The sequence below is a fragment of the Monodelphis domestica genome, chromosome 4 (assembly GCF_027887165.1).
Source record: "Monodelphis domestica isolate mMonDom1 chromosome 4, mMonDom1.pri, whole genome shotgun sequence".
Lineage (NCBI taxonomy): Eukaryota > Metazoa > Chordata > Mammalia > Didelphimorphia > Didelphidae > Monodelphis > Monodelphis domestica.
The window spans coordinates 351969395-352028102 of NC_077230.1; the positions used below are offsets into that span (position 1 = coordinate 351969395).

General features: G+C 33.8%; 4 protein-coding genes and 1 long non-coding RNA gene across 6 annotated transcripts; 1 reads left to right on the forward strand and 4 right to left on the reverse strand.

Annotated features, from left to right (window-relative positions):
* Positions 1-933: 933 nt before the first annotated feature.
* Positions 934-1933, reverse strand: LOC100016367 (olfactory receptor 51A7-like). The gene has a single exon (XM_001364237.3). It carries the CDS (start codon positions 1902-1904, stop codon positions 969-971), a length of 936 nt encoding a protein of 311 aa, XP_001364274.2. The 5' UTR covers positions 1905-1933; the 3' UTR covers positions 934-968.
* Positions 1934-18054: 16121 nt separating this feature from the next.
* LOC100618610 (olfactory receptor 51F2-like) lies at positions 18055-19020 on the reverse strand. The gene has a single exon (XM_003340970.3). The coding sequence runs from the start codon at positions 19018-19020 to the stop codon at positions 18055-18057; it is 966 nt and encodes a 321-aa protein (XP_003341018.1).
* A 16025-nt stretch (positions 19021-35045) lies between these two features.
* LOC100019745 (olfactory receptor 51F1-like) lies at positions 35046-37320 on the reverse strand. The gene has a single exon (XM_001372464.4). It carries the CDS (start codon positions 36850-36852, stop codon positions 35887-35889), a length of 966 nt encoding a protein of 321 aa, XP_001372501.4. The 5' UTR covers positions 36853-37320; the 3' UTR covers positions 35046-35886.
* Positions 37321-42905: 5585 nt separating this feature from the next.
* LOC103099381 (uncharacterized) lies at positions 42906-54856 on the forward strand. 2 transcript variants are annotated; one of them, XR_466345.3, is made up of 5 exons: positions 42906-43041; positions 46389-46435; positions 52347-52508; positions 52616-52720; positions 54643-54856. It is a non-coding gene; the product is annotated as an uncharacterized LOC103099381 (long non-coding RNA). The 2 variants fall into 2 exon arrangements; XR_001622632.2 differs by having other exon boundaries at positions 42906-43011.
* Positions 54857-55463: 607 nt separating this feature from the next.
* On the reverse strand, positions 55464-56432 carry LOC100019772 (olfactory receptor 52R1-like). Its single transcript, XM_001372476.5, has one exon. It carries the CDS (start codon positions 56430-56432, stop codon positions 55464-55466), a length of 969 nt encoding a protein of 322 aa, XP_001372513.5.
* Between the last annotated feature and the right edge of the window lie 2276 nt (positions 56433-58708).

Genomic DNA, 58708 nt, shown 5'->3' on the forward strand with positions numbered 1-58708 from the left:
GAGTAATAGATGAAGAGTGGAGTAATCCAAAAAGTGAATTTCTGCCCTCTATAGAGGAAGGCACTGGGAAGAGTTTAATACTCTACCTTCCTGCCTTCCATTTAGAGGGGCGGAGGCTGAGAGATGTGGAGTCAGTGAAAGCTTAACTTAGCAAAGCAGTGATGAGATAGGAAGTGATGAGGTTAACTTGTGAAGCATATATTTTTAAATGAAGTTGAAACTAGACAATAGCAAAATGCAGATCATCTCTCTTCACTCATCAATATGTCTTCATCTTCAGGAGTATGTGCAGATGGAAAATTTGTCATGCCTGAGCTACATTCTCAGCATCCTTTTAAGTTAAGTCCTCATTTTATGTAAGGGTGCTTGGGAGATAAATTTGACTGAGACCCATGCTGCGGGGCTCTTTTTTCAGAGCTTGTGGTTTTGGTAAAATGCTGCATTTGTGAGTCTCTGTCTCTCTTTGCTCTGCTCACTTGAAGAATCTTTTTTTCTTTTCCCTATCTTTTGATTAATTATTAAAAATCCTATATATTTTTAAATACTTGGAGTATTTATTCATTTTTATTCCTATAAATATTTTTCCAGAGAACCCTTTCCTACCTCCAAAGTAAAGTCTCTTGATAAAACAGAAGGAACTGAATTGAAATCCTGCTTGAGATATCTATTAGTTGTGTCCCTGGGCAAATAACTTCATCTTTTAGTCTCAGTTTCCTCATCTATAAAATGGATATAATGATCTCATCTACTTCACAGAGTTATGATTCAACAATTGATATAATATATGCATTTTGTAAATCTTAAAGTGATATAATAACTATTATTATTATCTTACATAGTTGAGGATCAAAAAATGTGGTGATGGTGGTAATGATAATTATAACTTTGTTCATTCCCCCCCCCCACATATGGAGAAACATTTTTATTCTCCCTTGATCAAACACTTCTACTCTGGATCTATATTTTTCTCACTTCAATCCAAGCCTTCCCAGAATCTTCTCACGGATTTGCCGTGTCTTCACGCAATATACAATAGGATTCATTAAAGGTGGAACCATCAGAAAGACATCAGCAATGATGATCATTGCCAAAGGGGACTTATGCTTGGCAAAGCGATGCATAGCAGCTAGGGTGATGATAGGCACATAAAAAATTAGTACAGCACATATGTGGGAAACACAGGTGTTCAGGGCCTTGAGACGTTCTCCATGGGATGCAATACTCAGGACTGTTTTTAAGATCAACATGTAGGAAATCACAATGAATACAAAATCAGACATCATGCAAAGAGCAACAAAAAAGCCATAGATAAAGTTAACCTGGTTATCAGAGCATGCCAGTTTCATGACATCCTGGTGTAGACAGTAGGAATGAGAGAGAAGTCTCTTCTTACAGTAGATCAACCGCTTTAGAATGAAAGGGAGGGGAAGTACTAACAGGATACTCTTAATGGCAAGCACTAGTCCTAACTGTGTAACTCTAGCACTAGTAAGAATGGAGCTGTATCTTAGGGGATTGCGGATTGCTAAAAACCGATCAAAAGACATGATCAACAGTACTGAGGACTCCATATCAGTGAAGCCATGAATAAAGAACTCTTGGGCAAAGCAGGCATTGGGGAAGATTGCCGGGGAATTAAACACAAAGATCTTTAGCATGGTGGGTAAAGAAGAGAAGGATAGGCCCATGTCGGAGATGGCCAGCATTGATAGGAAATAGTACATGGGCTCATGAAGTGAAGGTTCTGTCTTGATGATGAACAGGATGGTGCAGTTGCCTAGGGCAGCGATGATATACATGAGGCATATGGGGATGGATATCCAGATATGAATATGCTCCAGTCCTGGGATTCCAATAAGGATGAAGGTAGAGATGATGCCTTCAGAGATATTCAAAGTTGACATGTCGATGAGGATGCTAAGATTCTCCCAAATCTGAAATGATAACAGAAATGGCTATTTATTATCATTTCCCTCTGGAATATTTTTATGACAAAGGGATTAGTAAAATAGTTGCTTTTTTATTGGGATATTACATATATGTTTACTTATATACATATTCATTTATTGAAATATATTAACTAATAGTAGTTAAGAAATATGCATATATAGTGATATACAGAGAAAATATAGATTAAATAATATATATAAATGTTTTATATTATATATATATTTGTTAAGAAATGTGTATGTGTGGCATGTGTGTGTGTGGGGAGTGTATGCAAATGTGTCCATGTAGTTGGCACAGTGAATAGAGTACCAGACTTAGAGTTAGGATGACTTGTCTCTATGAGTTTGTCTAGACACTTACTTGTCTTATAAAATGATATGAAAAGAAAATGGGAAACCACTCCAGTATCTTTGTCAAGGAGATCCTGAATTACTTTACGAAGAGTTGGACACAACTGAAATGACTGAACAACAGATATATGTATATTTATGTTCATGTCTTATGTGAAGTAGCATATCAATAGGCAATTGATCCGATGTCACTTTTATAGAGAATTTTAAGGTAAAAAAAAAATTCCCTCTTCCAAAGATGGTTAGAATCTTCTTCTAAATCTGGTTTCTCTGTAACCAAATTTGATGCCTAGGTATTATATGCACTAAGTTCTCCATGAGAAATAGGATGATATTTAATTTTTTTTAATTTAAAATATGAATAGCTATTTTGGAGTTTCTTGTATGATACTGAGCTTCCATGAGCACTTGCTTTCTCTTTTCTTTGTCTGATTGATATTTATTGATATAGAAAATATGGGATCCTGGAGGAAGTCACTCTTACAAAGAAGAACAAGTGAGAAGGTAATTTTCAAAGCATTAAGCTTACTAAGTCCAAGAATTTTTCATTCTCTTTAAAAGAAGAATTCTGAAATATCATTTTAGCTGCATTTCTATTGAAATGAAATTTTTAGCTTTCAGGAACTTCCAGACTCCTTCCTTGATGATAAACATTGTATGGTAGAAAGAATAGCAACCAAAAAAAGAGGATTTTAGAACCTACTCTGTCTCTCACTAGTCATGTGACATTGAGAAAATTATAATTCTTCTAATAGCCACAGTTGTCCATAACATAGATAATAATGCTTACATATTGATGCATACAAATATATATACACAGTAATATGTACTCAGTATTTCTTTTAGGATAGATATGGAAATATATGTGCTATCAATTTTATTTTCCTGGTGTCATGAATAGTAAATAATAATGACAATGGCTTCACACTCCTCAAAGGACCAAGAATTTGCTCAGAAATAAGATAGAGGAGGAACCATAAAACTGAGTTTTGCTTTACAAGGTGCCTACAAAGAGAGGTTACAGAAGAGAAGAATCCTTGATTTGGAATCAGATGGGGCCTGAGAAGTGTTCTGGGGGTTGTTGAGGAATTTAGAACTATTTCTGGGAGAGGATATTTCAAGAGGAAGCCATTATCTATTGCTCAATGTGTAGGGAATAATTAAAATAGGAGAATGAGACCAAGCCATCCCATAGAAAGGTATTGATCTCTTTAATATCTATGAGACAGTTTAAAGGTCAATAATACTATCCAGCTCCTACCAACTCTCAGAAGTTGATGGAAACTTTTTTTCATTTCAACCATTCTACCTGTTAAAAAATTAGATATTAAAGAATTCTTCCAATTCACATGTCAAATACAGAGCCAAAATGATTCAGAAATTGAATGCATGAACAACCATGTTGTTCTGGATAAGATTTCTGTCTCCATTACTTCCTCAGGCCCTAATTTTTTAAGGATATTCTCAAATACCTCATTTTTTTTTAAGATCCATTCCTACAACAGAATGTTCTCTAACAGTCCTTTAATGGTCATTTAACTCCGGGGGGGGGAAGTTCCTCTTTCAATAATGATATAGAATATTTATATTTCCTTTTTCCTAGTGTTTAATCATTTAATTCATTTTTCCCTTGCCTTATTGCTATCAAAGTATTTCTAAAATTATGTCAAATACAGAGTCAGAAAAAGGAGAATTCTTGCTTTCTTTATGGATTTGTTGAGAAACATTCTTATTTCTTGTTTGAAAATAATGACAGTGTTTGGCTTTAGGAAAGGATTTTTAAATAATAAAAATGCACAATATCATGCACCAATTAATTGGTTTAATAATATACTTATGCATTTCATTTTATATTATATAGTTATAGTTTTTTTAATAAGTTGATATTAAATTCATCTATCCTCAAGGGTCTTCAAAGAGAACATAACCAGTTTTTAACCAAAGAGAAAAGGGAGAGGCGTATTGTTTTTTGGCTCATATTTTAAAGGATTATATGGGATTCGAGAGCTCTGCTATTTCTTCATCTGTGTGAGAAAAATATTCAAAGTACTTTAAAATCCTGACATCATATGCCCCATTCTCTCTAATGCTGCAACCATCCTCAATCCTATACTATTGGAGGAGTTAGCTAATAGGTCTTCCTGTCTCAAATATCTCCCCAACTGTAGTCCATCCTCCATTCTGCTTTCAAATAAGCAATACCATAAATCTTCATACATGCACTCACACACAGGCATGTGCACATACACACCTCATGCTCAATACAATCAATTCTAGTCATTTCCTATTATCTTTAGGATCAAATATAAACTGTTAGGCATTTGAAAAACTGTCGCAAAATAATCCCTTTTCATTTTCCCAGGATTTTTACACTTTATTGGCCCTCCATGTCTTCCTTGCTGTTCCTTCAACAAGATACTCCTCCAGATTTCATACATTTTCAATAGCTATTCTCATTTCCACCTACTGGCTTCCCTGACTTACTTCAATCCACAACTAAAATCCTATCTTCTATGAAAAACCTGTCCTAATATTCCTTAATTCTAGTTCCATTCCTCTACTGATTATCTCCAATTTATCTGATATAACTTATTTGTACATAGTTGTTCTCAAGTTGTCTTCCCCATTAGATTGTGACCTTCTTGAGTACAGAGACTGTGTTTTTTCCTTTCTTAGTATCCCCAGAATTTAGCAAAGTGCCTAGCACACAGAAAGGATTTAATAAAGCTTATTATCTGACTACCATTAACATTTCTCCAAGTAGTTCAATCAATATTTTAATATTTTTAAAAATATGAATATTTAATTTCTAGCCTTCCCATCTCTATCCCACTCTTTACCCCTCTACCCTGAACTGGAAAAATAAAATAAAGCAAAACTCTTGTGACCAATATAAATATTCAAGTCAAAGAAATTTCTATATTGACCATATCAAAAACTATATCTTATTTTGCATAAACATTTAAATAGTTCATCACATCTTGATAAGGATGCTTGAAATATTCTTCATTATAATCATTTTAGACCCAATCGAGAATATCAAAGCCTTGTTGGTGTAGTGGTGCTAGTCTATCCATTCTGGGAATCAATTGTGAACTATTGCCTAAAAGTCATGGAACAATTCATATTAGCCTTTGACCCCTTAATAACTACAAGGTCTATACTCCAAAGAAATCAAAGAAGAAAAAATTCTATCAACACAAAAATATTTAGATCAGATTTTTTTAATGGAATAGATTTGGAAACCAAAGAAGTGTCCAACACACATTTGGGAGTTTCTTTGAGAACACTAATTAATATCAACTCCATCATATTTTATTATTTGTTCTCCACCACCTTTTCCCACTGAACAGGATAAACACAAGTATAGGAGGAAATAAAAGGATTGGGAAGGAATGTTCCTGAATAGAAGACCTATAAAAACTTATGCTTGTTCTTGAAGCCATTTCTTCTTTAGTATGTCTTCCCAAACAGTTCTTTTTCCATCACCTGATCTCTGTATGGCTTGGATAGCAATGCCTTCAAGATCCCTGAATTATCTATATGCCATTAATGTATGCCATAAAAAGAAATGATGCCCAGGATTCTGGGAAGATGACAGAGTGAGAAATATACCATGAGGCATTTTCATGCTGTCACTCTAAATTGAAAATATGATAAATAGGAGGAAATTTTTAATTTAATTGCAGGGCAGAAAAATATGGAGTTCAGATGAATATAAACAAAACAGTGATTAACTGTTGACTTTAAAGAGGAAATACATTTATTAGATATACTCAGAAATTTATGTAGAGTAGCTAATGAATACAAGAAAATATAAAGATTACAACCTTGTATGTGGATGAATTAAATTCTACAATTTAAAAAAAAAAAACAGTCTCATTATTTTAGACCTAATCAAGAACAACAAGCCTTCTTGTTGTAGTGGTGAACTGGTCTATTCCATTATGGGAATCAATTTTGAGCTGTTACATAAAAGTTGCAGAACTATTTATATTAGCTTTTGACCTCTTTATATTTATGAAGCCTATACACCAAAGAAATCAAAAAAGGAAGAAAAGATCCTATCTGTACACAAAAAGCTAAGATAACATAACCCCATAATTTGTTTCATTTTTACGATCATCTATAAAGCGTACAGGATTATGCTGCCTGAGGATAAATGAATAAAAAATGAATATATTATTCTTCAGGACAATCTTTAAAAAGTAGGAGCTTCTATTTTGATATCAGGTAGAGTAATAATAGAAAGTGAAGACAAAATGGAGAAAGAGAGGAGCTGCATTATGCTGGAAAACACCATAGACAATGAAAATCAATAAAATGAACAAGAGGAATATCAAATATTTATACATCAATATCACAATAGGTAATCCCTGAGGAAAAGATAAGACAATATTGATAATGAAACAATGAAAATAAAAGTCTTTGAAATCCCTCACAAAAATCCCATTTAAAATAGAGATTTCTTTGAAGAAATCCAATAAACAATATGGAAATAAAGATCTAAATAAATTGTGTGGCAAGCTTGTTTTGACAAGTCTATAATGGCTTCTGAATTTGTAAGATGTAGTATGAATATATTATGTAGAATCTCACAACTTTACAAGAAGTTGATCAAATTGTAAACATATAAAGAAAAAGTGAGTTATAATAAGTACTTTATGTGCCTTAAAGAAATCTTAAGAGACAATAGAAATATTAGCAAATGATAAAGACCTTAATGGAGACTAATTTATACCATCATTAATAATGATTGGTTCAAAGAAAATATAATATAAAAATAATTATAAGTAAAACAAAATTAAATAACATTTCAAAGTTAGTAACTGTCAGTCATTGAAAATGACTATAACTCTGAGAACATATCAAAATAAAAAAGACTAAATGGGTAGAGCTTCATTAAGAAATTGGCCACATGATGATGTTTTTTATAAGCACAAGTAGCTCTTAAAGGTCATGCCTATGTTACAAAGTATTTACCTTTTAATTAATGGGAAGGAGCATCCACATAGGATGAAAACATACATCTTTGGAGTACATGAATACTTGAAGTGTACATGAAATACTTCTACCACATCAGAATAAATAATCTCAAATGATTTGTCTATTTATACATAAATATGCATATATGTATCTAAGGTGTAATTAAAGATATTTGGATTAGATCTTTGATTTTTGTACCCTCCAGAGAAGAAAAGTCCTCTAATAATACAGATCAATATCTTTTTTTGGAAATTAAAATGGAAGGCTTTTAAAAATCCATAGGAATGCATGTCATATAGTACCTAAACTGTGAATGACTGCCATCTCTGTTGAAATTATTACTCTTTTGTCTCAAATTCGACACTCTCCACATTTATTACTCTTTTGTCTCAAACCTGATAAATATTCTCCACCTTATGCACTCACTCTTATGCACACATACACAAATAACATCCTCCATTCTCGGTATGTATGTAGCCAATTTATTCCTTCGTATATTTGAGCATCTTTAATTGATCTCATACTGAGCTCAATCAACCCCTGTCTAGAATCTTGTCTTCCTATGCCTTAGGACTCATTTCTATGAGCCAGAGACATATTTAGAGAGCATACCTTTCTTGGCTAGAACACTTACTTGGTCAAGCTTCTGTGCCCTGGGGTTCAGGTGAAGGGGATATAATCTCAGTCTACTGGCTTTAATAATTCTCTTTTTTCTAAGATTGGACTAATATTTATCTCTCAGCTCCTCCCACTCCACAACTGGGCCCCTGGGATCTTTGTTACCTGTAGCTCAAACATTATTTATAAACAAAGAACTCTTTCCCATGGGAAAATAACTTCTGGAAAATGCCCAAGGTTGTGGTTGGCTCTGGATTAGAGGATGGACATATACATGTATATTTTGATCTTCAGGGACATTCTCTATGTTTGAAACTGCCCAGATACCAAACTTTGAATCCAATTACAGGAAGATCTTAGATTTCTTCTGTGAAGAGAGTTTTATGTTTCTTGAATTCTAACTAGCAAAACTCCATGATGTCATGTCTAAGCCTAACTGAGAGAACAAAGAGAAGGAAAAGGTGGAGAAAGCATGGATGGAATGGAAAAAGTATGGGACTTAGAGACAGGAAGACCTAGATTCAAGTCTTGTCTCATACCTTAGTAGTTGTATGATGGGGTATATCCACTAAACTTGCTATGTCTCATATTTAAAAAAAACAATACAAATACAAATACAAACAAAAAGTGGTATGGGATAGAATCAATGGTTTCTCAAATCCCTTCTGTTTTTAAATCTATTATCCTATGTTGTCCAGAATGTAGCCATAGCTACTTTTGTGATAGTTTTATGCCTGTTTAAGTCCTTTGCTGCACACTTTCTCTTAAGACTCCCAGAGGCTTACACTACATATGGTCAAATTCCCTGAGGGAAATACATAGAGTAAAAGAGAAGGACACAAAACACACAAGAAATTCTCCCATTTGAAATCTACAAGTGTATGTGCAGCTCTTCGACACTGAATAAAATTCAAAAACCAAAGAATTTATTGATTGAAGAGTCCGATTTTAAATGTATTAAAATTTAAATGACATTTAAACATATTGTTGATAAATTCAATTCAGAAGTTGGAAACTCATAACTGAAGCTTAGAAAGGAATTCAGGGCCTACGACAGGAATTTTATACTCTATTATGTAGACTGACAGAATATAAGAGTGGAAACCACACTGTTGAATCAAATCACTAAGAAAGCTATAACTGGCTCATATTAGAACATACTACAAAGGGGCAGCTGTGTGGCTCAATGCATTGAGAGCCAGGCCCAGAGATGGGAAGTCCTGGGTTCCAATCTGGCCTCAGACACTTCCTAGCTGTGTGATCCTAGGCAAGTCATTTGACCCCCATTGCCTAGCCTTTACCATTCTTCTGCCTTAGAACCAGTTGGTTCTATGACAGAAGGTAAGGGTTTTAAAAAAAGAATATAAGACCTGACCACTGTATTTTCAATGTGATGACTTACACTTCAGAAATAGTAAAAAAGTATACATTGAGGTTTGATTGTTTTGATTGTCTAGATTTAAGAAAGTTTTGGGGGGAATTTTTAATTATACAAATTAAACTTAAAAGTGCATTACATATATACATATATGTACATATGCATATATATGAGAGCAAAACATTAAACATTTACCTAAATCCTTTCATTCAATTCAATTCCACAACAAAAATTTTGAAGTGTCATAAGATGACAGTTATCTGAGGATAAATCCTGGTTCCAAAGGAATTACATCCTATTGAGTTATAAAACATTGATATAGACAAAAAAAACTCTTATTTGTATTGATATAAAATATTTTTCCAGAATAGGGTGCTAAAAATTAAGGAAATGAGCAAAAACTGTTGTAGGAGAGAGTAGGTGAATTTAGCCTTGGGAAAAGAGTCTAAGAGATGGGCGTTGAGAGAGAAGCATTACAAGCATAGAGTGTAGTGTTAGAGCTGGGGTTAGAGAATTGTATGAAGACTGCAGAGTCACAGAGCCAAGAGAAAGAATGGCATGTATATGAGAAATCAAGTATGCCATTTTGGCTTTATTAGATCTATGGTTGGACTGAGTATTAAATTGATTGTTGCTAGGGATTTAATTTCTAAATCCCAAAATAAATTACTCAAGTAAATGGAATTAATGGGAGTTTATTTTTATAATAGAGGAAAGATATTAATGAAGAGCAAAAAGGGGAGGGAGGGAGGGAGAGAGAGAGAGAGAGAGAGAGAGAGAGAGAGAGAGAGAGAGAGAGAGAGAGAGAGAGAGAGAGAAAGCTCTGGCTTCCTCTGAGCCAGGTAGAAATTCTAAGGCACCAGTCAGGGGAAAAGAGTCTCAAAACTATGGACCTTTTTTGGAGGCTCACACCTCCAGAAAAGGGCAAGGAACTAAATCAGCCTTTACACTCACCATGGTGATCATCTAAAAAGGAAGCAGTCTGAGGTCTCCTGCATGAGCTTCTCCAGGGGTCCAGTCCCACAGCCAAGTGTCTTCACTCCAAGCCCAAGTGACTGTTTCTCCAGTTCAACTCTGAGTAACTGACTCGATGAAAATCTGTGTGTCTCTGTTTCCACTATTTAAAAACTTATTTTCTCATGTGTCATCTCCCCTAAATTTTACATCTACCAATCACAGCAGACACTTTTCTTCATGACTGCCCACTCTTTCACACATAGGTCACAGACCTCCCACTCAATGCATGAAATGGGTGTTCATATCTTTTTGAGGTTAGTTTACACCTTTTTGTAGTTAGTTTACCTTTTTTTGGTTAGTTCATACCTTTTTATGGTTAAAATGGGTAGATCTACTTTAAATACTGGGTTTACACTTTGGGGGATGTAAATCTAAAAATAGACAGGGGATTACAATTTAATCTTCAAAATAAAGGAAGAGCTAAGTATCTTCATTGTTACAATCACAAGAGAGCCAAATTCAATCTTCACAGCTAGACTACAGAGTACATAAGAGGAAGAAATGTGCAATCAGTCTGAAAAGATAATCTGTGAAGACTATGAAGGGTTTTAAAAACTAAACAGAACTTTTTCCTAATTCTATAGTCAATAAGCAGCCACTGAAGCTTCTTGAACAGTGAAATGATGTGGTCAGATTTATATTTTAGACATATCAACTAGGCAGCTCCATGGAAAATGGAAGAAAGAGAAGAGAGACTTGAAAAATAGATACTAGTCAGGAGATTTGTGGAAGTCTAGGATGGCAGTGTCAAACTCAAACAGAAACTAAACTAAATGTTTCTCCTTTCTATTCTCTTTTGAATTCCATTTTCTAATTTATGTGCTATATTTTTATCCTTCTTTCTTCTCATTGTGTCTTAAGAGGGAAAAATTTCTGGAGTTCTAAATTTGAAATTCTTCCCCTCATGTTCAACTGGATGCTTCCTAGATTTTGCACTCCTATTTTCCCCCTGAGCCTAGCTATTAGAAATATCAACTCATTAATCTGATGTCAAGTCCTATAAGTTAAATAAGATAGATTCTAGATAGTAACCTCACACATGCATGAGGTTAGTAGCAAATCTAAGCCTGAGCATACACATAATCCAAACATAGTTTCTGATGGGACACCAATGGATTAAAGAGCATAATATTCTGCAAAAATTTTACTTCAATGCTTATCATATTATGGAGGTAATTCTGCATCTCTGTAGTTTGTCAAACTGGAATAAAAACTTCCATTATGTATGACCAATCTGTAAAGACTTTTTTTGGAAAGAGTACATCCCTGGAAACATTGTTTCTGCTGCCTAAAGAACAAACTACCACAATTTGGTCCTTGTAATATATGTTAACTGAAAATAAAATGGACTGAAGTGATAAGATTAAATGTTGACAGGAACATGGAGAAACAGGTCTAATATTACATTGCTACAGCACTTGTGAATATTTTTTAAGAAAACAAGATGGAAATATTCATTAAGAGCTATAAAAGTGCTCATTTTCATTGATTAGATATTACATCTTAAAAAATTAGCAGGGGCTAAAATGGCCACACAGTAGTATAAGAGAGGAATCAGATTTGATATGCCAGAAGGAAAGAGAAAAGCAGATCTGGTAAGCAAGAGAATTCTGCAGGAATGGGGGAAGGGCAGGACAGAATTCTGGGAAAAGGAGAGGAAGTAAGCTGATCTGGACAGATGGAAAGATTCTTCTCCTCTATGAGAAGCTACCAGGAAGGTGGACTGGGTGGATCTCTGAACCAGCACACATTTCCTCCTGTGAAAGCTTGACCCAATACCTCAAGAAGACAAAATTAAATAGGACTTCAACTGGAAGCTGTTCACTAGAAGAAAGATTTCCTCCAGGGGTCAGTTAGTGAAGAGAAATCTGGCTCTAACTGCCTTGGCAACTATAACCAGACCAGGTCTTTAGGGGATCTGGAGAAAATCTCCAGAGTTGGGGAAAATGCTGGGCAATTGCTAGGTTGGGGGGTGCTGTCTGAGGACACCACAGACTTACCCCAGTGAGCAGCAAAATTTGGGACCCCAGGAGGCTGAGGAATGAGGATACTGGGCACAGAAATAGGGCAAAGAGGGGATGCACACAATAGACACAGTGGGGACTGAAAAATATCCTCAGGCAAAAACGAACCTATAGTTCAATACACAGGGAGTCTGCTCTCCTCACTCAGACTTCTGACTGGGAAAGAAAGAAAGAACTAGCACAGAAACGGCCACAAACATCCAGAAATTACGATTTGCAACTACCAAAAACAAAGAAAAAGACAAAAACAAAAACAAGAAAAGAAGCTTGACCCTTCGATAATTTCTATGTAGAAAAACTCCAGACTACACAAGAGGTAGCAGAGGATGAAAAACAAGCAAATACATCCAGACCTTCCCGAAAAATGGAAATTGGTCACAGGCTCTTGAGGAGCTTATATTTGAGATGATGAATGAAGTGAGAAAGACAAAAGAAACTTGGCAAGAAAAGTGGGAAATAGTTCAAAAAGAAAATAACAGTTTAAAAGACAGAGTCTGCCACTTAGAAAAAGAACCCCAGAAATAAAATGAAATTATAAGCAAAATGAAGACCAGAATTAATTTCCTAGGAAGCCATGAAAAGCAGGATAGATTGAACCAAAAATGAAAATCAAAAGATCATAACTGAAAACCAGTCTTTAAAAACTAGAATTGCACAAGTAGAAGCTAATGATCTCACAAGACAGGAAGAATTAATAAATCAAAGTCAAAAGAATGCCAAATTAGAAGGAAACATGAAATATATAATTGAGAAGATGATTGACTTGGAAAACAGATCCAGGAGATAATTTGAGAATCATAGGCCTACCTGAAAACCTGGAAATAAACAGAAACCTTGACATTATACTACAATATATTATCCAAGATATATGCCCTGATATTCTTGAACAAGAGGTCAGGATACACGTTGAAAGAGTCCATAGATCACCCTCTACACTAAATCCTCAAAAGATAACCTCCAGGAATATAATTGACAAATTTAAGAGCTCCCATGTGTAAAGATTAAAATTTAGGGGAGACTGAGGCAGGTAGAAATTAGTTTCTCTCTACAAGGAGTATTATATTTTTAGAGGTTTATTAAAAGTTAAGGATTAAAAGAAATTACAGGATAAGGAAAACGTGCCTAGGCCAGGGAGGCCTAGACAAGACCTCACCTACATTCTGGAAAGAGCCACGTCTGCCCCAAAACGGAAGTCCAAAAAAGACACAAAAGCCTTTGCAATCAGCTTAAATCCTTCCTCAATCTCAGCCCACCTCAGAATTCCATGAGATTACAAAGCATTTTGGGGAAGTGGAGCAAGGGTTTGTGGGGATTGAAGTCCTGGATTCCAATCCATTTTTACACATGGTAAGGAGAAAATATTTCAAGAAGCCAGAAAGAGACAATTAAGATATCAAGGAGCACCAATAAGTATTACACAGGATCTGGCAGCTTCTACACTAAAGAACCACAAGGCTTGGAATATGAGAACTGAGCACACAACCAAGAATCACCTACTCATCAAAACTGACAATATACTTCCAAGGAAAAGTATGGGCATTTAACAAAATGGAAGATTTCCAAGTATTTGTAAAGAAAAGAGAAGAACTAAATGAAAGTTTGATGTCCAAATACAAATCTCAAGAGAAACATGAAAAGGTAAAAAGAGAGGGAATTTTTTTTTTCTTTTAAGGGCTTTAGTAAGGTCAAATTGTTTATTCTCCTATATGGAAAAATGATATTTTTAACTTTCAAAAACTGTGTTAATTATCATAGTAGTAAGAATTGTTCACAGTTAGTGGTTGGGGTACTAAATGATTTAATATGATATGAAAAAAAAAGAAAGGGTGTATAGAAGATGGCACCAAAAAAACTTGAAAGAATAAAAATAATAGGATAAATTATACAACAAAAAGAGGTGCATGGGTGATAGGGGAAGAATGCTATTATAAGGAGAAAGAGAGTGCTAATAGATAATACTTAAACATTAATCTCACTGGAATCAACTCTGAGAGGGAAGAGCATCAAGCTCTGTTCAGGTATTGAATTCTATCTTACCCCACAGGGAAGTTGAGAAGGGAAAACATAGGGGAGGAAGTGGGGTGAGGAGTACAAAAAAAAGAGGGAAAGAGAGGTGGAAGGGAATTCAATAGACCCTACAGAAAAAAAATAAGGGAAATAGGAAGGGAGAGGGTAGGAAGGGAAGTAAAATAACGGTGAGGAGTAGGGGGCTTGATTAAAAGCACAACACTGGTGTAGAAGGAAATAGTGAAAGAAAGAAGGGCAGGACTAGGAGAGGAAATCAAAATGATGGGGGATACACAGGTGGTAATCATAACTCTGAATGTGAATGGGATGAAAACACCCATATAATGGAAGCAAATAGCAGAGTGGATCAGAAATCAAATCCTACAAGAAACACACATGAAGCAGGTAGACACACACAGGGTAAAGTTAAGAGACTGGAAAAAAATCTATGGGGCTATCAACTGAGAAAAGGAAGGCAGGAGTCACAATCATGATATCTGATAAAGTCAAAGTAAAAATAGATCTGATTAAAAGAGATAGGGAAGGTAATTACATCCTGATGAAAGGCAGTATAGACAATGAGGAAATAGCAGTACTCAACATATATGTACCAAATGGTATAGCATCCAAATTTTTAAAGGAGAAACTAGTGGAGTTGAAGGAGGAAAATTAATAAAAATATAAAGTAAAAGAACTATTGAATTAATAAATAAGACTAGAAACTGGTACTTTGAAAAAACAAATAAAATAGACAAAGTACTGGTCAATCTAATTAAAAAAGGAAAGAAGAAAACCAAATTAACGGTATCAAAGATGAAAAGGGAGACCTCACTTCTAATGAAGAGGAAATTAAAGCAATCATTAAAAACTATTTTGCCCAATTCTATGGCAATAACTATGGTAAACTAGGTGATATGGATGAATATTTACAAAAAATTTAAATTGCCCAGATTAACAGTAGAAGAAATAGAATATCTAAATAACCCCATATCAGAAAAATAAATTGAACGAGTCATCAAAGAACTACCTAAGAAAAAATCTTCAGGACCAGATGGATTCACAAATACATTCTATCAAACTTTCAATGAACAACTAATCCCAAAACTCCTTTTATGACACAAATATGGTACTGATTCCAAAGCAAGGTAGATCAAAAACAGAGAAAGAAAACTATAGCCCAATCTCCCTAATGAACATAGATGCAAAAAAACTTTAAATAGGATATTAGCAAAAACACTCCAGCAAGTGATCATGAGAGTTATTCATTATGATCATGTGGGATTTATGCCAGATATGCAAGAATGGTTCAATATTAGGAAAACCATCCACATAATTGACCACATCAACAAGCAAACCAACAAAAATAATATGATTATATTAATAGATGCAGAAAAAGACTTTGACAAAATACAACACCCATTCCTAATGAAAGCACTAGAAAGTATAGGAATAGAAGGGCCTTTCCTAAAAATAATAAACAGTATATATCTAAAACCATCAGGAAGCATCATCTGCAATGAGAATAAATTAGAAGCATTCCTAATAAGATCAGGAGTGAAACAAGGATGTCCATTATCACCTCTATTATTTAACATTGTACTAGAAACACTAGCAGTAGCAATTAGAGAAGAAAAAGTAATTGAAGGTATTAAAATTGGCAGTGAGGAGACCAAGCTATGACTCTTTGCAGATGATATGATTGTCTATTTAAAGAATCCTAGAGTATCAACTAAAAAGCTAGTGAAAATAATAAAAAACTTTAGCAAAGTTGCAGGATACAAAACAAACACACACAAATCATCAGCATTTCTATATATTTCCAACACATCTCAGAAGCAAGAGAAAGAAAGAGAAATTCCATTTAAAATCCCACAAGATAATATAAAATACTTAGAAATCTATCTACCATGAGAAACACAGGAACTATGTGAACACAACTACAAAACACTTTCTACACAATTAAAACTAGTTCTAAATTGGAAAAACATGAATTGCTTATGGGTAGGATGAGCTAACATAATAAAAAATGACAATCCTACCCAAACTTATTTACTTATTTAGTGCCATAACCATCAAACTACCAAGAAACTTTTTTTACTGAATTATTAAAAAAAAAACCGTAGCAAAGTTAATTTGGAAGAACAAAAGATCAAGAATATCAAGGGAAATAATGAAAAAAAAATGTGAAGGAAGGTGGCCGAGGGAGTACCAGATCTTAAACTGTACTATAGAGCAGTGGTCATCAAAACAATATGGTACTGGCTAACAGATATGAGGGAGGAATAGTGGAATAGACTTAGGGTAAGTGACCTCAGCAAGACAGTCTATGATAAACCCAAAGATCCCAGTTTTTGGAACCAAAATTCACTATTTGACAAAAACTACTGGGAAAATTGGAAGACAGTATGAGAGAGATTAAGTTTAGATCAGCATCTCACACCCTACAGCAACATAAACTCAGAATGGGTGAATGACTTGAATATAAAGAAGGAAACTATAAGCATATTAGGTGAACACAAAACAGTATACTTGTCAGCTCTTTGGGAAAGGAATGATTTTAAGACCAAGCAAGAGTTAGAAAAAATTACAAAATGTAAAATAAATAATTTTGATTACATTAAATTAAAGTGTTTGTACAAACAAAATAAATGAATGAAAATTATTATTTTTCTAATTTTCAGGTAATTCAGTCACTCCCTCCCTTCCCCACACCATAGAAGGCATCATTTGGCAAATAATTATGTATATGCAAATTATTTCTTTTATTGTTTTAATTTCTTAGTTCATATTCTAGATGTATACATTCACAAATTATTTTTCAAATATTAAATCTGTAGCTATATATAATATTCACTTCTTTTCCATATTTGTGAGAAATGTAGAAAGTTTTCTGAAATATTTTGAAAGTTTTCAGGAATCCAAATTATTTTTAATTATTTTTTAAACTATTCTCTCTATACATAACTTTTCTCTAGCATTTATTGTATGATTGTCTAATTTATGGGGGAAATTCCTTCATCATTCTTTTTTATGCCATTCTGAACTTGTGAAATAGTTCTGTCTTTCTAAGATTTATTTTTATAGATTTTCTTCAGTCATTTCTTAAGGGTTAATTTCATTACTTTCCAGGTTTTAGATTTCTTAGACTTAATGCCTTATCTTTTTTTTTTTTGATAATTTTGCTAATTTTAGCCCTAAATTCTGTTTCTTATTCATTTTATCATTCATGTCTTCAGAAAATTCTAGCTCTGCCTCTGGGTTAAAGGTATTTTTCTATTGCTAGCTTTTTAGTTTACTAGTATTAATTTTTTAATAAAATATTTTCATGAATTTTTTATGATTTTTCTTTGAAGAGTTTTATATGTGTTTTAAGGTTCTATTGCATATTAAGATTATTTTGCAGCCCCCTACCACTCTATAAATAAATGAATGAATGGAATTAATTAATAACATTTATTATATCTGCTGTGTTCCAATAATGTATTTCAAAAATTATTTCCATGACATTTATGTAGAAGTTTTTTTTCCTTAACTGTATATTAATTAGATTTACTTTCCTCATCCTCTATAATTTTCTAATAGTACCTATAAAGCTGAGGTTGAAGATAGAAGTTAATATTATGATTCATAAACAAAGGTGAATTATTCACTTTAAAAGATCATCACAGAGACGAGCCCAGGATAGCTGTTAAGCTCTACCATTCTTCCTCAGCTACAAATTCACTCAAAATTGAGATACATTTGATCTACTTTCCATTTTTCTGAAAATTTTACAGATGACTTTGCGAATCTGCTTAGTTTTAATGCTATAGATAATTGGATTGAGAACAGGGGGCAGAAGGAGAAAGGCATTGGACATCATAGTGTGAACAAATGGGGGTGCTTTGTGACCCCACCTATGGACACTGGACAGACTGATAAGTGGTATATAGAAGATGGAAATGGCACCAATATGAGAAACACAAGTGTTAAAGCCTTTCTGGCGTTCGTGTGGGGATGCAATGCTAAGCAAAGAATGAATGATTAGAACATAAGAAAGGATGATCAAAGGAGCATCTAAGCCAAATGTTAATAATATTGCAATTAATCCATATATGCTATTAAGCCTGGTGTTTGAACAAGAGTGTTTTATCACATCAGGGTGGTAACAATAAGAATGTGAAAGTATATTATTTTTACAGAATGATAGGCGTTTAAGAAGCAGGAGCACTGGAGTCATAACAACAGAACCTCTAAGTATCATCATCAGTCCAAACTGAATAATCCTGATTGGAGTTAGGATTGTGCTATATCTGAGAGGGTCACAAATAGCAATAAAACGGTCAAAAGACATGGCTAAGAGCACTGAAGATTCCATGATGGTGAGAAAATGGATGAAAAATAATTGACTGATGCAAGAATCTAAAGTGATCTCTTGGGCATTGAACCAGAAGACACCCAAGGTGGTTGGCAGAGTAGATAGGGATAAGCAGATGTCAGTGGTTGACAACATGAAGAGAAAATAATACATTGGCTCATGTAGACTCTGCTCAGTAATAATGACAAATAGGATCATGCTGTTTCCTGAGAGAGCAATGACATAGAGACAGCAAAAGGGAATAGAAACCCAGATATGAATATCTTCCAATCCCGGAATTCCTGTTAGAAAGAAGGTCAGTGATAATGTTGTGCTATTTGTCAAAGCCACCATGGTCAGTTGAGGAGGTAATGTTCAAATGAAAATGTTCCCAGCCTGCAAAAGAAAAAAAAAATATGGATATTTATCACAGTCCTGATATAATTCTTCAGCTTTTTCTTAGTTCTCTCTCTATATGCTTTATGCTAACCTTGTTTTCCCCTTCACCTTTCTAGAGTCATAAATGGAATAGGTTTCAAAGAAAATTCTGCCTCACTTGTCTAATTTCGTTTTAATTAATTTTTTAAAAATCATGTTAGTTTCTTATACAATTAATTTTTGTAACACTGGAATTAAGAAGAGTATTATGATTTCAAAGGCGATTCAGGTGATGATGATGATGACAATGATAAGGGCAATCATGATTTTGATGTCAGTAGAGGTGATAATGGATTATTGTTTTTACTTCCACATTCCATGACTAAAGAATGACATCAAAAAAACTAAGTAGCATTTAAAGAATGCTTCCGTTTGACTTACAATTAGATATTTGTGTTCTTGTGATAAAATTAGTGGGTGAGCATCAAACTTGATGAGTACATCTTTTCCTGAGACTCAAAGAAATAGGGTGTTATAGATCTGTAGGTTAGAGTTATTCAAAACCATTATATAATGGGAACATTGGAGAAAATTATAATTATGTTCTATTTTCAGAGGAAAGCAAGGTAAAATGAAACAGATTTAAAAGTGTAAAAGCCAATACTTCACCTACTGAAAAAATAGATAACATCTTATCAGTTATAGGCAAGAGCTTTCTACCATATTTTATTTTGTTTTGCTTTGTTTTGTGATGCTGTTGTTGTTGTGTATATGTGTATTCATATGTGAATAATAGCCTTAGTTACAAGTCATATCACATTTTATTTCTGGACAACATGTGGCAAATTTGAGAAGTAACTTCAGTTCAAAATCTATATTAGATGAAACAAGAAGTAAACTTAAGTATTTGTCAAAATATAGGGATAAAAAATGTCAAAGGACCCAATCAAGGCCACTGAAAGTCTTTAAATGAAAATAGCAGAAATTCTACCTAGAGAAAGAAAATTTTCACAACTAATTAAACTATAGTTAGGTTAAGAATGTTTGATGGACAAATGTCAAATTTATATATTATAAATATTGTCCTCAAGACTAAAAAATACAAGATGAAATAGAATGTGAACTAGATAATTATTATAGAAAATATTTGTATTTAATTATGATTATAACAGTTATGACAAATATGTGATATTTTAAATAAATATTGCAATAAAAAATACTTGATCTGTAAGCTACATGGTATAATTCTTTCTCAAATTTAGAGATGAAACAGTAAAAAATGGAATAGTGTAGAAACACAGTGAAATCCATATCATTCCCATCATTTTGGAGTTGAATTTTTAGTTATTTAAATAGAACCAAGCTTTTTAATTAGTAGTAGCCATTTCCCAACCACATGGCCTGCACTCTGTTCATTCTACATTTCTTACTACCACTAGAATGTGGAAGCTGACCTGGAACTATGTACAACACTAGGTAAACTTCCATCAAATATTATGTGGAATCAATCATCATCATTTCTTGGGTTATGTCCAAACCATGTCACCCTCCCCTATCTAGCTCTCCTTCATGTGTTTTCTTCTTCATTAAAATGTAGTCTCCTTGAGGGTAGAGATTTTGTTATTGTATTTATATACCCAGTAATTATCAGAGTATCTGAAACATAGTAAATATTAGATAAATGCTTTTTCATTCATTCATTTTCATTTATGTTACTGGAATTTAGCAAAGATAATTTTGATGAGTTAAAAAAATTGAATTTTCATTTATTCATTTTCATTTATGTTACTGGAATTTAGCAAAGATAATTTTGATGAGTTTAAAAAATTGAATTATCATGAGATAAATGGGTTTTGGTAGTTAATTTTAACTTAAGTTTACTTAATTTACTTAACAAGTTTAACTTAAGTTAAACTTAACTACCAAAATCCATTTATCTCATGATCTTGTAGCTTTATATGGATCATAGACGCTTACTAAGTTGTTATTTCCTTGAACATTAAATACAAAAGAATAATAGCAGATGGGGAACTTTTCCCCAAACTGTTTAAACTTCTATCTATTAACCTAGTATCAATAAAAGCACGATTATATTACACAATGCTTTAAACTTTTGAAAGTGCTTTGAAAATTATTTTCTCTTTTAATTTGACAACAAATATCTGAGATAAAAGTTAACGATATCATATCACTATTTCCAAATGAGGAAACAGTCTCAGTGATGTGAAATAATTTTTCTGTTTTCACATAGTTTTCAATTTATAGACTAGATTTGAATTCAGTTCTTTCCCAAATTCAAGTATTTAGATGGCTGTCATGTAGAAAATGGATTCACCTTATTCATCTTTTACCCAGAACAATTAGAAAAGAAATCAAAGAAGCAGATTTTTCTACATTATTATTATTAATCTTAATGTCAACAAATATTAAGATCACCATATATAGTTAGGGGTTCCTGTTGTTTTTATTGAATATTGTGAAAAATTTTAGTTGTTTGGGGGGACAGTGATAGAATTTGGTTTCTAGGAAAGAAAAACTTGGTTGGAGTGGTCTGGGAAAAGACATTATAGACAATAATTAAATAAATGGGGCTGATTAGTTTTTAGCAGGAACATGATAGCAGTCTTCAAATGTCAGGAGACTGGCCATATAAATAAAGGAGAAGGGTGGTTTTGTGTGATTCCAGAGAGTAGGAATCAGATTAAAAATATCTATATCTATCCACATATACATCTATATACATATAAATACACATATATGTATAAGTATATATTTTACTTGATTTTCTCTTAAATTTACATTTTTATAAATGTTTTACACAAATGTCTTTCAAGTAACACTTTAGTGGTGTCATACTAAAATAATAACAATAATTTCAGGCACTATATAGACTTAGAAAACAACAAATTGAAGTTATTTATGATGTATTATAATTTAATTTATTTTGTTAAACATTTCCCAATTACATTTTAATCTGGCTTAGCCCTAACTCAGTTTTGTTAGAACTGAAGGCTACCAATTTAACAACTATTATTATAACATTTCTATTTATTCTGAGGTTTCAGACAACTTTTGAAGGTCTGGATTTAAGTAAGGTCACATTTTGGATTCTGATTTGAACTCCAGAGCTCTTCATTGCTTAGTGGCAGCTAGGTGGCAGTGAATAGAGCACTGGATTTGTAGTCAGGAATATTGGAGTTTGAATATGACCTCAGATTCTTGCTAGCTGTGTGACCCCAGGCAAGTTCTTTAAGTTCCCTCAATGTTAAAATGGAGTCTATAACAATATCTATCTCCCAGGATTGTTTTGAATATCAAATGAGACAATATTTATAAAGCACTTTTATAGTGCATGGCACATAGTAGGTACTTAAATGCTTATTTCCTTTTCTCATTGTACAAAACATATATTAGAGTATATATAATACCATTTTATATTATGTTATGGAGAATGGGATCTGTAGACATATTTATATCCCCTAAGATACAGAAGATTCCAGTTGTATAGGCTCCAGCATTCTTCCTTTAGGAAAGGAAATTGCATGAGATTTCTAAGTATAGACTGTTTCCCTTAGAAGATCATTCAATTCTCTTAGTTTTTTGTGTGCATTAGCCAAAGCCAAAGAAGTCTTTTGAACAGCAATAGAACTAGAAACCTTAACAAGAGTTCCCAAAGTCATGGCATAGCTATGCATGGAGCTTCTCCTTCTGACTCATTTAGGTGAGAAGAGACTGGGAGAATTGTAGCTAGCAGGGTATAAGGGATTCTAATTGTTATACAGGAATCTCTCAAAATTGCTGGTCTTAGAAACAGCAGTTTGGTCCTAATCCAACATTTTCTGAGTTGGTGGAGGAGAATGGCAAGAAAGAACAATGCTAAACCCATACTTCCAACTTTTACCCCAAAACAACTTCCAGATGTGAGACCAGTTCTCCTATTTCCTTACTAATCAATTTTCCTCTCTCCAATCCCTCTTAGATCTGTTCCTTATACTTACCAATCTGCTTCATGAGGGAGAAACCACACTGACTTCCTCACATAGCCCCAGTCAGAGATAGAAATGAGTGTGGCTTCAAAGCCTAGAAGCTTTATCTTAAAGCAAAAGAAAATTCTCAGGAGAGGGTGCCTCTGAGGAGAGAAGCTGAGGTGATTTGTCAGTTTAATAGGATTTTCCCATCCGATTGTCTATGGACAACTTTATTGTCTTCCTTATTGTCTGAGGCATCTTGTGTTTCTTCTGTTTGTGGCTCTCTTCTACTGTGTCCGTGTGTGAGAGAGGAATAACTTAGATTATTACTACTACTAGAAAGTAAATATTAATAAAAATAATAACTCACATTTTAATAAATTTATAATAATAATATATTATAATATTAGTGATAGTCTCTCGGTGACCGAGAATGACTAATATTATAATATAATAATAAATTTAATAAATAAAAAACTAAAATCTTGTTATTGTTGTTTGACATCATTAATCTATCTAGCAAATAAATTATACCAGAGTAATTTTTCTTTTCTTTTAATAAAACCCTTACCTTCTACCTTGTAAACAATTCTTTGTATTTGTACCAAGATAAAAGAGTGATAAAAGGTAGATGATGGAAGTGACTTCCCTGGTCTTACACAGATAGGAAGAGTCTGAGGCGAGATTTGGACCTAGGACCTCCCGTCTCTGGGCCTTGCTCATAATTCACTGAGCTACCTGGTTGTCCCCAACCAGAGTAATTTCTAAAATGTGATATCTGCTATAATCATCATGAATAAAAACATTTTCTCACAATATTTGACAAAAAATATGACCAAAAAATCAGATTCACACAGAGCAACACACAAAGAAGTTGTTGATAGGGTAAGAATCACAGTAGGAAATTTGGAGCTATTACAGAATACTTTAATATTCATTTAAAATGTGAACAGATTTGTATGTGTGCACATGTACTATAAGCATGTGTCTCCACAATATATATACATGCATATACACCTATGTGCCTATGTGTATGTGCACAATATACATGTTATCTAGTTTAAATTGTTATATGCATTATATTAATACTATATTATATTAATGTAATATTATATCTCATTTAATTTATATCTTATAAATATATAAATTAGATAAATGAACCCTAATTGTAGCCAGAATAATAGAATATATAGGAAAATTCTTTTCTACTGAAATCCACTACCAATATAGCAACATTTAGAATATTTGTTATCAAATGTGCCTTTTCTCTAGGATAATAATTTAATCTCATTATGATCTTTCTTAGCCTTAACTCTAAGAATAAAATATAATTAAGGATAGTTTTCAAAATAAATATTTAGAATCAAATTAGCTATTCATCACTTGAAGTTTATTGATAATCCTGAGCTACCTGTTTCCTTTAAAAAATAAATTGAACTTCTCATTCATCTCCTGAAATTTTTATGCAATGATAATAAAGCTTCATCTGTATGCTATAGAAGTATAATTCTCCATGTGAAGCAAAGAAGATATTGAAGGCTTTGAAACTGAATATGAAATTCACACTATGCCAATAGATCAAAGTGACACCTAAAAATACCTTGGTAGACATTAAATATTTTAAATATTTTATCCCTCTAATTTCATTTGATAACATTATTAAATAAAAGTATTAAAATTATGAGGCCTAAAATGTCTCTTTCCATTCCTCTTCCTGGGATGGTAAGCATTTTGATTTGGATTCTACATATATGATCATGCAAAACATAGTTCCATATTGGTCATGTTGTGAAAGCATATTCCTATAAAAGCAAAATTCCAAAATTAAAAACACACAGAAATGAAATAAAGTGGAAACTGGTATATTTTCATCTGTCTTCAGTATCCATTAATCAGTTTTTTCTCTGGAAGCAGATAGCATTTTTTTCATAAATCCCTCAGAATTGTCTTGAATCACTGTGTTGCTCAGAATAGCCCAGTCATTCACAAATGATCACTGTACAATGCTATTGTTACTGGGTACTCCTGTACACCTCACTCTGTATTAGTTCATATAAGTCTTTCAAAGATTTTTCTGAAATCATTCTGTTCATCATATCTCATAGGGTAAATAATATTCCATTACAATTATATATAGCAATTTGTTCAGTCATTCCTCAATTGATAGACATCTATTCAGTTTCCAGTTCTTTGCCATTCAGTAGACCTACTGAGGAAAAAAGGATTTAGTTTTATCTCGTAAGAGACCTGCTGGCATTCTGAAATTGAAGCTGAAATAGAAAGATATGTACAATCTGGGGGCTTCACAGAGGGCTGCATCTCTCTGATATTCCTTACAAGAATGTGGCTCTAAAGTTGACTGCAACTTTACTTATTGACTTATATGTCTTTATGTTGCTACCGGTTGCTTGGATAGTTTGCATTATAAGGCTTCCTTGCCCTGAAAAGGAAAAAAAAAAGCTTTTATACCCTCAAAGAGGATTAAAATGATTTATCCTATCTGTGTCAAGGAACAGTGCTACAAAGTGGGAGGTGACAAGTAATTAATTTTAAAGTCCCCACTCAAGAGGGAGAAGAATGCCCTAGAGAGAATATTGTAGATATTTATATTGAAAATCTCAGTCACATTAAAATATATTTTAGAGACAAGTTGATTTAGATGATTTTCCTTTGTCTTAACAATTCCACAGCCAAAGCCAGGGAAATGCTCACCTTCCCTTTAGCCTTGCACCAACCTTACGTCTATGTCACCAAGTCCCACTCACTACCATATGTACTTTCTTACATCTCTGATCATTACATTTACTTTGCTTTGTCTTGCAAGTTACACTGTGCTTATCTTTTAATCTATGGATTTTACTGTTTGGTACCATTCATCTTTAATACCTAATTGTTATTGATCCTGCTTCTCAGAAGTAGAATGAAAAACAATGTCTTGATCTGGAAATTGACCTCCAAAGTTTCCTCAATTGTGTAGACCAACATTTCATCCAAATACTGAAATAAGGTCAAAATGGGTTTAGACATAAAGATTTCAATATAAAGTGTGATGTCATTGGCAAATTAGGGGTACATGGAAGATGTTTCCTGTCAGATTTATGGATAATGTCAGAATTTATGATAAAACAAGAGATAGAGAACATTATAAGATGGAAAAAATAATTCTGATTTATTAAAATAGAATAGTTCTGCCCAAACAAAACCAATGCAAGCAAGATTAGAAGGAAAGCAGGAAACTAGGAGTACATTTATGAAGAGGGATTTATAGTGAGGTTCTCTGATAAAGGCTTCATTTTTCAAAAATATAAATGATGGGGTAAAAATTAAAAGAATATGTGTCATTCCTCAGTAGATAAATGTTCAAGGGATATCAGCAGGTGGTTTCAGAAATTAGAGTTATACAAAAATGCTATAAATCATTATGTAAATGAAAACAACTATGATGTATTACTACACATCAATTAAATTGGCTAATATGACAGAAAGGAACATAACAAACTTTGGAGGGGATGTGGAAAAATTGAAACACTAATGTACTATTGTTGGAGTTTTGAACTGATCTAACCATTCTGAAGAACAATTTGGAACTATGCCCAAAAGGTTATAAAACTATGCATACCTTTTGACTCAGCAGTTCCATTGTCTGTATCCAAAAGAGATAAAAGGAAAATGAAACGATGAAGTGGGCAAAATAATTATAGCAGTTGTTTTTGTGGGTAGTAGCAAAGAATTGAAAATTGAGGGGATACTTATCATTTGAGAAATAGCTGAATAAGGTGTGGAATATGATTGTGAAAGAATACTATTGTATTATGAGAAATGACAGGAAGGATGTTTTCAGAAAAGCCTAGTAAAACCTAAATGGATATAAAATGAAATGTGGAGAATCAGGAGAACATTGTATACAGTCACAACAATCTTATGTGATGATCAACTGTGAATAACTAGGTATTCTCAGGAATAGAGATCCAAGATAATTCCAAAGGACTTATGATTAAAAAGAAATGCTATCCACTTCCAGAGAAAGAACTAGGGGTATCAGGTTATGGATTGAAGTATACTTTTGTTACTTTATTATTCTTGTATTTTTCATCTGTATTTTCTTATGCAATATGGATAATAATAAGTGTTTTCTCCTGACTGCACATGTATCATCTACCTCAAGTTGCTTGTCTTCTCAAGGAGAAGGGAGAGAAGGGAGGGAGGGATAATATTTCAAACTAAAAATTAAAAAGAATAAGTGTAATTTCTCTTTACATGTAACTTAGAAACTAAATTAAATTTAAGTGTAAAAAGTCATAAATTTCTCCAAAATGTGAAAAAACCATACTCTCCAAATTCAGTTTTTGATCTATTTCAGAAGTCCAAACACCATGTCACTTGCATGGCTTTGTTCTACAACTCTCTCCCCCCACCTGAAACAAAAAAAAAAAAAGGTACTTAAAGAAATTAATTAGGAAAGAACAAATGGAACAGAAAAAAATACATAGCCAAAAAAATCTTTATGTAAAGTACAAACCATAATATTTTAGGATTTGTTTCCAAACTATATTAGTGAATGAAATTTCACATAATTGGTTGGAATATATAATTGATATAATTACTTGACAATCCAGCAAGAAACACTTATTGAGATTCTGTTATCAGGTACTCTTTTCAGATGCTGGGGATACAAATACAAAGAATGAAGCAAATCTTTTCCTCAAGAAGCTTATATCCTATTAAATGAGACAATAAGTACATATATTTAAACACACAAAGAGCTACCTTCACTCTTATGGAAGACAACCTTCGTAAACTAAATTAATTTGAAAAAAATGCATTGAAATGGAGCTTGAAGCTATTTAAAATCTTTACTTTTATCAAAAATGAAGAACAAAAATTTTATTGACCTGACCAAAGTTATAGAGATTGTAAGCAGTGTAACCCCAGCCCTATTATCATATAATCAATTTTCTTTCCAATATATCATCCTGTCTTCACTGGCAAGGTTCTTCATATGCTTATTATGGGTAACATTTTGTTATCTGAAAGAAGTTGTAAAATATAACAAGATTAAGGCCATACAAAGGAAAAGGGTAAAAGCCCACACGGAAAATCTGGGAGATGACTGATAAATGAATGGAAAGACATAGATAGATAGATAGATAGATAGATAGATAGATAGATAGATAGATAGATAGATAGTGTAAAGATTAAAATTTAGGGGAGACTGAGGCAGGTAGAAATTAGTTTCTCTCTGCAAGGAGTATTATATTTTTTAGAGGTTTATTAAGGATTAAGGATTAAAGAATATACAAGTAAGAAAAAAACACATGCCTAGGCCAGAGGCCTAGACAAGACCTCACCTACATTATGGAAAGAGCCACGTCTGCTCCAAAACGGAAGTCCAAAAAGAGAGAAGAGCTCAAAAGCCTTTGCAATCAGCTTAAGTACCTTCTCAATCTAGCCCACCTCAGAATTCCGTGAGATTACAAAGCATTTTGGGGAAGTGGAGCAAGGACTTGTGGGGATTGAAGTCCAGAGTTCAAATATCAATTTTACAATAGATAGATAGATAGATAATCATTCAATCCCTATTAATGACATGGTTAATCTGCTTTGTAGAGAGAAAATTTTACAATACATTGAATGAAGTCAAATTCCCCCAACACAGTAACTTTCAATCCCTTTTTTCATGCCCATATAATCTCCCAATTTAAAAAAATAATCGATTGATATGAACCTATAAGAAAGTATATAGTAGAATTTTCAAGAATCTTTCCTTGGTTAGTTGAGCTACTAAGGATTTGGATAACAGTATGGATCAAATGACTGTCAAAGAAGAAAATTAAACATTTATTAAATACCTAAATTTGGGATCTAAATAGAAACTTAACTGACACCATATGACCAAATGGGTTTAAGAATAGGAAAGCTAATAAAGACAAGTATGTTCTACACTTAGGCTAAAAATATCAATTGTATAAATAGGATGTATAAATGTATATTGTATAAATTGTATAAATAAAAAGTCTTGACTTCAAAGCAATTTGAATGAAAAGCATCATCAAGTTTTAGTGAAATGCAAAGTCAATGTGAATCCACAGTGTGAAATGACAGCCCAAACTCTCTCTCAAAAAAAATATTCTTAATTACTGCCTCTAATATGTCCTTACTCTGAAACAGTTATAAAGCCTCTCAATACTTTATTTTCATTATCTGTTAAAAGGCAGTAAGGTTAACAATTGTACTTCCTTCTCCACAGAATCAGAATATTTAGGGCAAGAGATATCATGGCCCTCGTTGCCACCTCCTTTGTTCAGCCATATTTTCATATTGTATTAAATTCTGTAACAATATGTGGAGAAGCATAATAATAAACTGGAAAGTATATCCAGAAAACAACCAAGATGGCAAAATGACTTGCTAAAGGATGAGTTTAAAGGACTTGATTAAGACTTTTAATCTGTAGAAAAAAGGCATTACTCTTTATCTAATCATATTTTAATCTTATCTTCCCTCCTCTCCCTTAGACTTTGAGTTAACTTCTGAAGCAATTAGACAGCTTATCGTATAGAGCATCAGTTCTAGAGTCAGGAAGATGAGTTCAAATCCAATCCCAGATACTAACTGTGTGAACCTGGGTAAATCACAACCTCTTTGGGTTCTGTCAACTATGAAATTAGGATAATATAAAGCACCTATTTGCAGAGTTGCTATGAGAAACTAATGAGAGGGCAGTGATAAAATATTTAACATTTTGTACAGAGGAAGCTTGCTCATTTATAATTTGGACTAAGAGATTGCAAAAGTCTTGTCTAATTTGTGGGTGTTCAGTGTAAGCTCCAAAATTACCATGCTTTTCTTGTTTACCATTCACATAATAAGAGTTTGTAAATGTTGGAGAAAAATGAAGATAGGAGTGCTTTGATCTCATGACTCAGGTTGGATCAAAGATTCACAAATAAATGATATTCAAGAAGCTAGGGTAAGCATGATCTTTGTTATTTTTATTACAGAAAGCTCAGGGGGATGGGGAAGCACACACACTATATGGCAACTCAGAAATACAGAGCTTTTACCCATACAGGGCCAGACTTACTCCTATGAGGGAGTCAGGTACAGGGGAAAAATCTCCACTTGCAATACACTCTAAGGAATAAATTTTATACATTAAAGGTGGGCTTCGTTGACAAGAGGTAATCAATACAAATAATGGGGGTGGGGTTGACATTTCTAATCAGAGCTGGAGGAGTTGGAAAAATTCCTTGAAAAGTTTTCTATTACTAGATTAAAATGGAGGAACTTTCTAATCAAAACAAGACATTGGCTGATAATCTGAATTAGAGGTCCTGGAAATGATCCATCAGCCAGAACCTCATCCAATAAGAATCCATGATTATTTATATGTTTAACAGTGTCAGAATGAGAGAAGCCACTGGAAAATATGGCCTGTCATTGCTTATATGTTTATAATTATTAGAATCAGTCTAAGTAATTCAATATTTGCATTTATCATTTACCATAGACTAACACTTACTATAACATTAATTAATAGGTTTTAAAAAAATCATAATTATTCAAGATTCAAAGAGAAAAAATAGTTTTTAAATAATGATTAAAAATTTTCTATAGAACAATTCACATTCTTTCCATGACTATGCCTCTCCTGTGTGCCTAACTTTTTTCTTGGGGGAATATAGCCAACCCTCCCAAGGAAATCAGATATAAACACTTTGGGGATTTTATCCAGGCACATCACATTCTTTTTTTTTTTTAATTTTTAGAACTTTTTAAAATTTAAGTTAATTTATTTAGTCAATTTAAAACATTATTCCTTGGTTTTATTATTTCCCTTCCTCTCATCCCCCCACCTTTCCCACAGCTGACACTCAATTTCATTGGGTATTACATGTGTCCTTGATCAGAACCTATTTCGATGTTGTTGGTGTTTGCACTAGGATGTTCATTTAGTCTACATCCCCAACCATATCCCTTTGACCCATGTAATCAAGCAGTTGCTTTTCTTCTGTGTTTCTGCTCCCACAGTTTTTCCTATGAATGTGGATAGTGTTTGTTTTTTTTGTATATCCCTCTGAGTTGTTCAGGGTCACTGCATTGCCACTAATGGAGGAGTCCATTACATTTGATTGTACCACAGTGTATCAGTCTCTATGTTCAATGTTCTTCTGGCTCTGCTCCTTTCACTCTGCATCAATTCCTGGAGGTCATTCCAGTTTGCATGGAATTCCTCCACTTTATTATTCCTTTGAGCACAGTAGTATTCCATCACCAACATATACCACAATTTGTTCAGCTATTGCCAAATTGAAGGACATCCCCTTGTTTTGCCACCACAAAGAGTGCAGCTATGAATATTTTTGTACATGTCTTTTTCCTTATTATCTCTTTTGGGTCCAAACCCAGCAGTGCTATGGCTGGATCAAAGGGCAGACAGTCCTTTATTGCCCTTTGGGCATAGTTCCAAATTGCCCTCCAGAATGGTTGGATCAATTCACAACTCCACGAGCAATGCATTAATGTCTGAACTTTGTCACATCCCCTCCAGCATTCATTACTTTCCTTTGCTATCATGTTAGCCAATCTGCTAGGTGTGAGGTGATACCTCAAGAGTTGTTTTGATTTGTATTTCTCTGATTATAAATGATTTACAACCCTTTTTCATGTGCTTATTAATAGTTTTGATTTCTTTAAATGAAAATTGCCTATTCATGTCCCTTGCCCATTTATCAATTGGAGAATGGCTTGATTTTTATACAATTGGTTTAGCTCTTTATAAATTTGACTAATTAGACCTTTGTCAGAGGTTTTTGTTATGACGATTGTTTCCCAATTTGTTGCTTCCCTTCTAATTTTGGTTACATTGGTTTTGTTTGTACAAAAAAAACTTTTTAATTTGATGTAATCAAAATTATGTATTTTACATTTTGTTATTTTTTTCTAGCTCTTGCTTGGTTTTAAAGTCTTTTCTTTCCCAAAGATCTGACATGTATACTGTTCTGTGTTCACCTAATTTGCTTATAGTTTCAGGCACATCACATTCTGGGAGGAAATAGGAAGCCAGATACAAGCAAATTTGTATACACATCATTCTTATCCATCTTACTTGATTCCCCACTTCAGTGCTTGTAGCCCTGAGTTGTCAGGAGCATATCATTTTTCTCATCCTTTTGCTTCATGTCTTCTTCTTCAACTTGGTCACTAGACTTCATCATACTCTCAACTTCCATTGACTCAAGCAGTGGTATATATATATGTATATATATATATATCCCCTTATACATTGGAAATAAGCAACTAAATTAAATTAAACAAACTAAGGCCAACTTAAAGAATACAGAATAGTTGTGTTCAAAATTTGAACATTTTAAATCAACAAACTTCTAATCTAGCTAGTTCTGACTAATAATGCTTCTTGGAATGATGGGCCTATGGTCATCTAACCAACTCCTCAGCCTGGCCCTGATTAAAGTATCTTTATATTATTTAAGAAGAAAGAAAACCTATGAACAGATCTCATGGACTTCAGTATAACATGACTTTCATATCTTTTACATTTCCATTTGGTCTCAATTTTGACTTTTTCCTAAAGTTCAGCATGTAAGCTCAATGGTTTTAAGACTCTTTCTCATTCTCATTAAATCTTCTTTGTTGTCCACATTCTCAAGGTCTAGACCCCTTTCCCAAGGGCAGTAGAATGCCCTGTATTTATATCCTGTCTCCAAGCATGTTTGTATGCTGTGACAAGGAAATCACTTTAAAAGACTGATATATATTAATTTAAAGTCGCCAAGGAATTCAGCTATGTAATTCCTTAATGAAAACTCAAGTCAGCAGTCAACCTTTTATGGAGTTTAATTACAAACAGGAGGAAGAAAGGTATTAGAGAGAGAGAGAGAGAGAGAGAGAGAGAGAGAGAGAGAGAGAGAGAGAGAGAGAGAGAGAGAAAGGAAAGAGAAGGGAATAGGGCTTAAATACCCTCTCTGTTTAGACTGGGCCAAAAGGCTCTAGCCCTTAGATAGCTGAGGCAAAGAAAAGAGATCAGTCCCTATCACTCATGTGACCAAAATGGAGAAACAGTCTCAGGGGCCTCCACCTCCAGCTTCCTTCAGAGCAAAACTTCTCAGAACACAACCTCTCAGAGCCAAAACCTCTCCAACCAACCACCCTTAGTCCTCAGACCCCGCTATCTTTAAGGAAGCCTCCCCTCAGTTCTCACATCTACCAATCACTGTCCATGTCTTCCCTGTGCCAATGGTGACTCTACCTTAACCCAGGACCGCCCAGAGGTCTGTGGCTTTGCACATGTCTGTTGAAGGTCATATTCTCAAATAATTAAATCTTGATCCTTTGCTACAGCCCTTCCTAAATCCTGTTACCCTGAGTAGGGTGGAGATTGGAATAATTAAATTTTGATCTATGCTGCAGCCCTTTCCATTGTTCAGCAAAAGGTTTCTGCCTAAAGTAATCTTAAGAAGGGAGGAGGAGGAACCTCCCTTGCCAATGGGGTTCACATTCCAATGGTGAAATTTCCAACATTCACAAGACTAAGAAATTTTAAGGTTTACAATGCCAAGTACTTGTTCATAATAATAAAACAATAATCCATACAATTCTAACTAGCAGTGAGTGAAGATCTATTTCCCAACTAGAAGAAACTTAGTTCCCCTCTCCCCTGAGAATGTCCTTCTATTCTTGGCTCTCCACTATTTTATCATAATAACCTTCTTTGCCTGGAATTTAAGTTGGCTGAAATTAGAGTTGTTTCTTGAAACAAACATCCCTAAGACATTTTACCCTCATTGATCTGACATCTTAAAACACAATGTATCTAACATACTTAAGGCTGCCCTAACTGTCCTATGAATCATGTGTAGTGGGAAAAATCCTAGATTTGAATTGGGAAGAGACATGAGTTTTAATCCTGCCCCCAATACTTGCTAGCTGCTTTACAATGTCAGTTAATCTCTCTGGCTTCATTTTTGTCATCCATAAAATTGGTACAAAAGTACTTATACATCCTAATTTACATGGTGGTTTTAATAAAAGCTCTATAGGTATGTGAATTATTTTTAGGTTTTTTTTCTGTTTCATGTTTTAATCTATGTCCCCTGCTTAGTTCTGAGTTCCCCCATTGGAAGAGATAAAGCCAAAAGGACCCTCGTCACCATTTTAACCCTTGCACTCATAACATGTTGCTCTCAGTCTCTTAAGGAATTTATTCCAATTGATCTTTCTCATCTTTCTTTTCCCCTACCCAACATGTATGTACAAAAAAACACTATATGATGAATGTTTTCTACATGCATATGTTTAGAGTTAAAAAATATCAGTAATAGAAAATTAAGAACTCAGTCTTTTTCCTGATCTGCTAGTCCAAGTTTTATGACTTCTCCAACCCAGTCTAGGAAACTTATCTTCTGTTCTCTTCTCTTCTCCCTGTAAGGCTCAAGGTCATCTTTTTTGTGTGTTCTTCTGGAATATATTCAAGACCATGATAGGGGTATCTTCCTCTAAATAATCTTATCCTCCTTCCACCCACCCCCCTGGATCCATTACACCTTAAAAAAGGAATTGCATTAATGACATTTCTTATTTTTAAAAATTTTATTTTGAAAAGAAAAGAAAAGAAAAAAAGAGGAAAAATTCTTCAATCTGTACTCCAACTCCATCAGTTACCTGTGGAAGTGAGACTTACTTTTCATCAAATGTCCTTTGGAATTGTGATGGATCATTGCATTGATCCAAATTGCTGATTGGTCATTGTTTTTTCTTAATAGATTATCGTGATAATATTGCTGTTACTGTATACATTTTTCTTCAATTTCTGTTCATTCACTTTGCAAATAGCCTTTCAATATAGAACAGTATTCAGCCTCATTCTTAGTACAATCTTTACAGGTGTATGAGATACTATAAAATATTTAAGAACTTTGCTTATACTGGCAAGTTCAAAACTTTCTAGCATTCTATGGAGGATGGATTTATTTTTTTTCTTTTTTCTTATTTTTTGAAGTCAGTTTTGTTTTATTGTCCACTTACAGAGTTAAATCTCTCTATATATTTTTCTGGTTCAAATTCACTTTCCATCAGTTTCTACAAATCCCATATTTCTCTGAATTTCTTGTTTTCATTGTTTCTTATGGAGAGATAACATCCCATTACATTTTTATATCAATTTTTATTGTATGATTCTCCCAAAAGTGGACAGGCATTTTGTTTCCAGTTCTTTGCTTCTATAAAAACTTTCTGTCGGATTACTGTGAGATTATTATACAATAGTTTTAGCTAAAAATGCATTTTAATATTTATTTTTCTTTTCCATTAATAAGCTTTTGCTTTTGCTGTAAAGAAACCTAGAGAAATTTTCAGTGCTGCTCCACTCTCTTTTTCTTCTTAAACTTGAATTTTGGTTTAGGAATGAGACCCATAGAGGATAAATTTCCAAAGGTTCACAATCACCCTTTCAGGGGTGCCAAACATTTGATTTTTATTGCTGTGCATAGGAGACTCCAAACTAATATTTATTAAGTTCATGTTTTCTGAATGAATTAACCATCACTAAATTTACACATTTCCTTTTTTTGGAACCAAATTGACAAATATTTGAAAGATTTTGGATTCCAATTATATCTAAGTTTGTTTTTCTTTTTCTGCTAATGTGGTCTCTTTTCCATAACCCTTCATCTCATAAGCCTCTTTGAGGTTGAATTTATTTTAGTTAAATCCCATGATTCCATGATCATGATCTATAAATCTGGGATCCAAGTTAAAGTTATTTGTTTGAAGAAGACCATTAGTCCCCATCCAAATAACTTTATATTTGTCCTTTTTCCCATAGGAGCTCACTTACAGTTCTGTTGGTTCAGTTTTAATAGCCTTTCTTCAGAAAAACCTTGAGGATAGCCCTTCGAATCTGTTTGGTCTTCACACTATAGATAATTGGGTTTAGCACAGGGGGCAGAAGGAGGAAAGCATTAGACATCAAAGTGTGAACAAATGGAGGTGCTTTCTTTCCCCACCTATGAACAGCAGAGAGTCCAATGAGGGGAATGTAGAAAACAGCCACAGCGCCTATATGGGAGATGCAAGTGCTAAATGCCTTGTATCGTTCCTCTGGGGATGCGATGTTGAGCACAGAATGAAGGATCAACACATAAGAGAGGCCAATCAAAGGAGCATCCAAACCAGAGGTAGAAAGGAGAGCAAAAAGTCCATAGATGCTGTTGACCCTGATATTAGAGCAGGAACATTTGATCACATCAGGATGGTAACAATAGGAGTGAGAGAGAATATTATCCCTACAGAAAGAAAGACGATTAAGAAGGAGAAGGAGGGGAATCACAACCAGAATTCCTCTTCCCATAATTATGAGTCCAATCTGGATGATTCTGGTTGGAGTGAGGATAGTGGTATACCTCAGAGGGTTACATATAGCAATGTAGCGGTCAAAGGCCATAGCCAAGAGCACTGATGACTCCATGACCGTAAGGAAATGAATGAAGAACATTTGGCTAATACAGGCATTCCAACCAATTTCCTGAATATTAAAACAGAGAACACCTAGAGTAGTGGGCATAGTGGAGAGGGACAGGCACATGTCAGTGACTGATAGCATAGAGAGCAAATAGTACATGGGTTCATGAAGGCTTTGATTGGTGAGGATGACAAACAAGATCATGCTATTCCCAGAGATGGCAATGGCATAGAGGAAGCAGAAGGGTATAGAAACCCATAAGTGGGAAGCTTCCAGGCCAGGAATTCCTGTTAGCAGAAATGTCAAAGATATGATTGTAGTATTTGGCAAAAGCAACAAGATGGATTGAGGAGGCATCATTCAAATGGAAAAGATTCCAACCTGCAATAGTAAAGAGAATGGTAGGAACATAAGGATACTGATGGCAAATACCTGAATATTCCACAAAGGGTACTACTAAGCTACCAACTTCTGCCTTCTTTTCATACTCCAATTCAACCACCAGCAGAAAATAGTCAGAAAGCATGTTAATGAATATTATCCACTTAGGTATACCTGTGATGGTGCTCATGAAGAAAGAGTCAGAAAATGGAAACATGGGTTGAACATTGTGAAGATTTGACCATAAGTGGAGAAGCTAAGAAAATTAAGGGAATTTTAAAATGGGAAATAAAATGACTGAGGAAGCAAACTAAGCTGCGTTCAAATATTTAAAGGGATATCATTTCAATAAAGAAAGATTTATTCTGCTTAACTCCAGATGGAAGTACCAGAAGCATGAGGAGAAAAGACCAAAGAGGACTTCTGTACTATCATATCATACATTTTACATCCCTCAGCATGATGGTTCTCTAAAAATGATCATGAAAATTACTCTTATTTACAGAGCATGTTTGAGGATTTCTGTTCTTTTAATTTAGACTTTTGATTCCACTGTTATGTTAGCAAAATGATACAGATTGCCTCAAATAATAGCAATAGTAATATTTATTCTAAATAGGAAATTTAATCAAATTATTTCTATGTTTTCTTTCAACATTTAGAGTCTACAATTGTGTTATTACAACATTTACCTTATTCTGTAGTCACATCCAAAAATTTCAACTATCCAAAGTATGGCCAGAAATAAGGAAATTGGAAACAGTAAACTCTGGGCCACAAAAGTGAATGTCAAAAAATCCCTGCATTGTGGCTTTTAAGCTTTAATAATAGAATTAAATACAGTCAATCATTCAGAGCCTAATTATTATTATTTATGTAAAACTTAATTAGCTTTGTTATCTCACTTTCAAATTCATAATAATTCATGAACAGCAAATTAAAAGGCAGAAAGTATATTGGAGTTCTGATAAAGGAAGGAACCTTGTGAATTATGGAAATGAAAACTGACAACCCAATAATGAGGATGAAAAAAATTAAAAGTTAGAAAGCAGAAAAGAATTTAAAAAGAGACCATTAAGAGTTGTGTAATGTAAGGTAAATCAGTTTTACACATGTATATGACAACCCAGTACAGGAATAATGCTTTAGAATTTTCAAAACGTATGATAAGTTTTCTGATTAGGATCTTCAATGTAGAAGGATGAAAAAAAATAGAGAAAGAGAGAGAAAGAAAGAAAGAATGAGAGATAAAAAGTAGAAAAAGAAAGAAAAAGAGAAAAAAGAAGCAAAGAAAGTAAAAAGGAAATTTTAACAGTAGATATTATTACATCTATAGGGTAACTTAATGCTATCTCATGAAATGACATTCAAACCCTTCACCTTGCTGGAAGACTCAAGTTAGAGAGGTCAAGTGATTTACTCAGTGATTTGTGGCACATAAAAGAAAAATGGAAAGTTCAATTAAGTTAAGATGCATAAAAATCTTGGCTTCCTGAATATCCATAAAAGCCAGAGTCTCAGATTAAACTGAGGCAAATGAAAGGATTTAATGCTCTCCCATTTGATAGACTGAATATATGAAGTCAAAAAACTCACTACTTGATTCTTCAATAGTTTTGTTTCTCCATTGCTGACCCCATCAATTCTTGGGACATAGGAATCTATTACAGGCTATTCTATCACTAATCTGACAGAAGATAGCCAAACTTTCCTTCAGAGTACACAATGGAGATCCATTTTATGGGACATCTTACAGGCAATCAATCCATCAATCAGTAAGCATAAATTAAATGCTTGCTATCTCCCAGGCACTGTGGTAAGCACTTTTTGAGGATACAAAAAAAAGCTCCCCCTTCCCCACAAAAATAAATAAAGAAAACATACATAGTTTGTCATAGTTTAAGTTATAAGCTTTAGAGACAGAGAAATGGGATTTATTTAAATTCTTCAATTTCAATCCTTAAATACTAAGTAATTTAAGTCAGGTAACTTTACACCTCAAATCATTAGGTTTTTTTTCTCTTTAAAACAGACCCAATGACAGACTACCTAGCTGCAAGGATTATGGGAAGGAAAATTAGTTAGCAATAGAAAAATTTCTTCTAGTTTTTATGAAGGAAACCATGAAATTGGATTTAATTAAATTGAAAGTATCTCTTAAGCCAATAATGTGCTGCAGGTACTATGCTAGCAATGTAAAGTGGATATTTAGGGGCAAGTAGATAGCAGAATGGATAGAGCAACAGGTCTGGTGCCTGCAGGACTTGGAATCAAATCTGGCCTCAGACATTTCCTATGAATGTGACCCTGGGCAAGTCACAACCCCAATTGCCCTGCCCTTATGGCTCTTCTGCTTTAGAACAGATGCTTAGTATCAATACTAAGACAGAAGGTAAGAGTTAAAAAAAAAGTTGGTTGGACGTTGGTTACTTTGGGGATTCATCTGTGTTGTTCAGAGAGGGTCAAGAGTCATCTGATAGTACAACCCCATATCCCACGCATCAGATTTTTCTCAAATATCCCTCTGTTTTTCTGACATCCAGCCAGAATATGGGGAAGGCATTTATGGTCTCTCTCTATAGTTAGCCTCTTGGGTTAAGGTTATCTCTCACCCTTCCTCCCCTATAGTGCTAAGCTTGATATTTACCTGGCTTCTTCATGAAGAAAAAAAATCTTACTTGTCTTTGCAAAGGTTCACACAGAGAAGAATTGGAAGTAACTCCCAATGAGAGGAACTTTATCCTAAGGCAGGTGAGAGTCTACCTGCTGCTCTCCAAAGCCCTTGAGATAGGAACCTCTGGAGAGAAAAGGTAGGAAGGAGAAAATATGAATTAATTTCCTAGATGTCACAAGAATAATTTTCCCTGTTATCTGTGACTGTCCCTTGACAGCATATCCCTGGAGCCAGTATATTCCCTGCAATGCAAGAGGGGGAAAATATTGTAAATGTAATGGTAAGGGACATCTTTTAGAATGATTTGACCAAATGGTGTTGTTTCCTAAATGACCAAGGAATATGATAAGACAATAAAAGGATTTTCAATTGTCCAAATAAAATGATAAATCTATATAAGACTTTTCTTAAACCTCATTTAAAAAAAAAAAGTAAAGTAGTAGGAAATAGGATTTGAGTAAGAATGATTTCCTCTGATTGAAATGTGAAAACATTACCATGGGGACATTTGACCATTTCTTTAATAGTCCAGAGATTTTTGTTAGCTTTTTCCTGATTTCTAGAGAGTTAAAATTTTTAGGATCTGAGTAAATTTAAAAAAAATTAACTCCTACCTTCTATCTTAGAATCAATAGTAAGTATTGGTTTCAAAGTAGAAGAGAGTAGGGATTGTACAAATTGGGTCAAGTGATTTACTCTGGATCAAACAACTAGGAAGATTTTGAGGACAGATTTTAACTCAGGAACCTCCCATCCCTAGGAATGGCTCTCTATCCACCGAGTCACCTAGTTGTCCCTAAATATTTTTATAATAATTGAAGTATAGACTCAGCACCAGGGTGATTTAGTGACCACATGAGATTGAGCATCTAGGCATAAATGAGGGAAGGACAGAGTAGGAACAATAATTCTGAAGGAATCTAGAGCCAGGAGAGACATGCTGCTTATTCAGCTTGGAGAGTTCAGCTATGGGGAGCAGAGCTTAGCCAAGACTGCTATTTTGAACAGAGAAGAGATAATTCTGGAGAAATAAAGAATTTCAGACTTGGAAGAAACCTCGGTGATCAGCCAGTCCAAATATTATCTGAAGTCAAAACAGAGTGGGAAAGGCCAAAGGATAAAAGAAGCAGTTTAGGTAGCAAGAGAGTTAAGATTAAAAGTTGATATTCTTAAGAATTTCAAGAGAAGATAGAGACATTGATTTCTGAGGGTTCTCTAAATATCATATTACTCCTAAGATAACATGCTTAAACTCAATAGATCTGTATGATTGCTGAAATGGTCAATCATTTTGGAAAAGAAGTAGTTTTTATTCCTTTTAAATGTCTTCCCCCAAAGTATATTTCTTCCTTGGTGAGTAGCAAGAGGAATGAGAATTTATATTTTAAGAGAATTAAATATTTTAAGTGAGGTGGTAAAGTTCATACAATCATGGAATCCCAGAGTGGAAGGAATCATATAGTTCAACATAAACTGTAATCACCTTTAACTCAATAAATTGTTTCATTTGAACTTGAACACTTAAGGATAACAGCAAGGTAAAGTGTGTTGAGGGTAGATTTATCAGTGTAGTGTAGGTCTTTCTGGAGGCAATGATATATGGAGATCTGTTGGAATAATTTTCATGTTTAACTTAGAGAAAAAGAGAGGTGTGGAGGCATAATTGGCATTTAATATTTTAAGAACATAATGAGAGGGAAAGATTAGATTAGTTTTTCACCTAAAATATAGAAACAGAGGAAATTTATTTTTAATTGAAGGTTTTTATTTAATTAATTAATTTAGAACATTTTTCCATGGTTACATGATTCATGCTCTTTTCCTCCCCTAATCCCCCCCCCCCCACACACCCCATAGCCAAAGCACAGTTCCACTGGGTTTTACATGTATCATTGATCAAGACCTATTTCCATATTATTGGCACTAGGGTGATCCTTTAGAGTCTACATCCCCAATCATATCCTCATCAACCCATGTGATCAAGCAGTTATTCTTCTCCTGTGCTTCTACTCCCACAGTTCTTTCTCTAGAAGTGGATAGTGTTCTTTCTTGTAAGTCCCTCAGAATTGTCCTGGATCATTGCATTGCTGCTAGTAGAGAAGTCCATTACATTCTATTGTACCACAGTATATAAGTCACTGTGTAAAATGTTCTCCTGGTTCTGCTCCTTTCACTCTGTATCAATTCTTGGAGGTCATTTCAGTTCACATGGAATTCCTTTAGTTCATTATTTCTTTGAGCACAACAGTATTGCATCACCAACCGTACCGCAGTTTGTTCAGCCATTCCCCAATTGGAGGGCATCCCCTTTCCAATTTCTTGCCACCACAAAGAGTGAGACTTTAAATATCTTTGTACAAGTCTTTTTTCCCTATGATCTCTTTGGGGTATAAACCCAGCAATAGTATGGCTTTTAAGGGCAGAAGTCTTTTAAAGCCCTTTGGGCATAGTTCCAAATTGCCATCCAGAATGATTGGTTCAATTCACAACTCTACCAGCAATATATTAATGTCCCAGATTTGCCACATCCCCTCCAACATTTATTACTTTCCTTTGTTGTCATCATGTTAGTTAATCTGCTAGGTATGAAGTGGTACCTCAGAGTTGTTTTGATTTGCATTTCTCTAATTATAAGATATTTAGAATACTTATTCATGTGCTTATTGATAGTTTTGATTTCTTTATCTGAAAATTGCCTGTTCATATTCATTGCCCATTTATCAGTTGAGGAATGACTTGATTTTTTTTTTTTTGCACAATTGATTTAACTCCTTATATATCTGAGTAATTAGACCTTTGTCAGAGGTTTTTGATATAAAGATATTTTCCCCAATTTGTTGCTTCCCTTCTAATTTTGGGTGCATTGGTTTTGTTTGTACCAGAACTTTTTAATTTAATGTAATCAAAATTATTTATTTTACATTTTGTAAATATCTCTAACTTTTGATTGGTCTTAAAATCTTTCTCTTCCCAAAGATCTGACAAATATACTATTCTGTGTCTACCTAATTTACTTATAGTTTCCTTTTTTATATTCAAGTCATTCACCCATTCTGAATTTATCTTGATATAGGGTGTGAAATGTTGATCTAAACCCTATTTCTCCCATTCTGTTTTTCAATTTTCCCAGCAGTTTTTGGCAAATAATTATTTTTCCCCCAATGCTGGGATCTTTGGGTTTATCATAGACTGTCTTGCTGAGGTCACTTACCCCAAATCTATTCCACTGGTCCTCAGCAACTGATGCAAAAAATAAAGAGTCATATTTAAGCTAGAATCTTATTGAGGAATGTAGCAAGGAAAGTTGCCAAAGCTGATTGACAGTCCTCAAACCAAGATTCTGCAGAGCTGGCTGGGTCAGGATTCTAACAGTTATGGGGAACTGACAACTGTCTCTCTCGAGCTGGGATTCAGACAGAGAGGCTGTGTGTCAAAGAGTCTCCTTGAAAAAATCATCTTTGAAGGTGACTGACTTGGATTGTCCTCAAAGAAAGGTTGAGTGTGTATTACCCTTTAACAATTGATGGACAGATGTGAGTAGGGTGTGAACTTCCTCTCTTCCTGAATCTTGTAAAGATCCTATATCTGGATTCTTCAGTCTGACCCGACCAAGGACTCTGGAGTTTGTGAGGATCTGGGCCCCTTTTGGACTTTATCTTTTATTTTCCTTTCAGTTAGTTAGATTAAGTTTAGATTAGAAACTTTAGTGTGTTAAACTAAGTGAATACAGATAAATCACTCCCTGATTCCCCTTATCCCTGGTTTGGTTTAATATACCCCCTTTTTATATATTTTATTAGAGTGATCCATCTGTTATCCTTTCTTTTCCATTTCCCTCCTAAATTTCCATATTACAGGAGATAACCTTTTTTTAAATTCAAATGTTTTTTTTTATTTTCCCAATTACATATAGTAATTTTTAACATACCTTTTCCAAAATTATAAAATCTAAATTGGCTCCACCCTTCCCTTCTCTCCTTCTTTCAGAAATGGTAAGCAATTTATTCTGTATATTATTATGCAAAACATGCTTCCTAAAGGTCATTGTTGTATGAGAATACTTACATAAAACCAAAACCCCAAAATAAAACCTTAAATAAACTAATGTGAAAGATAGTATGCTTTGATCTGCATCCAAATCAAATAGTTCTTTCTCTGGAGGTGGATAGTATTCTTTGCCTAAGACCTTAAAAAATGTGACATATCACTGTATTAAGTCTTTCAGAGCTGAGCATTGGACAATATTTCTATGACTATGTACAAATATTCTCCTGGGTCTATTTATTTTGCTATGCAGTAATTCATGTAGATATTTCCAGCATTTTATGAAATCATCTTGCTTATGATATTACACAACATTATTCAATCACCAACATATAGAACAATTTGTTCACCTGTTCCCAAGTGATGGACATCCGCTAATTTCCAATTTTTTTGCTACTACAAAAAAGAGCTGATATAGATATATTTATATGTATCTTTTAAAATGTTTTATTTTATTTTATTATTTTTTTACTTTTTTCTGCTATAAATGTATTATCAGACATAATAATAAGGTTATTATTAATCTTAGTAAATGAACAATCTTATAAAACAAAAAACATATACACAAATAAACAAATGATAAATCATATATTTTCAATTACCTTTCTACTATCACAGTTTGGTTTTTTTGGAAATGGATTCCATCTTTTTCATAAATTCCTCAGAATTGTCCTGGATTTATTGCTGTTTGTAGCAAAGTCTATTGCTTTTGATTTGTAAAGGTGAAAATTAATAGTTGGACAATTGTAAAAATGGAGATTTGAACCCCAGACTTCAATTCTCAGAAGTCCTTGGTAGCTCCCAGAGTTCCCCATAATCCCCGGTGAGGTCCTCATCTGGGCCAAGAACAGAAATTGTATTTAAGCTGACTCTCCGCCTACTTCGGGTCTCTCAGCTTCCGCTTCCAGGGACGGGCTGCTCTCTACCTAGCCAGCAAAATGTAGGTTGCACATGCTTTCTTATTTTGTATTTTCTTTATTTCTTAATCTTTAATAAACCTCATATAAAGATACTTTATTTACTAAAAACTAATTTTAATCTTAACAGTTAAGGTGAGCCACATCAGTTGTGACGAAATACCTTCAATCTTCTGATCTTTTCTCTACTGTAACTAAGTTCAGCTTTTAGAAAGCTACTGCCTAGATTTTTCAATTCCAAGGCTTTTCAGAAAAGTCTCAAGATCTCCTGCCTGCAGTCATCTGCTGTGGCAATCCAGATCTGTTTGACCCAGATCTTGATCACCTGGTTTCAGCCCAGCCGGGTGGCCCGGCCCTCCTGCTGCCTACCTGTTTCTGCTCCTCAGGAATCTCTCGCTCACCTGGCCCAGCACAGGCATGGCCTCTGACCCAGATGGCTCATGGCCCCAGGCCCAGCCCCAGGACACAGGCTGCTGTAGCAGACCCAATTTCTTCAGGATCACTTCCACCAGCTGGTAAAAAACAGGGATGTTTTTTCTTTAGGCTATGATTAGGCTCCAAGTGGACTGGGGGCAGGGGATAATAGGAGAGGAGAAAGAAATAAAGAAGGAAGAGACTTTTCCAAACAGGAACTTAAAGCATGGCTACTTTAAAAGGATATCTTTTGAATGTATTGATTCTTTCACTTAGCTCACCTGGGAGCCAGGGGAAAAATTCAACTCCCTGCAATTATTTGGCTAAATTTGAGATTCCTTACTATGAGAAGGCAGTTCAGTGGCTCAGTGAATTGAGAACCAGGCCTAGAGATGGGAGGTCCTTGTTTGAAATTTGGTCTTAGAAACTTCCTGGCAATGTGGCCCTGGACAGGTCATTTACACTCCATTGCCTAACCATTACCAATATTCTGCCTTTGACAATAGGCATCTAAATGGATAATTAAAAAAAAAAAGGAACTTTAAGGAGACTGGAGGTTATATTTTTAGGCATTTCAGACTCCAATGTTTTATAAAAATCTCTGTATTCTGATGCATTTTACTGATTGTTTTGTTTAAAGTTTAACTTTGTGATTTTTAGTTTATATATTACTGCATTCAATACTATTCTGTTACACTGAATCATTTTAATGTACTGAGGTTAAATTCCATTGTTTTTCCCCTATAACCATACTGAACAAACATTATTGAGTAGGCACATATAAAAACATATTTTCTATTTTTGACTGTAAATTGTGACAAAGAAGATAGATGGACTCCATCAGAAAATTGCTATAACAAACTTTAGAAAATTTAATGAGCTAAATATCTCAAATTGATTTTAAGGGTTCTTTAGACATGATTTTTAGAACTTTTTTCTTAACAATCTCTGGTCATCTTGCCTGCCCCTAACACAAGGTAAGACCCATTTTAGTAGTTGAAGTGAAATACAATTATAAACCCCAACTCCCGCATTTATAAGAATGTGAATGGACGTTAGGAAGTTAACCCCAGAGCAAATAGTACCCCTAGAAGCCTCCCCCCCAAAAAAGGGGAGCATCTCTCATTTATACTCTTCAGTTCATCACTTTACTTCCACCAGAATGATATCTAGAATTCTTGATGATGTTCAAAACACGAAATAAGTTTTACTTTGTATAAAAATGTTTACCAAGGTTGAAAGATTTGCTATGATTATAAAAATTGTGACAAATATTCATCAGTTCATAGGCTTTTAAAATGCCATATAGCAACTTATGTGAAATATGATAGTGGGTTTGTTTGTTATTGTAATTAACTGGGCTATTGAGAATTTTGGGGATATTGATATTTACATAGTTGTACTACTGTTCTTTAAAAACAAACAAAAAATGTTACTTTGTAAAATTCTTTTGCTTGTGTTCGCAGTGGATCATGGCCAGATGGAAATGAAGAGGAAAGGGATCTTATTTTTGGTGAGAAAGCCTTGTGTTCTATATTTCCTTAGCTGACACAGAGTGTCAATGATTATAAGCTACATTTTTGAATTTTTAAAACTCTTTTTATTATATTTTTCTTGCATGTGAAATATGCTATTTCAGTTTTTTCTCTCCTTTTTATATTTGAAGCACATGTCACCAGTATTAAGGTTTTCTTTAACTTTTTGATTTTGCAGTAATATAAGTTTAAAATACATTTGCTATAATGTCAATGCATGCCCCAAAAGCTTGAGACTATAAAAATGATGCCACTAATTATTTAAACAAAAAAAAAATTATAGGACTTTGCTTAATGATTCTGTCTGATTCCAGGACAAGATATAAACAAAAGAGCCATTGCATAGGGCCAAAGATAAACCAATCCAGGATGGATTGATGCACTTCTAAGCCAATACAAAGGACTTGAACCTAGTATGAAGACTCAAGGTTGCAATGCTTAACATACATTAAGACATAGCCCTTTCTTGTATCCACACTCACTCTGAAAATACTTACAGATGAGTATCCCAAACTTGGCTCCTACTTGGCTTCTATAATCTAGTCCCTTTTCTATCTTTCATAGTATGGCAAACTTTCTGTACTGGCTACTGACTGGGAAAATGCATCATTGCTTAGATCATTTTAATTAGGCCCTGATTCAAGGACCTGTTACAGATTTATTTTTCCTTTACTTAGAAATTTTACACATAAGACTTTGATAGTCTATATTTTCATCCAGAATTTTTTTTAATTTTGATTTTTCTGATGTCTTTTTAATTTCTCTTGCCAATTGATTCATATACCTCATAACTCAGCCATGCATCCCTAAGTGATCCCTGTGTTTTTCAATCACCCTCTTCATGGGGAAATGTAAAATATTATTATTTTAAATAGCAAAGTTTAAATTACTTTTAAGAAGAATGTTAGGTTAAGAAAGATGTTACCTCTCTGAATCCAGAAACTGAACTTTTTGGAGAAAACACCATGAAGATGCCTCCAGACCACAAGCTGCACAAGAAGATCAAGAATGAACTTTGGGTGTGGTTGAACATTTATTTGTATGTATACTTTCATGCCAAAGGGGACTGCCCCCTAACTGTCTTTTTGTCAATGTATCTAGCAATTATTGGCTTTGTTCTTTTTCCCTCTTATCCTCAAATTATTGTAATCCTTAAGTTGATTGTTTTCATGATCCTTTTGGGGAAAATTTTTACCAATAGGATCAAACAGGGAATTGTAAAAATGGAGATTTGAACCCCAGACTTCAATTCCCAGAAGTCCTTGGTAGCTTCCAGAGTTCCCCATAATCCCAGATGAGGTCCTCACCTGGGCCAAGAACAGAAATTGTATTTGAACTGACTCTCTGCCTACTTTGGGTCTGTCTTCCTGCTTCTGCTTCCAAGCACACGCTTCTCTTAAGATGTAGTAAGTGAAATAGAATGGGCCTTTTGGCCCTCCTAGGCACATGCTTTCTTATTTTGTATTTTCTTTATTTCTTAATCTTTAATAAACCTCATAAAAATATAATACTTTATTTACTAGAAACTAATTTTCATCTTAACACAATAATTTTATGAAATTATGTGGTCACCAATATTTACTGTATCTCGAGTCAGACATTTATTTACAAAATAGAGAGGAAACAACAAAGTGGAGAAATATGAAGGGAATAGAAAAGTTATCTATCCTATCTTAATCCAGGCAGAGATTAATTAGTTCTCAACAAGGAAGGTCAGTAGTGAGTAATCACGTGGCCTCTTCAAGATGGAAGCTAGTCCCTTGAGAAACTAGGAAAGGAGTTAGCCTTTCACTCACCAACAAAGTAGTCCAAGAGTCAGAGTCCAAGTTGAAGCCAAGCTCCAAGCCCATGATCTAAGCCACAGTCTCCAATGAAGCTCCCTCGAAGACTATCTCCAAGAGACACTCTCTTCAGATTATTTTCTCAAAGACAATCTTCCTCAAGCCAAATGATTTTGTGGATTTTATGGTGGGACCTTATTCTGTTTATATCACTCTGCATCAATTCATATAAGACTTTCCAGTTCTTTCTGAAATCATCCTGTTCATCATTCCTTATATGAGATTTAATCTCATATATCAATATGATATCAAAATATCAATAACTCAAGTATTACATTTTATAAGATTTGTTAGTAATCACTTGAAATAGAAGTAATAAAAGAACAAAAAGTATAAAACCTAAGACATGAGTAAAATTATCCTGCCTGGGACTCATCCAACTTCCACAACTGCCTTCCAGGGAACAGAGAGCCCAAGGGGAAGAGAGGGGTTACATGAAATTATATTCTCCCTACCTTAGCATGTAATGTGAGAAGGAAAGTGGGAAGCTGGGAAATAGAGTTTTGGGGAGAAAATTCTAATTACAAACTTATAGCAAATAGTATTCCATCACCATCACAATGACAGTGGTTTCCTATCCCCACCCCTCTTCACAGGGGTCAATCACAGTTTCTAAAATTGTCACAGCTCTGAGTCTCACCTTTGGATTCACACATATCTGAGTGTGTGAACTCTTTTAAAAATTCAAAAGTTTCTGGTTGTTTGAGTTAGAAAAAAGAGGGGAACTCTTCCAAGTATCTTGCTGGCTTCTTACCTCAAAAGGTGTTAACTCTCCTCCTAGGAGTAAGAGTTTATGGACTTCCCTTACTTTAGAGTTAAGTATGGGTGTATTTGCTTTTATTGATTAACTCAAAAGTAGAATCTTGTCTTCAGTCTAGTGAGGTACTAAGTAAGGGTACTTAAGTTATTGTCATTCCAAAGTATTAATTCCAACGAGGCAAAGAGAAAAAAGTATTCCCTTTTCACAAGTGCAAAAATCAGAATAGACAAAGAGAACCAAGAATTTCCTTTCACAACAGTTAATATTCAAATGATATTTAAGTTGCTCTATATAATGTTCTCTTAGTTCTGCTTGTTTTACTTTTCATTATTTCACTCAAGTCTTTCCATTATTTAAAGAAAAATAATTACTTAGTTTATTTGTAACATTTAAAATAGTAAGATACTCAATTAACTCCCTCCCTCCATCCTTTCCATCCATAAAATAAGGTATCATTTGACAAAAAGACATATATATACATTAAACTGTGTCTTATGTTTATTCATCTATTCTTTCTCTAGAGTTGGACATATGCAAGTCATTCTCCAAAAACTATATCCATCACTGTATATAATTATTTTTTGGTTCTGCTGGTTTCACTCTTCATTATTTCATGTTTCCAAGTTTTTTTTAATTGCTTGTTTGACATTTCTTACCATGCAGCAATATTCTATCACAGTCATAATTCACAGCTTATTTAGACATTCCCCAATTAATGAGTATCCCCTCAATTTCCAGTACTTGTCACCACAAAGAAAACTATGCATATCTGAAAACATAGGTTCCTTTCCTTTTCACTTCTTTACCTTGGGAAATAGATGTATTGCTGGTAGTATAACTCTTTAGGCATAATTCTAAATTGCTCTCCCAAATGTTTGGATCAAGTCCTACTTCCACCATCAGTGTATCAGTGTCCTCATTTTCCCACACTCCCTCCAACATTTGTCATTTTGACCTTTTGTCCTTTTAACCAATCTGATAGGTATGAGATGATTACCTAGAGTTATTTGATTTGCACTTCTATAATTAATAATGACTTAGAATATTACATATGGCTACATATAGATTTGATGTATTTATCCAAAAATTGTCTGTTTATAACTTTTGACCATTTATCAATTGGGAAATGACTCAAATTAATACATATTTGACAGATTTCTCTGAATATTTGAGATATGACATCTTTCTTGAGGAAAATGTCTATAATTTTCCACCCAATTTTCTGCCTTCTTTCTAGACTTGGATGCTTTAGTATTATTTTTACAAAAAAATTTAATTTATCAAATCAACTTTATTCTTTTTATCTCAAACTATGTTCTCTATATTTTTATTATTCATAAATTCTTCTCTTTATAAATCTGACAGGTAATAATTTCTAAGACCTTGTAATATAATTAAGCTATCTCCCTTTACATCTGTCATTCATTCATCATTTTTATTTTATCTTGTTAAATATTGTATGATATTGGTCTGTGCCTAGTTTCTGCCAGCCTACCTTCTAGTTTTCCCAACAATCTTGACCAAACAGTAAATTCTCATTCCAAAAATCTGATCTTTCTTTTTGTGAAATGTAAATTTACTATAATCTTGTACTACTGTTTTGTTGTCAGTCTGGCCTGTTCCATTGATAGATCTTTATTTTATTAGTACCAGAAAGTTTTGATAATTGCTGATTTATTATACTCTTAAAATCTGTGACTGTTAGATTAGACCTCCATCCTTTACATTTTTTCATTAATTGCTTTGATATTATTGACCTTTTGCTTTTCCAAATGATTTTTTCTATCTCTTCTTTTTTTTTTGGTAATTTAATTGAGTTGTTAGAGAATAAGGATACTACGTTAGCTAGGACTGTCATTTTATTTAGAATTTGATCTAACTATCCATGATCAATCCATGATTAGTATTAATATTTTCTATTTATCTAAATCTGATATTTCTTGTATCAAAAATGTTTTAGGGTTATATTTATGTAGTTACTGAGTTTGTTTTGGCAGGCATACTCCTAACCATTTTATTGTCTCTGGTTATTTTAAATGGAGGTTCTTATACTCTTGTCTTGCAAGATTTTGTAATATATATATATATATATATATATATATATATACTATACTATATAAATATATATACTAATATTTTTATGTCAATAGGTGTTCACTAATTGACCCTAATCCCTCTATTTCTCTTCAAATAGATTCCTTCATATGTCATAAGTATGAAATTTGAAATAACAGTAAAATGATGTGGGAAAAGTTTAAAGACAAATAGATACAATTTGATAGTTACCTCTTGGCTGTATCTTTTAAAAATACTCACATAAAGATAGGGGCTTATGTTTATGGCAACCACCATCCTAAAAGAGTCCCAACTGCAGTTTACCAGTAGAGATAAAAGATGCAAATGAATATTTAAAGTGACAACTAGATAGGACTGAATTCTATATGGAGAAACAGAACAAAATTAAGGAAAATAAAGAGGAAAATCACATTCCATATTTAAAATAAAGTAGGAGAAGACAATAATGGCAAAATAGGAACTCTAACTAATTAATAAAAAAACAATATTGCCCTCTAATTATCTGGTCCAATTTTAGGAACTAATGAAGTATAACTCCTAAGACTAAGAAATCATAGCTTTAGGAAATTAGAATGAGATATGCAGGGTGGTGGTAAGCACTCCCACATAAGAAACGTTCAAAGTAAAGGTTCAAAGACAGGTATATAGAAGAGGAAACTTTAATTCAGAAAAATTTTAAGGTTATAGATTTTGAGCCAGAAGGGTTTGTAAAGGTCATCTAATCCAACACTTTTATTTCAAAGATCAGAAAGCTCAATCTAAGAGTGGCTAAAGGTTTTTTATAATTGTAAATATTGTGACAGGGCTGGGATTTTAATCTAGATCCTTAGACAGCCAATCTAATGTTCTCTTGACTATACCACACTATAGTCTCTAAAGTCCTTTCCAACTTACAGATTCTATGAGAAGCCAACACTGTAAATATCTCAGAGATTCCTTTTACAGATAATAAGGAAGCTGGTGAAATGGAAATAAATCAGAAACTGCAAGTAGTATAGGGATTGGGGATCAGATGATCTAGCTTCTAGTTTATTCTTGCCTCCATATTGTGAAGATTACTATGAACTGGTAAAACAGGAACATTTATGTTCAGAATGATATAAGCAATTCAATCTAAAACAAATCTCCTCTCAAAAATCTGTTATTCTTACATAGAAAATATTTCTTTTCAGGTTTATTCTATACTCCATGACCTACTATTTCCTATTCCAGGTGTCTGTCATGCTCAGTATTGCAATGTTTGTGGGAACTTGCCTTGCTCACATAGAATATGAAGAAAACTTTCACCAGTGCCACACTTCGCACCAATACTGCAATGAGCAATGGAATTGCATTTATCTGGAGAATCAGAACAAAAGAGAGGAAGCAAAATAGGTATTATTGGGCCACAACCATGTATATTTTTGACACAATATTTGTTATCTGCCTAATCTGGAAAATGCCCAAGAATACTACAGAAACCATTGTTTGCCATTATCCAGGACTCCTTGGGCCCAAGGAATTAATTACATGGAAGAGACTCACAATGTTGATTTGGAGAACAATTTGCAATGCTTCAACTTCAAAGAAGAAATTCTAACTCCCTGGTTAGTAATGATCTCCTCCATTTAAATTCCCTAGAAATGTGCTTCTTTGCATAATGATCTGATCATGCAATCTGTAAGAGACATTGGTCCACTATCTTATCTCTTTACAAAATTATTTCTATGAGACAATTTCAGTTATTTATCTAAATTGTGTATACATTTGTAACAACTACACTGTGCATGGGAAAGAATAGAGTAGTTACTTTATCAATATTCATGGTATTATGTTTTTTATATCCCACCTAGAGAGGGGGGAGCTTGCTGAAGTACTTTAAGATATCATAGGATCTCTCATTTGAAAAGGAATTCAGATCCTGAGGGACTTATGAAGAAGAATGCTATCTACCTCTAGAGAAAGAACTATTAGAGTAGAAATTGAGATGAAAATATATGATATATCACTTGTTTATTTGGGTATATGATCTGGGGTTTGGGTTTTTAAAAGGTTACTCTATTATAAAAATGAATAATATAGAAACAGGTTTTGAGTGATTATATGTGTATAACTATGTGGAATTACTGGTCAACCCTGGAAGTGGGATGGGAAGTCAGGAGGGAGACAACATGAAACATGTAACTTTGGAAAACTTATGTAAAAATTTGTTATTGGAATGGAATTAAGATAATTTTAAAAAGAAAAGAAATTCAAGAACCAGAAGAGGAATCCCATCTACCCCATATGTGTTGATCAGTCATATAGACTCTGCTTGAAGACCTGTGATAGGGAAGAAAGAAGTGGAAGATTCTACTTTCTGGGGTAGATCATTCTATATAGTTCTGGTTGCTTCGAACACCTCCTGTTCTTAAGATCACTGACTATTACCATGTCCCAGGCCTTCAGACCAACAAAAGCTCTTCCCAGAAGCTTCACATTTTTAGAAACAGAAAATAGCTAAAAAATTATCTAGTTAGAAATCTCCATGTTATGAAATGGAATAGCCTAGATAGGTAAAGTGATTTTCCCAAACTGACACAAGTGGTAAGGTAGGACTAGATTTTTCATATTTTTTTCATCTACAACCTTTCGGTTGATAAGTGTTGAGTAATGCCCTGGAGTAATACCCATTGATGGGTAATTGTTGCATGGTCAAAAGGAAAGGATTCACTTATTTAAATTCAATCAATAAGCATTTATTAAATGACTGTCATGTGCCAGGCATACTGCTAATCTCTGGATCTATACATACAAAGCATTTTAAACAATCCCAACTTGCAGTGACCTTACATTTATTACTTTTTATTGATTTAAAAAATACTTTTCACTTAATGAAAAAGTACCTTCCCTTCCTCCTAACCATTTTCCCATTGAAAAAGAATTAAAAATGTCTCTATAATAAATAGGTATAGACAAAGAAACTCATAGATACATACATATGTAAATATGTACATAGTGTATGTTTATGTGTATACAATGTGAATATATATGTATATGCACATTCATTCATAGATGATAGATTAAGTCAGAGAGAGAACTAAGAAAATCATGTAAATATTTTCTTGGTTCTGTTCAACTCACTCTGCATCAGTTCATATATCTTCCCAGGTTACTTAGAAACTTTCTTCTTCAAAATGTCTTACAGTACTAGAGCATTTCAGCACAACCATATCACATACTTTCTTTAGTAATTCCTACTTTAGTAGCTATTGTTTGATATTTTTGTTGCCACTGAAAGCAATAAAAATTCTATTTCCAATATGATAAAGTTTATATTGAGCATCCACATGTACAAAATCCATATGTACAAGATCCGTTTATATAAAAAATATTAGTAGAAGCTCCTCTTATTTTTGTACATATGGATATTTTCTATTTTTTATCATTGGAATATAGATGTAGTACTTGTATTACTGGTACAAATGTTGTTCAATTTAATAACTTTATTATCATATTTCTAATACTTTCCAAAATTCTTTCACAACAGAGTCATGAAAATAATCTCTCTCTACCCCCAAATGAAAAGGTATTCTTCCATTAAAGCATGAGGAAAAAAAGAGAGTAAAACAATCACAGAATGGCATCATATCTGCAGTTGCATCAGTGTGGATTTCTATAATTGTATCAGGGTGGAAAACTTCCATGATGTATCATAACCTATCTGATACTTGGGTAAATAAGTATTAAAGTGTTGATCAACATGCTCTGAGGTTGAGTGACTTACCTTGGGTGACATACCAAGTAAACATAAGAGAATTTGGATGAAATTCTTTAATACAAATCCAGTACTATATCAGTTGTGCCAAATTTCCATTCATAATTATGATATTAAAATAATGAAAATCTCTCTGAGACTCAGTCCAAATGTAGTAGGCTTCTTATATATTCGTTCTTTTGTTGATGAGAGTACAGAAGTGCTCTCATGCCTTTGCCTTATTTTTCTGAAAGCTAATTAGGTATTAAACAGAAACTTTTCTTAACAATACTTTAAATGCATTGTATTTATCTATATGATCTTTATTATAATAAAAGATTTATAAAAATATAGACATTTTTATAATAGTTTTAAAACATTTTCAAAATTTCCCAGGCTCAGAATAATGACCCTTGTTTTCTCCTCTTTGAGACTGGCCTTTGGAGCACAGATTATTTCCTCAATTTATTCCAAAGATGTTCCCTCACCTCAGGTTCAGTGATGAGAAAGATGACTCTAGGATCCATGGTGGATAAAAGATAAAGCTTTCACCAAGGTTGCCTTCATGACCTCATCTCAGTCAGGTAAAAAGTAAGGAGGTAGATTGGTCTGTGTCAAGGTACCTTCTGGCAAAAAGTATTTACTACTCTATCCCAAATCTGTTTGGTTTTTACTCCATAGATGATGGGGTTCAGCATTGGGGGAACCAGGAGGTAAACATTGGCCAACATTACATGGACTACTTGGGGCACATGATGGCCAAAACGATGGGACAGAAAGGTGAAAAGGGCAGGTATATACAAGGCCAGAATAACACAAATATGTGAGGCGCATGTACCAAATGCCTTGAGTCGGGCATCCCCAGAAGGCAGACGTAATACAGCCTGCAGGATCATGATATAGGATATAGCAATGATTATGATGTCAAAAGCACCTACAGAGAAAGCCACAAAAAGACCATATCCACGATTTGCTCTGGTATCTGCACATACAAGTTTCAGTACAGCCATATGTTCACAGTATGACTGAGGAATGATTCTATTATGGCAAAAGGGCTTCCAGGTGACCATAAAACAGAATGGGCTTACCAACAACACACCTCTTGCCATCACGGCCATACCTAATTTGGCCACTACTAAGGGAGATAGGATTGTTGAATGGCGGAGTGGGAAACAGATGGCTACATAACGATCCAGGGCCATTGCCATGAGAATCCCTGACTCCACAGAAGAGAAAGTATGAATGAAGAAAACCTGAGTGAGGCAGGCATGATACTCAATCTTACAAGAACCAAACCAGAAGATTCCCAGCATCTTGGGAAGGGTGGAAGAAGACAGAACTAAGTCATTGAAAGCTAGCATTGCCAGGAAGAGGTACATGGGCTCATGGAGGGTGTGATCGGTACGTATCACATGAAGTATTATGATATTTCCCACCATGGCCACAGCATACATGGCACAAAACGGGAAGGCAATCCAGAACTGGGCTTTTTCCAATCCTGGGATTCCAAGAAGAATGAAAAAAGAAGGATGGAAAGAGTTGTTCCCATATGTTGGCATGATGATATCTTTTCTGCATGCCATGCTTGACACAGGAACTCTTTCTATCTTTTCCTGTTAGGGAAAAAAAATCTAATCAAGCAAACTAAACTATGAACATTGATTATATTTTGAGAAATTTAGAAAGCTATGTAAAATTATGAACAGATTGAAAGCATTCAAAGAAAAAAGGGTAGTGAAGAAATTGAAGCCTCTGAATAGTAAAATCATCTATTTTAATATAGAATTCTTTTTAAAAAATTAGAAAATTAAGAAAACAAAAGAGGAAATTGGGCCTATTGTTAGATCATGTAACTGTAATTAAGCCATGCCTATCACTTAGTAGATACAACCACAAACCTATAAAACAATGTTATCAAATGTCATTGTAAAATTAGTTCATTTTCTTTGAAATGTCACTTTTTGGTAATTTCTATTAATAGATTAGATAACTGACTAACTTGATGGATCTTGTACTATCAATCATATGCTATCTTATTACAGTCATTTTCAGTCATGTCCAACTCTTTCTGACCATATTTTTTGGATTTCTTAGGAAAATATTTTGGAATGGCTTTCAATTTCTTTCTCTAACTTATTTTATAGATGAGAAAACTGAACTGATGCAAATGGGGTTAAGTGATTTGAACAGGGTCATACAGTTAGGAAGTATCTGAGGCCATATTTGAACTTAGTCTTCCTAACTCCAGGTCTGGAAGTATCCTTTTTTTCACTTTTCAAAAGTTTCTTTATGAAATTAAATGTCAGTTCTTTAAAAATTGCCCCCTTTCATAATAGTTTGTCAAAGATTTTCTTTTTTTTAAGTTGTGTTCTTTTGGATCTTCTACATTGTTTCTATAACCTTTGTAAAAAAAAGTGAACATAGACATATTTTTCAAATATGTATTGATGGAGATAATGCAGAGTTAAAAAGGAAAAGGAAATGGTAGAGAATAAAAATTACCCCTTGAATGTGGATATGTCCTTTTCACTTCAGGATTACCTTTTTATCTTTTTCATGAATTCTTTGCAATAAATTCATGTTCTTTTTGTGAAATCTGACTCAGGGCTTTTTCCCTTAGAAACAGGATTTAGCTTATTCAAGCATATCTTTTTCCCCAAGAATCAACAGAATCAGAGGGTTTTAGAATTGGATGAGAATCCAGTAATCATTTTGTCTTACATATATCTAAAAAGTAATTCCCACTACAACATATCCAATAATTTTTAATCTACCCTCTTTCTAAACATCTCTCTCTAAACTAGAAAACTGAAGAATTCTTCTCCTGATCAATTGTAAGAAAGTTATTTTTCCCCCGATATCAGTATAAAATTTCCTTCTTTGATATTTTCAACTAGTTTTACCCTCTAGAAAAATGAATTTTATGAATCTCTATACAAATGTACTAAAAGGGATATTTTTAACTTTTAATTTTATTTAGTTGATTAATTAAGAAAATTTCTCCATGGTTACATGATTCGTGTTCTTTCTCTCCCCTCCTCCCAGCCCCCTAGCCAATGCGCAATTCCACTGGGTTTTGCATGTGTTATTGATCAAGACCTATTTCCATATTATTGATATTTGCAATAGGGTGATCATTTAAAGTTTACATCCTATAGGGGATATTTAAAGATAATTTGAAAAAGACTGGACACCTCATATATTTTAAAATTTCTTTTGCTTTAAAGATTGGTCTTGTCATCAAAGCCATTGGACATTTTGCAAAGATATTCTATTATCACAGAGTTAGAAGAAACTTTAGATAACATCAAGTCTAATAACCTCCTCACTTTTCAGATGAAGAAATTAATGTCCAGAATGTTAAAGTGGCTTAGTCAAAGATCATACCTAGCAAATGGAACAGTCAACATTAATATCTAATCTCTGGCTGTAATTCCAACTTTTCTAATTATAACACCTTGGTAAAGACTTCTTTCTTCAAGATTATCATCAATCCTGCCCACTGGCTACCATTTTTAATTAAATGAACACATTTTCAAGTCATTCATCCCAGTGGTCAACAAATACATTAACTAACAATAATCTATAAAGATTGAAATTAATATTCAGTACTCCAAGTATTATATTAATACTACTTATTAAAATATGTAACATTTTAGAGTGAGAAATAATCCTCAAGAACCTCTAGTCAGTCAGTGTCTATATTTTACCATTAATAAAAAGAGTTGTAAAAAGGGAAATAGATTTCCTGATTCTATAGATGGAATTAGTGACAAAACGGAGACTACCACCCATGAGGAGCTTTTTATTACCTCCTGAGGAGGACACCAAATCATTTGATAAATGCTCTGTGATTAAA

Bases quoted from the DNA above. Each gene is read 5' to 3' on its own strand.
- LOC100016367 (XM_001364237.3), bottom strand. From the start codon at position 1,904: ATGTCAACTTTGAATATCTCTGAAGGCATCATCTCTACCTTCATCCTT.
- LOC100618610 (XM_003340970.3), bottom strand. From the start codon at position 19,020: ATGGTGGCTTTGACAAATAGCACAACATTATCACTGACCTTCTTTCTA.
- LOC100019745 (XM_001372464.4), bottom strand. From the start codon at position 36,852: ATGATGCCTCCTCAATCCATCTTGTTGCTTTTGCCAAATACTACAATC.
- LOC100019772 (XM_001372476.5), bottom strand. From the start codon at position 56,432: ATGGCATGCAGAAAAGATATCATCATGCCAACATATGGGAACAACTCT.